Source organism: Poecile atricapillus, chromosome 28, assembly GCF_030490865.1.
Source record: "Poecile atricapillus isolate bPoeAtr1 chromosome 28, bPoeAtr1.hap1, whole genome shotgun sequence".
Taxonomy (NCBI): Eukaryota; Metazoa; Chordata; class Aves; order Passeriformes; family Paridae; genus Poecile; species Poecile atricapillus.
In genome coordinates this window covers 4,998,926-5,059,323 of record NC_081276.1, presented here as the reverse complement: position 1 = coordinate 5,059,323, position 60,398 = coordinate 4,998,926, and the positions used below count along the sequence as shown (strand labels likewise).

At 59.3% G+C, this 60,398-nt stretch overlaps 1 protein-coding gene across 1 annotated transcript; it reads left to right on the top strand.

The window, feature by feature from the left end:
• The first annotated feature begins 27,149 nt into the window (after window positions 1–27,149).
• Window positions 27,150–60,173, top strand: UNC13A (unc-13 homolog A). The gene is made up of 42 exons (XM_058858799.1): window positions 27,150–27,298; window positions 27,416–27,445; window positions 27,776–27,875; window positions 28,084–28,201; window positions 28,392–28,515; window positions 28,653–28,726; window positions 28,806–28,860; window positions 29,578–29,613; window positions 30,144–30,354; window positions 32,285–32,914; window positions 34,508–34,601; window positions 35,575–35,621; window positions 36,682–36,760; window positions 38,293–38,364; window positions 38,647–38,866; window positions 39,375–39,602; window positions 39,785–39,926; window positions 40,276–40,445; window positions 41,380–41,495; window positions 41,590–41,753; window positions 42,487–42,649; window positions 44,993–45,061; window positions 45,173–45,262; window positions 45,412–45,546; window positions 45,797–45,930; window positions 46,377–46,462; window positions 46,701–46,827; window positions 46,909–47,005; window positions 47,128–47,271; window positions 48,344–48,427; window positions 48,658–48,735; window positions 49,012–49,100; window positions 49,227–49,379; window positions 49,503–49,626; window positions 52,758–52,796; window positions 53,737–53,766; window positions 54,861–54,917; window positions 55,093–55,173; window positions 55,290–55,437; window positions 57,792–57,884; window positions 57,962–58,121; window positions 58,381–60,173. The coding sequence occupies exons 1-42, from the start codon at window positions 27,262–27,264 to the stop codon at window positions 58,667–58,669; spliced, it is 5,217 nt and encodes a 1,738-aa protein (XP_058714782.1). The 5' UTR covers window positions 27,150–27,261; the 3' UTR covers window positions 58,670–60,173.
• Window positions 60,174–60,398: the final 225 nt, after the last annotated feature.

Here is a 60,398-nt window from a genome sequence, read left to right as displayed (position 1 = left end):
ATTGTATTTTATATATATATATATATATAAAATTTATATTCATATATTTACTGAGTTATTTGTCAGACACAAGTACAGCCATTGGCCTTATGGAAATGAGATGTAATTTTATTCCAGCTGTCTATAAAATAAACGAAAAATTCTTTAAATTTAAAACCTCTAGAACTTTTTCATGTTATTTTTTTATTTTTTTTTTTAATCACCATCTGCTCCCCCCCAAAAAAGCCACTTCCCTGTTTTAAAGCTGAAAAAAAAAGAGGCTGAAATGAGCAGTTCCCTCGCCTCGTCCCAGCTCCAGAAGCCTCGAGGAATGTAAACTCGGCGGTAACTCCGCTCGCAGAGCACAGTTTGCATTTTCTGCCCAGCTCTGAGCGCGATACGGCGCAAAAATAAACCCTGGGAAGAATTTGCCAATTTTTAACCGCTTCCAAGGCCGCCGTGGTGCCCGCTGGCAGCTCCCTCTCTCCTGCCAGGGTTTTATTTTTCTCCAGTGATTCCTCATCTCCCCTGGCCTGGCTGTTTTGTGATTTTGGATATTTGGGTTCAGGCCGTGAGATTGCCGGGCCGTGCCAGGCTGGCAGTGCCAGGGTGGGTGAAGAGGGAAAATGGGAGAGAAAGAGCAGGGCTGGGATTTTATTTTCCCTTCTGTGAAAGGGAAGGGGTGCAGGATGATAGGGAAGGGGTTATTTATTTCTTAATTATAAAGAAGTTATTTATTATTTATTATAAATAATTGTTTATATTTATTTATAATAAATAAACAACTGCCATGGATATTTATTTTTGTAGTGCTGTTAAAAATATTTCCTGGGTGATTCAAAGCTGTGGCTGAAGGGCCACTGGCCTTGGTTTTGAGACATCCCCATGGGTGCTCAGCGGCCCAGAGTCACACCTTGTGTCCCCCCAAATTCATCCTGCAGTCTGTCCCCACAGAATGATCCCATTTCTCCTCTGTCAGCGGGGATTCATCCTGCAGGAATCATCCTGGCCGAGGCTGGAAATAATTTCAGTGCAGTGAGTGGCACTGTCCCCTGGCACTGGCAGGGCCAGAGGCAGAGCAAAGGGCACCCTAAATCCTGACCCTGATCCGGGGGTCCCTGGGCCCTGGGGGTGCTGCAGGATTTGGGGTGGGCTGTGCTGCCCATGGGGCTGGAGACCAGAGCCTGCACAACCATCCCCACTCCCACCTGCTCACTGCAGCCCCCTCAGCCCAGACCCCAATTCCTAGAGTAACCCCGAGGCAGAAAAACACTAAAAATAAAAAACCCCTAATTTTTTTTTGTGTTTCCAGGCTGCCTGTAAACGGCATTTTGAGGATGGAGGTGGAATCCAAACCAAATTTAATTTTTCTGTGCAGGCCATCCCTGTTGCCTCAAATAAAACAAAAAGTGTGGGGTGGATTTGGGGCTCAGTTCTGTTTCTCCAAGTGGTTTTTTGTAAAGATTAAAGCCCAGAGGTGGAAGCTGAGTTACCCCGATTTCAGGGAGTGGCTGGATCAGGCCCTTTGTTTATTCCTTGGGTTTTTATCCCAGCTTGTTCAGGAGCTGACGAGCCCTGGTCTATAAAACCAGTGCTTGGAACAAGTGGAAATTTGTGGGGGCCCCCCTCAAAGCTGGATTTTATTTCTAAAGGGCATTTCATGGCTGATTTGTGCTGCTAAGACACCTCGATGTCAACTTTTGGGCTCAGCCAAGGGGGTGCAGATACTTATGGAGCAGCACAGGGCTGGATGCCTCCCCCACTGGCACAGGAAAACATCCCCCAGCCTCATTAACCCTTTTTGGGGCTCATTTTTAGCATTTTTGCAGGTTTTTTTCCAAGGTCCCATTCTACTGTGTGCAACAGCACAGCCGAGCCACGTCCCTCTCTGGAAAGAGGGAGAGAAAGGGAAATAATCCATGTTGGGATAGTTTTGTTGCTGCCTTTCTTTGCTTTTAAAATAACTTTTAAGGAGAATATTCTGGTTTTGACCAGAATTTATTTACTTTATTCCTGCATATGGCTCTTGGCCTGGGTCCCAAACAGGCAGAGGTCTGGCCTGGCTCGATTCAAAGCCAAAACGTGCAATGAAAAGAGATTTTTTTTTTTTCCCCCCTTTTCTCTTTCTTTCTAAAGCAGGTTTTTAACTAGTGAAATTGTTGCTGACAAGGGGGGGATTGCAGTTTAAAAATTGCTAGCAGATTTCGTGGAATTATTCTGCAGGAATTTCAAGGGGTTTTAGGATTTTTCCTGTGGCTTTTTATTGTTTTTTTGGCTGCAAGTTAGATGTAAAAAAAAATAATATGAATCCCAAATTTTCCCCCCCACTTTGTATTTTTTCCATTGGCTCAACATTACCTTTTCCCCCACGGATTTGTTGGAAGCCAGCCCTCAAAGAGCTCGTGTAGCCCTTTCCCTGCTCTCACACAGCGTGGCACAGGGAACCGTGACCTCACCGGTGCAAATCTCCCTGAAAATGACCCTAAAACTTGGTTTTACATTGAAAAGGGGCTTTGGGGGTGTTGCCAAGCAGCTTCAAACAGCAGTAAAGGCCCACGGTGCTGCTGCCATCCCTGTGCTGGGGGCTTGGGCCAGGACTTTTGTAGCCACGTGTGGATGGAGGCAGCAGGAATTTTTGTAAACCCCAAAATTTCATAAATTAAAAAAAAAAACCCTCCCAACAGTAACCAAACCCCAAATGCAACCAGGAAACATTTCCTCATTCGTTTGTTGTTTTTTGGTTGTTTTTTTTTTTTTTTTTTTTTTGTCCGCAAAAAGCCATAAATCAAATCTGGCCACTCTCTCTCCCAGGGCTGGTTTGTCATGTTGGTGCTGGGGAATTTGGGGAAATTTCTGGAGTGGGAGGAATGGGGAGGAATATGGCCCTGACTCTTTGTCTGGAGTGAGTGAATCCCAGTTTGTTTTTTGTCTCCTCCCTGCAGACACAGCTGGCAGAGGGGGGGTCCTGCCATTGTCCCCATGTCACGGCAGAGCCTCGGCCCCTGCAGTTCAGTTTTGGGAGCAGGAGCACCTCAGTGCCGTGACCCCGGTGACATCCTCGGCACAGGGACGTGGCTCTGCACCACCACACTGAGCCCAGCAGCGCCCCAGTGCCAGGGGGGCCCAAAATGTTTGTGTGCCAAGGGGAGCAGCACCCAGGGGTGAGGGGAGGACAAAAAGCCCCCCAAATACGGCTCTGCTGGAGGGGAGGGTGGAGGAGCAGGGAAGATTTGGGGAGATGAAAGTGAAAGTGGCGGGCAGTGGGTGCGGCGAGCACCGCCAGTGTTTTGGGGACCCAGCTGGCACCCTGTCCCCTGGGGGATTCACTCCCCAGCAGCTGGGCCTGGGGAGGGCAAAAGCAGCTGCTGGTGGTGTTTTGGAGCCCAAACAAAAGTGGGAAGGAATCCTGGGGGAATTTTAATCAGTTGCCAAAGCAAACAGAAGCGCAGGGAGGTAACGAGGTACCTGCTCCCGCCGCCAGCTCCAACACCTCCGGCTCAGCCCCCACCCAGCCCCCTTCCCACGGTGTGTGCCGGGCCCAGCGCTCCAGGGCAATGCCAGGGCAAACACCCCGGCAGCAGCGATGGAAAACCACCATTGCCCAGTTCCACCAGTTCATCACTGGGGCCAGGTGTGGGCTGCACGCTCCCAGAACAGCCCTGGAGCCCGGCGCTGGCCTCAGACCCTCCAGCGGCCCTTAGATGAGGCCTTTGCTGTGGTAGGAAATGGTTTCTCTGAGGATTTTGTTTGCCAGAGGAGAAAACTGGGCTGGAATTTGCAAGAAGAAAGTTTGAGGGGAATGGCAAAGAATTACTATATTAGTTTTCCAGAAGGAGCTTCCAGTTGTTCCGGCACACAGCGACGTGTCCTGGAGCGACACAAACGGGGGGAATACCCAAAAGTGATATTAGGTGAAGGGTCCCTTTCCCAGGAAAAGTTTGGCAACCCACAGATTCCGTTGCCAGCCTCTGTCTGCAGCTAAACCAATTACTGCAGACAAATTGGCATGGACGTTCGCCTCACTGAGCTCTCGGCTGCACAAAGGGCTCGCTTTCCCTCCTCGCCTTCCCTCTTTGCTTTCCCTCTTTGCTTTCCCTCCTTGCCGTCCCTCCTTGCTTTCCCTCATTTTCCCTCCCTTTCCCCCTTCCCTGACACGATTTTACGAGAGAGGAAAATTACTCGGATGCTGAGCGTACTGTAAGTAATAAGGGCTTTGAAAATATAGGCTCCTAATTAAAAATGATACCACTTCTCATTTGTTTTTAAGCACATATTAAAGTTTTTTTTCCCTTTCCTGCTGCATTCAAATGTTGGGGTTGCTGGCTTGGGTCTTTTTATGTGAAAACTGGCTTTCCGTGCCGTGATTCTTGTTTTATTTGATTCCCCCCTTCTGCCCCCCCCCCCCCCCCGGGGTCTGCTTCGAATTAACGAAAGCCAAATCCAAGAAGCTGGAAAGGGATATTATAGAATTTTCCATGTCCTTATTATTTTTTTTATTAGCAGGACCAGGCAGCTCGGCAGAGCAGGGAGGGAAAATGGGGTTTGTGATTGGGGGGGGCTGCGTGAGGCACTGGAGGGGGGGCAGAAGCCCCCACCTGCAGCTCAGGGACCTCAGGCTCGGGGGGGACGCGGCCCCAGTGTTTAGCACAGGGCACTGAGCTGCACCAGGAGATGGGAAGCTCTGTCTGAACGTGAGGTTTGCGGGGTCACTCCCTCTGCAGCACCCCAGGGTGGTGGCAGGGGACCCCCAGAGCTGGGGTGGCACCCTCAGTGTGCTGTGGTGGCAGGCAGCAGCCTGGGCACACGGAGCAGGCACCCAGGGGTGCTGAACGCTGCCGAGGGGGCTGGGGTGGCACTCGGGGTGTGGGTGCTGCTGCCTGTGACAGTGCCCCAAGGCCGGGCATTGTGCCGGGGCAGGTGCCCAGCGGGCAGTGGGTGCTGTGAGACCCTCTGGGCTCAGTGCACCCTCTGCAGGGTGGGGGGCCTTGGACAGCCCTGGAAAGGAGGTACAGGGGCTGTTTCACAGTCCTTGTCCAGCCTTGACTCACAAACCCCAAATTACGGCAGGGCCAGGGGCTGGGGGCATTATGGAGCTGCGTGGGGACAAACAGCTCAGTTTCCCCAGCCCATGCCAGGGCGAGGGAATTCGGTGGGTTTGGATTTATTCCCTGCCTGTTTCTCACTCAGGGCACTCGGAGCAGGGCCTGGAGAGTTAACACCAGCGGGCTTGGCTGCCGGCACATGCTCTGCCCGGCCCTGAACCGCCGCCAGCTCCCGCTCCGGTAACAACAGCCCCCATTGTGTGCCAGGCGCCCTGCGCCAGCACCCAGCTGCCGCCCGGGCCGAGGGTGCAGCGCAGGGCCACAAGTGGACTTTGTATCCCTGCTTTGGGCTGCTGGGTGGTGCTTTTTTGCCTTTTTTTTTTTTTTTTTTTTTTTTTTTTTAATAGGAAGCAAGGAAAACAGGGCGTTCGGCTCCCGGCGTTTCGCCCAGCCGTTCTGCAGCGAGCCAGGAGGAAAATATTTTTTTAAAGACAATTACTTGGCTCTTTTTGCCTTTTATTTTGCCTTTTTTTTTTTTTCCTTTATTTTCCCTTTTTTTGGCCTTTCATTTTGCTTTTCTGCCTTTCATTTTCCTTTTCTCACCTTTGGTTTTCTTTTTTTTTAACTTTCCCCTCCTTTTTTTTTTTACCTTTCCCCTGTTTTATTCCCCCCAGATTTTTGCCTTTTTCTTTTTTCTTTTGTTTTTTATTTTATTTACTGCTTTTTTCCGGTTTCTTGGGTCTCTCCCTACGCTGGCCCCGGGTGCATCACCTTCGAGGGGCTGTGTTTACCCAAGTGGCACCATGTTTGTCACCAGGGCTGGCTTGCTCCGGTGTCTAAATATGCGGTGGAGGCACGTGACAGTGGGAGCAAACATCCTCCGCTGGCTGCCAGCGTCAGGGCTGTTCCTTCTCCCGTAGGATTGGGGCCGAAGCCTCCCAGCTGCTGCACCCAAACGCTGCCCTGGGGCTCAGCCCAGCCCTTCAGCTGTTTTGGGGTGAAGAAGAGGATCTGTGCTCCCCACCCCAGTTTGCCTCTCGGGCCCAAGGTGGGATCTCTCCCTGCTATCCCATTCCCATGGAGCTGCAGGAGAAGCACCACATCTGTGTTCCAAGTGGGGAAACTGAGGCACAGCTCCTTACTTGCAGGGGCAAATCAGACCCATGGGGGACGATTTTAATCTTTTAAAATCTGAATCTTTTAAAATCAACATTTTGGGGTCTTTTGGGGTGAAGGCTGTTGCCGTGGCAGAGATAGGGAGTCTTGCACGCCTCTCCTGGCTCCCGGGGACACTTTGGACATGGGTGAGCTCTGTGCAAGGAGCATTCCTGGCTGAGCAGGGGGAGGTGGGGAAGGTGCCCAGCCCAGGTGTGCAGGAGGGCCCTTGGCAGCACAGAGCCAGCAGGACCTGCAGGCTCTCACCGAAATGCCCGCGCTGGCACTCCCCACCTGCCCGGCCATCCTGGCTGTGCTCCCAGAGCGGGGAGGAGGGGAAAGAGAGCGTCACGGGCCAGGAAGCTGAGCCAAATCTCAGCCCAGTGATAATGTTGAACACTGATTTCTATATTCCCCTTCCTCCGGCCTGGCAGGACTGTGGGGTGTGTGGAGCCAACAGCTCCTGCAGCCGGAGTCTCCATCGTGGGGCATCCTGAATCCATGTGTGCCCTGCATCCCAGCCAGCTCTGAGGCCCAGACCTGCCAGGGGGAACTGCAAGGCAGAAGGAGCCTCCAAATAAAGGGTGTTTTGGAGGAATGGAGGCACCGTTTCTGAATCCAGGGGGTTTTTGAATCTAGGGCCCTTCTGGGTGCTCTGCTGTGTCCAGCATGTGCCAAACTGACTCCTGAATCCCAGCCCTGCCCTGGGCTCTTGATACCCCTGACACCCTCAACACCCCCTGGACACCCCCACGCAGCACCTGTGTCTGACACTGAGATGAGAGCAGGGCTGTGGGGAGTGCAGAGCAATCCCTGGCCTCCAAGGTGTCTCAGAAATGTGGGTTTCAGGTCACATTCCCAAATCCCCGGGGACAACCCTGCAGCCCCAGGCTCCTGTATAGAGCATGGGTTCCTCCAGCCTGGTGTCTCGCAGACCTGCCAAGGTGCTGGTGGAGGTGTCACCCTGCTCCTGCTCCATCTTTCCACCAGCCATGGAGGGGCCACGGCAGCACTGGCACCCCACAGCACCATAAACCCAGCTCCAGCCTTGGAACTGGGGAGGCTGTCTCGAAACCAGTCCGACTAGAATAACTGGGAAGGCAACTGTGGTTTCTTTTCAGGAAAAAAGAGATCTCGAAAAAGAACTGAAACTGTTTTCATTTGGACAAAAATATTCCTAGACATTTTTCCACATTTTGCCAGAAAGAAAGAGCATTTGCTTTTCATTTTTCAATGGAAACCCAGAGAAATGTAATTGAAAATGATGTTTTCCCTGAGAAAGAAGAAAAAGGCAATTACGGTTAAAAATCCATTTTGAAAAAACAAAGCAACTTGGTGAAAGAAAACCCTCCCCAAACCAGGCCTGGCCTGTGCTGACACAGTTCCCCCTGAGCTCTCATCCTGCCGGCTGCCGCTGGTCATTCGGGCTCCCTCGTGTCCGGAACGGCCGCGAGCTGGGAATGGCCAGGAGCCGGGACTGGCCTGACAGCGGGAGTGGGACACAGCAGGACATCCCCACCACGTCCCACCACATCCCTGCAGCTTGCCTGCATTTTGGAGTGGGGTGTGAAGCAAACATGAGACGACCTCAAACACTCAGTCCCATGGTGCTTTTTGGAATAGTGATAATTAAATTCAGACTTTTTTCCTTTCAAAATGCCCTGGAAAAATCCAATCACTTTGCAAATCAAAATAAGCATTTCCAATTAATCCTCTAACTTGAACCACATGGCTTTTAGGGAACGCGGTTGCACTCTGCTGAGACGCTATTTTTAAACCGGTGACGACTCCGGCGATGTTCCGAGCGTGCTGCAGACAGGCACGGCACGGCCCAGGCCGCCGGCGGCTGCCGGAGGGAGCTCGGGCTCACTTTGTTCCCCTCCCTGTCCCCCAGGTGTGCAGGCGGTGCCCCCTGGCCTGTGCAAGGCAGGTGACAACTCACTGAACACCGGTGGCTGCAGGGACACAGCTTGAGGCTTCCTGAGTTCAGCTTTCCCTCTCCAAAGGTGGTGGCCACGGTTGCAGAGGAGACAGCCACAACCTCCTGCTCTCACCAGCCAAGGGGTCTGAGCAGCAGCACTCCCAAATTCCTCCCCGGGGGGCTGAGGCTGCACAAACTCATCACAGGCTGGCTGGGCACCAGGGCTGTGCCAGGGACAGGGGTTAGGGGGTGTGAGGACAGCGCCCATGTCACAGATTGAGCATGAGGACATTAAAGGGTCCCCCCAAACTCCCTCCTGGAGTACTGCAGAGACTCTGCCAGTGGGGCAAAGCCCTGCTTGCAAGGCCACTACACCTGGCACCATTCCCAGTTGTGCCAGTGGGAGGAACTGGTGCGGTGCCTTCCTCTCCGACACCTCTTTTGTCCCTGGGGACAGGAGCCTTGAGCTCCTGGTGGGCAAAGGCACCCAGGTGAGGGATGGGACCAGCCCCTGCCTCCCGGTTCCTGTCCCTGCCCCACTCCAGCAGTGGCATTTCCAGGGCCCCTCCATGGTGGTGCCAAGGCAGTGCAGAGCGGTGCCAGCTGCCACCCTCCGGGCCTAGGGGCTATTTTTAGCCCTGGCTGGGGATTTGGGTGCTAAGCAGCCGGCACCTCACAAGCTGATTTGAGCACTAAGCTGAAAAGCTGGGGACGTGGCCAAGGCAGGCATGGATCTGGCCCCCACCTGCCCCCGGTGCTGGTGGAAGGGGAACCAAACCCTGTGGGGAGAGGGAGATGGGCAAACCTGAGGTGCTGTGGGGTGGTACCCCCATCCTGCTGCCTGTCACTCCCCCGATGCCTCGGGGTGCCAGGGGCAGTGACATGGGGGCAATGGGGCTGTTGGATCCCCTCCAGGCCGCGGGGGCTGGCGCTGGGAAATGCTGCCGTGGGCTGGGCGAGGCGGGAGCAGGCCCCAGCCAAAGTCAACTCAGCCACCGACATTCCCAGGCTCCATGTGCTGACGGATGCCCCAGTGCCCGGGGCCTGGGCAAATGGGGTGCTCTCCACCCTCCCAAATCCTCCTCTTCCTCACACGTGTGCTCCTGCACGTGTTTTTCCTCTGGGACTGTTTTGGGAGCAGCCAGGAGCCTGCAGCATCCCCTTTCCTCAGGGGCTGAGGCTGTGGCGGGGCCAAGGCTGGGTTTGGCACCGCTTTGAGCACGGAGCCAGCGCCTCGAGCTGGGACCATGGAGCTGCTTGGGGCCCAGTTTATCCCGCTGTGGGGATACTGTGGGGCACATCATCTGTGCCGGGAAAACAGGGTGCTGAGCTGCTCGGGGAGCTGTGGCAAAGGAAGGACGGCAGGGAGAGACACTGGAGTGCTGAGAGTGCCCTTGGCTTCAACCCAAAACTTCTCGCTGTGTTCTCTAACCAGCTCCTTCTCACCGTCATCACCTCCTGCCCATTCCTCGTCCCCCGTGCCGGGGTCCCCAGCAGCCAGGCTGCTGTTTGGGAAGGGGCCATTCCCCTGGGGACACCCAGCATAGTGACGTGCTGTGGGTGGCTTGTCACGGCGGGTGAATGGCAGAAGGCTTGGCCTCGGCCTGTCCCCCCATCGCCCCTTACCAGCTCCAGGGTGGTGCCCGCTGCTCCCCCGCAGCCTCCCTGCCGTGCCAGCTGGCTGCCAGCCCTGCCTGGCACCGGGGCCTGCCCGCTCCTGCCCGCACCTGCCAGCGGCAGAGCCGGGCCCAGCCCCGGTGCTCGGCCCCTGTGCCAAGGAGCACAGGCTGACCCTGCCGACACGGCCTGGTCCCGCACGTCACACTTGGCTCTCGGAGCGATGACGGGTTCAGGGCCCAGAGCGGGGCTCGCTGCACCCAGCACCCGCCGTGCCTGGGGATGGGCAGCGGGGATCCAGCCAGCTCCGCTCCCCCTCCCGAGGCAGCCGCAGCATCTCTGCCCGCGCCCGGGCTGGTGGGTGTTCGGCAGACGGGCGCGGAGGCGGCTCTCAGCACTGTACCTGTGCCAAGCAGGCGGCTCCGAAATGCTGCTGGTGCCAGGGGGGCATGGCAGGACCCCAGCGGTGGCTGGGGCTCCCTGGGGAGCTGATGGGGGGTGAGAGCAGGGACTGGCCCCAGCCCTGGGGGAGAAGGGCCCTTCCCTGGCACTGCCAGGCAGGGTTAGGGCTGTTCTGCGGGAGGAAGGGGGCGGCTGCCTGCGGCGTCCGGCCCTGCCGTGTGGGCTTCCCAAGCTGCTTGCCGTGCATTTTGGAGCTTATTAAGAGCTGGGCTTTGTCAATAAGGCACCATATAAAGCACATTGTTGTCTCTTAGCAACCTTAACTAGTTTAAGAAGAATTTTGTTTAGTTTTTTTTTTTTTGGAATATAGAGAAATGCACCAGGAAATGGCTGCGCCAGCCGGGTTCATCCGGGAGCACCCGCTCTTCCCGCACGAGTCAGCGGCACAGCACAATGGCTTGGCCCCAGCTCCAGCCCCAGCTCCCGGAGAGCAGGGCCTGCTCCCAGTTACAAAATGGGAGTGCAGGGAGCATTGGGAGGCTGCTGGGGGAAGGACACAGATCCAGGGGTAGTGATGCTGGCGATGGGGAGATGATCAGGCTCTGCCAGACCCCATCTGCACAGCCTGCAGGAAGGTGGGGGGGTGTGGAGTGACCCTGTACCTGGTGTGAGGACAGGAGGAAGCTCTGGCCATGCCTCATTATTCCCTGTGTCCCCAGCCCTGGCGCTGCACAGGAGCTGATGGGGTGCCATGGCCAAAGGCACCGGGCAAGTGGTGCCAGAACCACAGGTCCTCCACTCCTGCCCGAGTGGGACCAGCATGGATGGAGACAGGGCTCCCACCACATCCCTGCCTGGGCTGGACTGGGGTAACTGGGCCCCAGCCTCGTACTCTGCATGGTGCTGGAACTGGTTAATGGCAAACGGCGCCTGGGAGCATTAACCCAAGCGGGGGGGCGGGAAGGGGGGGTACAAACAGGCACTGAGGGTGAATCTGCAACTGCAGGAAGTCAGTTATTAATTCGAGGGAGACGTTTTGCCCCTTGATTTACTGTCGCCGGGCCTTTACGTAATGGCAGGGCAAGGGTGGGAGATGCTGTGGGGAGGGGGTAGACGAGGCAGGGTGCAGTCCAGCATCCCCCCAGTGCTCCCTTCTGCTGCTTCCTGAGCCCCCCCATGTGAAAGGAGAAGGAGATAAGGGTGGGAGCCCACCGGCTCAGTGTGCCACCATGTGCCAGGGAAACATGGGGAACCCTGAGAGAATCCTGTGCCTTCCCCATGAGACTTCCTCCTCCCCGCCCCCCCAATTCTCGGTGTGGGCCCCGGCAGGCTGTTGACATGGCTGGGGCCTCGTGTCCTCATGTCACCTCCTGGGTCGGGGGACAGGAGCTGGCGGAGCAGCTGCCGCCTGTGTGGTGCCGGCGTGCAAACATGGGGGTGTTTGAGCATGGATGCGCTTGCACATGTGGATGGAGGTGCACGTGTGGCCACGTGGGCACGTGCACATGCCAATGCGTGTGTAGATGTGTGTGCACACGTGGGTGTGCTTGCACACCTGTGTAGATGTGTGTGCACACGTGGGTGTGCTTCCACACCTGTTTAGATGTGTGTGCACTCGTGCATCGCTGTCCTCTCAGCACACACCACGGGCACCAGCACACACATGCTGGGGAACACGCGTGCACACGCAGTGGGGACCGGGGACACGCGGGGTGTGGGACCCACAGCAGTCCTGTGACAACACCGAGTGCCAGAGGACACGGCAACCCTGTGGCAGAGGACACGCGGCGTGTCAGAACCCCACGGCAGCTCTTTAGCCAGGGGACACGTGGGGTTCCAGGGGACACAGCAGCCCTCGGTGCCGGCTGGCGGGTGGCCTGGGCGGGAGAGGGCTGGGGGATGCAACACTCCCCTGCCTTCAATTGGCTGAGCGATAAATAAATAAAAGGGAATTAAATAAATAGAGGCGAGTCGGTTTATATAATCGCTGGTACAGTTTGTCCTGAACCTCTGCACGGATTAGAAAGCTGGCACCGGCCGTGGGTCATTAGCAGCTGGGCTGAGCCCCCCCAGCGTGACTGCCCTGGTCCCAGCCCCCACCAGCGGCCCCCAGCCTTGCCCCCTATTTACCTACCCGGGTACTTTTTAACGAGAAACCTTGGGAAGGGCTGTGCATGTGTGTGCACGGGTGTGTGAGCGCTTGCAGGGATGTGTGTGTACGTGTGAACTCTGCCAACGTGCACAGGAGGGCACACGGCTGTGTGCAGGCAGCTGCCTGTGCCCAGGTGTGCCAGAGCAGGTGGGTGTGTGTGCAAGGAGCTGTGTGTGCGTGTGCCTGTGGCCACTGCGTGTGCCTGTGTGTGGGGTGTGCATAGGAGTGTGTGCACGCACATGTGTTTTCATGTTTGTGTGCATGGGGGCCAGCACACACACGTGTGTCTCTGCACGTGGTGTGCATGTGCAGACCTGTGTGCATGTGTGGGCACCTCACACCTCTGTGTACAACACGTGTGCTTTTCCCCCTTCGGCTCAGGAAAGCATCTTTCTCCTACAGCTCCAGTTTCGTCCTGGGTGCTGGGGTGTTCCTGCAAAACCATTTGGTTTCTTCCCTGCCTTTTGGAGCAGCACCTGGGAATTTTTTTTTGTTGGGGGGTGCGGGGAGCCCCTCAAACAGCGTGGAACCGAGGGCAGGAGGCGTCAGTGTGCCACAGGACTGTGCTGCCCGGGGTGCCCTCCCCAAACACCCACAACCCCCCCGGGACCACTGTCACCCACAAACCTCGGCTCCCCTCCTCAGCTGCCCCAAATTGCTCCGAGTGGGCCACGGCAGAATGGGCAGAGGGAACCCCCGATGTCCCCGGGCTCATCCCGGGCTGCCCCACAGGCTGTCCCGAACCCCGCAGGACGAGGCTGCGCTGCCGCCCGGTGCCGGGCTTGAATATTGAATATTGAATATTGAATATTGAATATTGAATATTGAATATTGAATATGCCCGTTACGGTCTGTGCCCGTGGCTGTGCCCGTGGCTGTGCCGCTGCCGGTGCCCCTTCCCCTGCCGGTGCCGGTACCGATACCTGAGCCCATTCCACTGTCCGTGCCCGTTCCCCTGCCTGTTCCTGTGCCAGTGTCAGTTCCCGTGCCCTTCCCGTTCCTGTGCCGGTGCCGGTGCCGTACCCGTGCCCGTTGCCCGGTGCCCGGTGCCCGGTGCCAGTGCTGTTCCCGTGCCCGGTGCCTGGTGCCCGGTGCCGGTGCCATGCCCGGCGCCTGGTGCCCGGTGCCCGGTACCCAGTGCCCGGTGCCCGGTGCCCGGTGCCGGTGCCGTTCCCGTGCCCGGTGCCCGGTGCCCGGTGCCGGTGCCATGCCCGGCGCCTGGTGCCCGGTGCCCGGTGCCCGGTGCCTGTGCCCGTGCCCGGTGCCCGGTACCCGGTGCCCGTGCCCGGTGCCCGGTACCCGGTGCCCGTGCCCGGTGCCGTTCCCATTCCCGTGCCGGTGCCCGGTGCCCGTGCCCGGTGCCCGGTACCCGGTGCCCGTGCCCGATGCCCGGTGCCGTGCGCGCTCTTCTGCTGCCATCTAGTGCCCACGCACGGGTGAGTTCCCGCAGGGCGCCTGTCGCTCGTGGCCTTCCCCGCCTGGGCAGTGCCTCGGCTCGCTCTGCGCTGGAGAAGCCGCCCGTACCTTGGGGACACCTCGGTGCTCTCTCTGGGGGGTGCCGGTGGGCTGGGCCCCGTGCCTTTGGAGCCAGAGGGGGTGGTGGGCTCTTGGCTCTGGGGGAATGCGGAGCAGCATTTCCCCTGGAAACTGGGAGAAAGCCAGCAGAGCCGCGGTGCCTGGGGAGAGGTCAGTGGCACGGGTCGGTGCCATGGCTCTTGCATGCCCCGCCACATCTTCCCTCGTAGCCACCCCCATCTCACGGGCACAGGCTGTGGCAGAGGGGTGCAGGATCCTGGTTGTACCCACCAGTGACCATCCTGGTGCTCTTTGTCCCTGGAAGGGACGGTGTCGTGGAGGGGCCATGGGTGGCACCAGCTCCAGGCAGCACCAGCCACCTCGCTGCTGTTGCAGCCGTGAATGCCCGAGCTGCGGACCTTAGCACAGCCGTCCCTGACAGCCATTCTACGCAGGATGATGGAGAGCAGCTTTCCTGCCTCTCTCCCGAGCCTCTCATCCCCAACTCCCTGAGATGGATGGACGGCCTCGCCCTGCACTCGATACCTGCTGACTCAGGGACTGGTGCGCCAGCATTGACGGATCCAGCTCTGCATTGCTGCCGGGGCTCAGCAGTAAATCGGCTGTGCCGGAGCCAGCCGAGCCCAGGGAACGCTCCTGTGCAGATGCTGGCCCTGCCCAGCAAGGAGGGGGTGATCGATGGGGTGTCGGCAGAGGTTCAGGCTCCTTGGGGCTTTGCTCAGGGACGTCTCGGCAGGACATGCCGCAGAGGTATTTTTAGTCACGTAATTCATAGCTACCTCCAGCCTGATTAATTTTTTTCTCCCTTGGTCAATCGATCACACATTCTTCCCCGGCGGATGGATGCGTGCCGGGAGCTGGGTGTGCTGGGAAGGGCTGAAGCAAAACCTGGACACTGGGTCCATTTCAGAAAGCTTAATTTGATTCTGTTTTCCACAGAGTAAAACAAAACACCTGTATGAGGGACCCCAAATGCTGAGAAAACCCCTGTCTCAGGTGCCCCCCAACAGGCCAGGGCAGGTGCAGCGGTGAGCACCTGTGAGGCAAAATTGGTTCTGGGACTGTGTGCTGACCTGGGCCAGCTCCTGGGGTGCTCCAGCCTTTCCCAGGGCACTTTCCCAGCCGTAGATGCTAAATGGGAGCCAGGAAGAGGCTGCAGCATCCCACATCTGTCGTCTCTGGTGGAAACATTTCCACTCAGGCCTGATTCAGCAAAACAGTGTTTTCCCAATTACTGCTGCACTCGGGATGAGGACACACAGTCCTGTGGGCTGCCAGCATTTCCCAGGGGTGCAGAAGGTGAATCAGGCAGCTCATGTGCTCATCCCCTCATTGGGAAATGTGAGCTTAGGGAGCTCAAAGGACAGGCCTGATTTGGGCTTTAGGCTCTTGTTTGTGCTTGCACCCACCCCTCTTCTAGACCCTCACAAACTCTGTGAAGGGTCTGCCATGGCTCCAGCTGCCCGGGTGAGACCCAGCGTTTGTGGGTGCAGGCAGGGCCCTCACAATGAGGTCACCCCGACACCCCCTGAAGCCCTGGGCTCCTGCCAGTCCCTCTTCCGGCCGGGCGTCACCCACCGCCCCCATGGCCTGGCACGACCCAGCTGCCCTGAGCCGGCGGCTGCTGCCCGAGGCCGAGCAGGGCTGCGGGGGCTGCCTCAAAGGCCCAATTTTCTTGCTCTGAAGCCCCGGCTCTGTTTGGCGTCAGGCAGGGCAGTGGGGTGCCGGGGCAGCGTGGGTGCTCCCGAGGGAAGGGGCACTGAGCTCCCGCTGGGCAGTGCCCCCCACCTCCAGCCCTTTGATTCTGGCCCAGCCTCTTGCCCTGGAAACTGCAGCTGCCCACGGCAGGGTCGTGCAGGGCAGGATCTGATCTCCTCTCCCTGTGCTCTGTGCCTGAACCACAGAAGAGCTGACATGATGCCATCCCTGCACGAGGAGGGGGACACCCCAGTGTCCCCAGGGTTTTGCTCTGACTGGGATTTTGAGGTTCCCTTGCAAGCCTGAGTGGTAGCGGTGGCAGTGGCTCGTTCTTCCTAGCAGGAATCTGCTCAGCCTGACTGCTTCCCAGTTATCCTGTCCTGGGAGAGCTGTGGGGTCCCTTGAAAAGGGTGATGGGTTCTTGGGAGCTTGGGCACTGCATCCCCTGGCTCAAGATTTTGCTGTGAAGCTGCAGAGAGGTTCCTCTGCTTCCCAAAACCAGTCCAGGATTGTCTCCAAAGCAGCCTTAAATCCAGTTAAAGGCAATTCACAGCCCTCACCTTGGGCCAGTGCAGGTGCTGGGGGATGACAGCCAGGCCCCCTTGCTGGTGCTGTCTCAAGGACAGGAGCTGAAGGGATTGGATGGGGCTGGCAGAAGTGAGGTGGGGCTCACACCAGCAGAGACCTTCACTGCCAAGCAGGGAGATGCTGTTTCTTGCCAGCAGCAAAGATTTCTCCAAGTAAAGGTGAGTAAAGCACCTGGAATGAGCTGGGGCAAGGCCAGTCAGGTTGGGACCCAGGGCAAGGCTGGGATCAGCAGGAAACAATAGAGACTCAACCCCCTGAAACAGCAAGGTGACCACTGAGCACGGGTGGGTCAGTGGGTTCCACCCCAACCCCCCCTCTCTGCCTTGGTCCCAGCCAGGGTCATGGCACAACCTTCCCATCCTTGGCCCCAAGTCCCTCTTTTGCCCACGATCAGCTTCCCCCATCCAAAATCAAACAGCCACGAGCTTCCCCTGCACCTCTGACCCGGCCGCCCTCACTCACCATCCACCAGGTCTTGGCCCTCAAGTCGTAGCAGAGCTTCCACCTCACCGAGCCCCCGGCCGCCGCTGCCGCTGCTGCCTCCATCCCCGGCGGCTACTCTGGGAAGCGGCTGCCATGGTGCCCTGCTCCCCGTGCCATCACAGATCCTTTCACCCCTCAAAAACCACCCAGGACAGCTCCCAGCCCTGGGGAAAAGCAGCTGAATGGAGGCGAGGAATGATCCCAGTCCGGGAGTTCCTGGCCCGGGGAGGCGGGCCGGCTGCTCCGGCTGGGCTGGTGGGTGGTCACTGCCGGGCAGAGGCTGTGCCAGCGGCTGGACGTGCCACAGGGACAGCACCACGTCAGAGGGACACAGGGACTCTGGTGGCTGGGACAGCAGAGGGATGTGCTGGGTCTTGGAGGGTTTGGGAGTTGCTTTGGCTTTGTCTGCCCAGGGAAGGAGCTGCTGCAGGTACCACCTACAGACCACCAGCCTCTGGTCCAGGGACCCCAGTGTGTCCCTGTGTGGGTGATGGGCTCCCATGTCATCTGTCCCAGAGCTGTCCTGTGTCCCCCAGCACATATGTACTCAGATGGGGGGACTGCTCCTTCTCCTTCTCCTTCTCCTTCTCCTTCTCCTTCTCCTTCTCCTTCTCCTTCTCCTTCTCCTTCTCCTTCTCCTTCTCCTTCTCCTTCTCCTTCTCCTTCTCCTTCTCCTTCTCCTTCTCCTTCTCCTTCTCCTTCTCCTTCTCCTTCTCCTTCTCCTTCTCCTTCTCCTTCTCCTTCTCCTTCTCCTTCTCCTTCTCCTTCTCCTTCTCCTTCTCCTTCTCCTTCTCCTTCTCCTTCTCCTTCTCCTTCTCCTTCTCCTTCTCCTTCTCCTTCTCCTTCTCCTCCTCTGGCTCTGTGGAAACTCAGGGATGAAAAGGGGGTGTGTGGGAGTCTCACTTGAGTATCTGGAGGAGCTGAGCACCAGCAGAGCTGTGGGGGCTGATCTCTGCTCCCAGTGTGGGGGCAGGATTCCTGGCCTGTCAGCCTGGTCCCAGTGTGACCTGGCCCAAGGAGGTCAGAGGTGCCTCAGGGGTGACATCTTTTTGGCCCCACTGTTTCCACGTGCCCCAAAGGATCCCAGTGGGGGTCACATCTCTTCCCTTCCCACTGAGACTACTCCATGCTCCCCACCCAGGGAGCCATCCTGGATTTGGGCTTTGCCACAGGGAATTCTGACCCCAGTGAGTGCTCAGTGCTCTCAGCTGTCCATGTCACCATGTCCATTTATTGTCCATTCTCCCAGGAATTGTGATTTGATTTGGAGTTTGGGGGTTGTGGCTGAACAGCTGGCTCTGGCTTTGTTATTCTCAGGGACAATCAGATCCTTCCCAGTGCTGCCTACTGGGACAAGCTGGTCCCTACTGGGTGCCCTGCCTTCCCCCTGTGCCCCCTGTGCCTCCTGTGCCCTTGTCTGCTGTTTAAAGACTTTCCAGCCACAGGGTTTTGCAGCAGGGATTGAGAAAGTTTTTTGAGTAGATTTGGGTATTTTTTTGGCTTTTACAGCCCAGGAGTCACAGGAGAAGCTGAGTTTATCCTGAGCTGGAGATTTTATGTCATTTGGGGATGTTCAGGCAAAAAGCTTCTGGGGATGGAGCCATGCTGCTGCCTGGGGCCCAGGGGGCTTGGGCAGCAGCACAGACACAGCCAAAGGATTTTGGGATGGGTGAGATGGCTGTGTGGGAAGGGGAGCAGCACGAGAGGCAGGCTGCAGGAATTCATCTCCTGGAAATAATTAATTTCAAGGCATGGAGATTACTTCCTGATTTACTTTTTTTTTCTAAATTCCATTTTTTTAATCCTTATTTTTGATCAAAAGCCAGGCCTTTTCTTGGGAAAAGAAACTCTGGAGCTTCTCATGAACATTTTCCTGTCCAGTGAGACTTTCTTCATCCAGCCAAGGGTTTGGGGCAGAAAATAAACCCCAAGTTGAGCCATGGTTGCAGCCCAGGGCTGGGTACCGAGGCAGGAGGGTGGCACTGGGCAGCAGTGGGTGCTGCAGTGCAAGGGAGGGCTTGGGTGGGTTGAGGTGATGAGGAAAATCCTCCTGTCTGGAATATTCCAGAATTGCTGTTTGGCTTGGAAAAGGTGGCTTTAAAGCTGTGTGTGATAATGTGAGTGTGTGTGCACGTGCACTGATGTGTGTGCACAAACAGGTGAGTGTGTGTGTGTGTGACATGAGTGTGTGACACGAGTGTGTGTGTGTGTGTGACATGAGTGTGTGACACGAGTGTGTGTGTGTGTGTGACATGAGTGTGTGTGTGACATGTGTGTGTGTGTGTGACGTGAGTGTGTGACACGAGTGTGTGTGTGACGTGTGTGTGTGTGTGACATGAGTGTGACATGAGTGTGTGACATGAGTGTGTGTGACGTGTGTGTGTGTGAGACATGAGTGTGTGTGTGACATGTGTGTGTGACATGAGCGTGACATGAGTGTGTGACATGAGTGTGTGTGTGACATGAGTGTGTGTGTGATAATGTGAGTGTGTGTGCACGTGCACTGATGTGTGTGCACAAACAGGCGAGTGTGTGTGTGACGTGAGCGTGTGACATGAGTGTGTGTGTGACATGTGTGTGTGTGACGTGTGTGTGACGTGAGTGTGTGACACGAGTGTGTGTGTGTGTGCCGTGTGTGTGTGACATGAGTGTGTGTGTGTGACATGAGCGTGTGTGTGACGTGTGTGACATGAGTGTGTGTGTGACGTGAGTTTGTGACGTGAGTGTGTGTGCACGTGCGCTGATGTGTGTGCACAAACAGGCGAGTGTGTGTGTGACATGAGCGGGTGTGTGAGTGTGTGTGTGACATGAGTGTGACATGAGTGTGTGTGTGTGACATGAGTGTGACATGAGTGTGTGTGTGACATGAGTGTGTCTGACATGAGTGTGTGACGTGTGTGACATGAGTGTGACATGAGTGTGCATGTGACATGAGTGTGTGACATGAGTGTGTGTGTGACATGAGTGTGACATGAGTGTGTGTGTGTGACATGAGTGTGTCTGACATGAGTGTGTGACGTGTGTGACATGAGTGTGACATGAGTGTGCATGTGACATGAGTGTGTGACATGAGTGTGTGTCTGTGGCACACTGTGTGTGTCTGTGTCACACGAGTGTGTCTGTGTCACACTGTGTGTCTGTGTCACACGAGTGTGTCTGTGTCACACGTGTGTGTCTGTGTCACACTGTGTGTCAGTGTCACACGTGTGTGTCTGTGTCACAATGTGTGTCTGCGTCACACATGTGTTCTGTGTCACATGAGTGTGTGTCTGTGTCACATGTGTGTCTGTGTCACACGTGTGTTCTGTGTCACATGAGTGTGTGTCTGTGTCACACGTGTGTTCTGTGTCACACGAGTGTGTCTGTGTCACACACGTGCCAGCACACGTGGCTGAAGTGCTGATGGTGAGTGGAGCAGTTCCCGCTAGTGACAGCTCTGCTGCCCCAGGGCTGCGGCGCTGGCAGAAGCAGGGAGGAGATGCCACGAGACAGCACCAAAATATCCATTGAGAGGCCCTGGTGGGGCTGGGAAGAGCCTCTGGAATATCCCTGGCTGTGGGGAAGGGCTCCGGGGGTGTCTGGGGGACCCGAATCTCCTGCCAGGGTGGGGGGTGTGAGGGTGGGTGCTGTGGAAATGCCGTGTGCCGGAGCTGGGGGTGCCACACAGTCCTGGTCCATCGCCAGGGGCATCACTCGGACTTCACAGGAGTCTGGAAGTGTTTTGACAGGCAAAGAGGGGCAGCAAGAAGGGGGCGAGAGCCCCTCAGAGTGAGGGGTGGGAGGGACGTGTCTCAGTCCTGACACCCACCCTGGCACGGGCCCACTCTGCGGTTCCTGGGGCAGGGCTGCTGGGAAGCAGAGAGCCGGGGGATGGATGTGGTGGGAAAGGGGCTGGGGCTGAGCCAGCTGCTGCAGCCTGAGCACCTGGGGGGCTCTGCCTTGGCACTGCCCAGGACAATCCTGCCTCCTCTGGCTTGTCGTTGGTACAAAGCCCAGCTCTCTGTGCCTCAGTTTCCCTTGTAGGAAGGCCTCTGCCCAGCTCCTGGGTGTCCCTGCAGTGTCCCCCAGGGCCTTATCCCTGGAGAAGGGTGGGAGATGGCAGTGGGGCTGTTCACAGCCTGGCTCCATGGGCCTCCCTGCTGCCCCAACTGGGTCAGCCTGTCTGGGCCATCACTTCACAGGCTCTGTGTGCACCTGTGGGGGATGAGGGGTGTGAGGACACCACAGATGTCCATTTTCCACCTCTCCTGCCCCCAGTGGCTCCAGTACTCCCTGTCAAGGGGCTGACCCACCCCAGGCCTGGGACTGCTTTGGGAGGGTCAGGCCCTCCTGCTCTTTTGGGACCTCTCATTAGTGATGAGGAACCAGTGTGCAGGGTCAGGCCAGGGCACTCCCACAGGTACCCTTGTGTGCACATCTTCCCGTGCTCTTCTGTGCCTCAGTTTCCCTTGGTATTTTTTTTCCCCTTGGTGTTCCTGATGCCACTTTTTGCTGGTCCCTGCAAGTTGCAATGATGCCATGGGAATAATGGTGTCACGTTTGCTTGCACCACAGAGCCACCAGGATCAGCAGGATGGGAGCGTGAGCCCATCACCTGGTAGGGTTGCAGGGTAGAGGAGGCAGATGGGGACAGGATAAAACCCTGTCCGAGCTCATGTCCCCAGTGATGGAGGTGGAGGTCTCTGCTTTGCTCTCATGTGGGACCCCTTCCATGAGGGTCAGCATCTGGATGCTGCTCCCTGTCTGGGACCATGGAAGCTTCTGCAGCCCCTGAGCTGGGATCACTGCCCAGATCTGAGCATTTCTTTGGGATGTCACAGCACCACAACATTTGGTGGCTGAGAGGAAAGAGGGGACAGCAAAGGGGGGGTGACAATGGCAGCGTGCCCCTACCTGCTCAGACCCATCTCTGAACGTGCACCGGGGGGGGGGCACGCCTGGGGTGGGGGGGTGAGGTAAATTCTGCACCCCAAAACCAGCCCCGTTTAAGGCAGTGCAGGCAGGACTGAGCTCCCCCCACCCTGGCAGGGAAAGGAGGGCACGACAGCCGCCGAGGCAGCCAGAGGCCAGGCCCCGGTGTGCAGAGCCCCGGTGGGCACAGCCCCGGGCAGCAGAGCCCCGGTGTGCACAGCCCCGGTGTGCAGAGCCCCGGTGTGCACAGCCCCGGTGTGCAGAGCCCCGGTGTGCAGAGCCCCGGTGGGCACAGCCCCGGTGTGCACAGCCCCGGTGGGCACAGCCCCGGTGTGCAGAGCCCCGGTGGGCACAGCCCCGGGCAGCAGAGCCCCGGTGTGCAGAGCCCCGGGCAGCAGAGCCCCGGTGTGCAGAGCCCCGGTGTGCAGAGCCCCGGTGTGCAGAGCCCCGGTGGGCACAGCCCCGGTGTGCACAGCCCCGGTGTGCAGAGCCCCGGGCAGCAGAGCCCCGGTGTGCAGAGCCCCGGTGTGCAGAGCCCCGGTGTGCACAGCCCCGGTGTGCACAGCCCCGGTGTGCACAGCCCCGGTGTGCAGAGCCCCGGTGTGCACAGCCCCGGTGTGCAGAGCCCCGGTGTGCACAGCCCCGGTGTGCACAGCCCCGGTGTGCACAGCCCCGGGCAGCACAGCCCCGGTGTGCACAGCCCCGGTGTGCACAGCCCCGGGCAGCAGAGCCCCGGTGTGCACAGCCCCGGGCAGCAGAGCCCCGGTGTGCACAGCCCCGGTGTGCACAGCCCCGGTGTGCACAGCCCCGGTGTGCACAGCCCCGGTGTGCACAGCCCCGGGCAGCACAGCCCCGGTGTGCACAGCCCCGGGCAGCAGAGCCCCGGTGTGCACAGCCCCGGGCAGCACAGCCCCGGTGTGCACAGCCCCGGGCAGCACAGCCCCGGTGTGCACAGCCCCGGGCAGCACAGCCCCGGTGCCCGCCCGGCCCGGCCGGTTCGGCTGTGAGGGGCCGGACCCCGCCGGGACCCCGCCGCTGAGGGGTGGGGGGGGGTCGGGGGGCGGCGCCGCGCGGGCGGGGGCGGGGGTGACGTCAGGCGCTGTCCGCGGTGCTGAGGGAAGATGGCGGCGCGCTAGAGCCGGGCGGCGGCCAGGGCCCCCCGCGCCCCCCGCGCCCCCCGGCACACACACCGCCGCCATGTCGCTGCTCTGCGTCGGAGGTACCGGGACACAGGGCACGGGCCGGGCGGGGGGCGCGTCCCGCAGCCCCTGTGCTCTGGGCGGAGAGGGGGGAGCGCGGGGCTGGCGGGGCCGAGGGGAGTGCGGGCACAAGGGGGGCGGAGGGGGGGGGTCCGTGGGAACGGCTCCATTCACAAGCACCGGGCGCGTGGATTTATGAATGAACCGGCGGGGGCGCGCGCGCGGCGCGGGAGCCGGCAGTGGGGGTGGGGGAGGGACGGGGGTGTGGGCGCGCCCTGCCCGCACAGGGATCCCCCCGGAACCCCCCGGGATCCCCCCGGAACCCCCCGGGATCCCCCCGAGCCCTGACCCTGAACCCCCGCCGGGAGGGACGGGGCTCCCTTCGCGCCCCCCCCCCCTCGCCCCATGGGGACGGCAGGGGAGGGACAGGACTCCCCCCGTCACCCTCCCTGGCTCCCCCCCGCCATGGGAAGGGGGCTCCCCCCGGAACAACTCTCGGGCTTCCCTCATAACCTCCCACGGCCGTGGGGAGGGAGTTGCCCCCATAACTTCCCACTGCCGGGGCCGGAGGGGGCTCCCCTATAAAGGCCCCCCGGGCTCCCTCCGTAGCCCTCCCCCGTCATGGAGAGGGAGCTCCCCCCTCGCCGCCCACCCCAGCCGCTCCTGGCTATTTCTCTCCAGCTTCCCGCCCCCTCGGAGCCCCCTTCTTCCCACCCTGCCCCCTGTCTCTTCCCACATCCTCCTCAATCGCAGACATCCATGTGCTCACCCCCCAAACACCCCTGCCCGTACACCCCCACCCCATATACCCCCCTACCCAACCCCCCAGGACCCCACCCCTCACGCCTATCCTCAGGCACCCCCATCCTGCAGACACAGCCCTCTGCATTCCCAAACACCCCCTCATCAGAAAACCCCCCATATGTGCCCCCCACTCCCCATCTATCCCAAACCCCCCAATTACACCCTCAAGCACCCCCGACCCCTAAAATCCCTGCCCTCCCAAACGTCATCCATCCCCATCTATGTATGTCTACATTCTCACTCCCTTAAACAGACCCCCATGCACCCCAAATCCCACACTCTCGCCACCTCCCTCTGTGAACCCCTGAATACCCCCTCAAATGATAGCCCTTGCCCCAGCCCCGCTTCCTGCAGCCCCCTGTGCTCCTGCAGGTGTTGCCTCACCTGGGCATGGTGATGCTGGTGGGAGTCAGGGCAGCTGGGGGGGTCAGGGTAGGAGCCTGGGGCTCTGGTGCTGGTGTGTGCCCAGTTTGGGGATCTGGTGCAGGTCACCCCATACTGGGATGAACTGGGGGAGTGCACAGGTAGGGGATCCCTGCACCCAGCGCGCTGAGCCCTGCCCAACTCGTTGCACAGATGAGTCCTGAAGGCTTGGCCTCAGCCTCGCTGGTCAGTCTGGATTGAATGCTCAGTGAGGAGGGGACAGAAGTCGGGAGGGGCCCTTCTCAAGGCCCTGTGACATCCTGATGGGAACGGGGTAACACTCGTGTGTGTTGGATGGATGGAGGTGACAGCTAGGACAGGGTGGGGCATAGAGTGTCTGGGATTCCCCCACCCCAGGTGAAATTTGGAGAAAAATGGGGGCTCTCCCAGTGCTGCCAGAGTTCATCTGGATCCCCTTCCACTCCCTGACATGTCCTTGTCCCTTAGGTGCTGTCACAGCCCCCTCTGTCGTGGCAGTGCCACAGCTGGCATGCCCAGTGTGCCCTCCCAGCCAGCCCCAGATTTCGGGTACTCTCCTCTGGCAGAGGGGCCCCTCTTTACACCCACTCAAAGGACTGTCACATGTGGTGACACCCTCGGTGGTTCCGGGGGTGGCTGCCGGGAATCAGCTCCGAGTGGGATCCGGCTTCCCCCGGTGCCCCGGCACCACTCGCTGCTCACGCTTCTTGTGCTATTTTGGGGGTCCCGGGGGCGGGGGTGCCACCCCAGAGCCTCCCACAGGCTTTCCCTGCCCCTCCTGGGGCGCTTTGTGCCACCGGGTGTCCCTGTGTGACAGGCACTGGAGTGACCTGGGAGTGTGGGGTGAGTGGGGACAGGAGGGGGTGTCTGGAGTGGCGGGAGGCAGACGGACAGATGGACAGGCGGGCGGATGGGCATCCGGAGAGACAGATGGAGAGACGGAGGGACAGATGGATGAAGGGGATGGGAGACGTGAGCACGGAGGCTGAGGGGTGGGTGGATGGACTGACAGAGGGGTGGGGGGACGGAGGGAGAGGACAGACAGAGGGGTGGATGGAAGGACAGGATGGACAGATGGAAGGTTGGACAGAGGGTTTGGATGAAGGACAGAGGGATGGACAGATAGATGTATGGGGGGATGGACACAGAGATGGGTGTGCAGAGAGGATAGTGCAGAGGGCAGAGACATGGGTGGATGAACAGATAGAGGCGTGGCTGGAGAGACAGGTAAATGGACAGACAGAGGGATGGACATGTGGTGGGTGGTGGGGTGAGTGGGTGGACAGACAGGCAAATGGATGGATAGACAGAAGGATGGGTGAATGGAGAGACAGGAAAATGGACAGAGGGGAGGGTGGATGGACAGAGTGGGTGGATGGATGGACAGCAAGATAGATGACAGACGGATGGGTGGATGGACAGAGGGATGTGTGGGTGGAGAGACAGATAAATGGACAGACAGCACGATGGATGTACAGAGGGATGTGTGGATAGGCAGAGGGATGGACAGACAAACAGACCTGTTGGGGCATGCCAACAGCCCAACCCAGTTTTCGTACCATTCCCAGGCCAATGTCTGTGAGCTGCCTCCTGCCTCAATTTCCCCAACTAGTCAACATCCCCTGAGAGGAGCCAGATCACCCCAGCCTGGGAAGATCCCAGCTTTTTGATGTCACACGAGTGTCACCTGTCCTCAGCTCCTTGCCTGGGGACTCAGGTTGCATTTAGCCCCAGCATGGCACCCCAGGACCTGCTACCCCTGTGCCAGCTTTGGGGACCCTTTGATGGGTGGGAGGGCAGCACATCCTGCAGATGGTGACAGCAGGACTTCTCCCTGGCAGGAGATGACAGCCAGGAAAACCACGTGTTCCCTGGGTAATTGTTTGTTCCTGTCAGCTCGGGTATTTTTGGAGCTTTTCCTTCCTCTGCTCTTGCGTTTCTTTTTGGAAGCAGCAGCTGGTGAAGAGTAGTGGGTGCCCCTGGGCCCGGGGGAAGGGGGATCCCTGTCAGCCACAGGCAGGTTCTGGCTCCAAACGCTTTATTAGAATAGAATAATATAAATTTATAATATATATAATATAATGTATAAATACATTATATTCAATTTACATAATTATTATGTAAATTAACCAGTGTTACCACAGTGGTGCCAACCATCCCCAGCCAGCCCCCAGGCTCCCAACCTGGTGTCACTCGAGGATCTTTGGGATCCCGGAGCCTTGTGCCACCCCCCACGTGTGAATTCCCTATCTCCGAGTGAAGCTGCGGCTCCTGAAGCGCTGTGATTCCCTGGGAACATGGCTGCTACTGACGTAGCTGGTGACCTTCCTTCGGGCAAAAAGCCACCCAACGTGTCACCCTTTTGGTGGCACGGGGCAGGCAGCCGACTCAGAGGGTCCCCAGTTGTTTTCCGAGGCGATGATTTTCCGTGCCTCAGTTTCCCCGAGGTTTCTGGTGCCACGTGGCTCCTCCCAGCCCTGCCCGGCACGTGGAGCCGGCGGCAGCCCCGCGTCCCCTCCGCCGCTGGTGGCGGTGACAGGCGGCTGGCGAGCGGCACGTCTCCGAAATCAAATTACCTTTGATGTCGCAGGGCTATTTTCATCCCTGCTCGGTCACGTTGGTCCTGCACCCGCTGGCACCCGCGTCATTTAACCGCTCTCCGGGTGCTGTGTCATTCCCTCCCCGCCTGGTCCCCTCCTGGCAGCCCCGAGGACACCCCCGCCGCTGGCAGTCGGTTCCTGGCTGTGCTCAGCTCTGTTTGCCCCCCCGCTGCAGCCAAATGCTGGGAACTGACCCCCACCCAGCTGGGTAAAGCTGGAGGGGGTCATCCAGAACTGGGGGGGTTCTTCCCATGGGGCTGGGCAGGATCAGAGGGCTCCCTGCACCCCCCAATGGGCAGGATGGGAACCAGCCCCACAGTGCCCCATGGGGAGACATGGCTGGGATACAGTGGGGATGTTTTGGGGCTGTATAGGATTTGGGGGGGCATCTCCTCCATCCCTGGGGCTGTTTTTGTGCAGGGAGGCTTACAAACCCCTGACCCAACAGGTTTCCTGCTGGAAATCTGGGTCAGTGGTTTGGGAGAGCTTTAACCCTGGTCCTGCTGGGCTGGTGCCACCCAGCTGGGACTTGAGTGGGGAATAGGGTCCCCCAGAGCACAGGTTTTCCTCTAGGTATGGATAGTAACATTATCTGTTTCTCCAAATAAATCCCAAATCAAAAGTGTGGGGTGGGGGGGAACACCCCCTCAACAGTGGAAGGCTGGTCATTTGGGGTAGCAAGCTGTCCCAGAGCAGCAGGTTTTTTGGGGAGCCTTTTCTCCCCTCTCATACCCACCTCCAGCTCATATCTGATCCCTCATCCTCATTTGGCATGGGGGATCCCAGCACTTTTCCCACCTGGCAGTTGGGTGAGTGTGGGGGGCAACTGGGACTGGGGTCCTCCCACCCCCTTGACACCCTGGTGGGGATCCCCAACTTTCCCCAGGGTCTCAGCCTGATTTTCTTCCCTCCCTTTGTCCCCACAGTTAAAAAGGCCAAATATGATGGGCCCCAAGGTAAGTGAGAAATCACCTGCCTGCCCACCTGAGGGGAGAGGGTGGGGGGCTTTTGGGCTGGTTGGATGTGGCAGGGTCAGAGGAGGGGCTGGGGAAGGTGGTCGAGGGGACCCTTAGCTCTGGGGGCATCATTTGGCAAGCTGGGGACACACACACACAAGTGGGGGTGCCCTGGGTGGAGCTGGGGGCTCACATCCTACCAGCCCTGGCAGATGTAGGATCCCTCCTGGGACTGGGGTGCTGAGGGAAGCGTGTGTGGGGGTGGCACTGGCTGGTGTTGGGGAGTGGGGGCACACTGGGGGTCACCTCACCCTCTGCTTGTTCCCACAGAGAAGTTTAACACTTACGTGACCCTGAAGGTACAAAATGTCAAGAGCACGACCATAGCGGTGCGGGGCAACCTGCCCTCCTGGGAGCAGGACTTCATGTTGTGAGTGTCCAGGGGGGCCCCTGAGCTCCCCCATCCCTGCTGCTCCCCCTCACCCCCACAAATAACACGGGGAGTCCCCCACTGCCCTGACCCCAGATCTGGGGGTTCCCCTGAGTCCTGGGCTGGAGGGGACAGGTAGAAGCTGGGGTGGTCCCAGGAGGCTGCTGGGACATGAGGGGGGTTAACCTGATACCTTTCCTGTCCCCAGTGAGATCAACCGGCTGGACCTGGGCCTGACTGTGGAGGTGTGGAACAAGGGGCTCATCTGGGACACCATGGTGGGCACGGTGTGGATCCCCCTCCGGACCATCAGGCAGTCCAATGAGGTAGGGAGGCAGGCACAGGCATCTCCCTGCTGAGCCACAAGGGACATGTGCCACCCCCAGCTGTCCTTTGGGCCAGGCAGAGCCTTCCCCATCCTGCCTGGGGCCACCCCCAGTGAGCTGGCTTGTGTGGGTTGTGAGGCCACGAAAAGGGGGGTCTGGGAGCTCTCCTCATCCCATTTCTATCCGACAGGAGGGCCCTGGGGAATGGCTCACGCTCGACTCCCAGGTCATCATGACAGACAACGAGATTTCTGGCACCAAGGATCCGACTTTCCACCGCATCCTCCTTGACACTCGCTTTGAGCTGCCGCTGGGTGGGTGCCCCATCCCTGGCCCCCAGGACGTGTCTTTCCTTGCCTTGGAGCTGAGGGGGTCTGATCCTGTGGACCCAAAAGTTTGAGGGCTGTTTTGGGGGAGGTCTGTGCACCAACTGGGGTCTTTGCCCTTGCAGATATCCCTGAGGAGGAGGCCAGGTACTGGGCCAAGAAACTGGAGCAGCTCAATGCAATGCGGGACCAGGATGATGTGAGTGCAGCTGGGCCTGGGGTGAGGGGGCAGGGGCAGTGCTGCCAGCAGGAGCCCTTACCAGCTCCTCTCTCCCCAGTATGCCTTCCAGGAGGAGCAGGAAAAGCCTCTGCCTGTGCATGGCTCACAGTGCTGTAAGTGCTGCCCTGTCCCTGCCCCACTGTGGGACCCCCACACCCTCCTTCTCCCCACTCCCACTCCAAGGAATTTTAAGGGGTGGGCTCCACATCTGCTTTGGGGCAACCCAAGTGGGGCTCAGTTTCACCCCATACCTGATCCCTATTCCTATTCCCCCCATTCCTGTTGTCCTTCCTGTGTTTGCCAGTGTTTCTTTGCTGTCTCCCAGCTCCACAGTGGGTGAGCATTCCTGTGGGTGGAGGGGAGCAGGGCATGGGAGATGTGGGGCTGATGAGGGCAGTGCCTCTGGGGCAAGGGGCAGCAGGCTGGTGTTTGGGGGCTGCTGGATGGGGGCCCTGCAGAGGTATTTGGGGTGGCAGCTCAGTATGTCCCAACATGTGCCTCAGTTCCCCCTTCTGTAACCACCCCAGGGGCATGCATTGTTTAGTGCCCCTGTGCCCAGCCTCGGGCCCTGTCCCCTGTCAGTGCCACCATGCCTGGCCATAGCATTGTCCCCAGCCTGGGTGAGTGACACCATGGCCACCCCAGGCACTGTCACCAGTCCAGCTTGGTGCCATCTTGTTCAGGCCCAGGCAGTGCCCCAATGCCAGTGTGCCCCATCCTGGATGCTGTCCCCAGGGCAGTGTCCCCAACCCAGTGTGCCCTCTGGGGGGACGCTGGTTCCTCCCAACCAGCCACCTCCATCTTTATTGTCTCGGCCTCTTTCTTTGTAGGCAACTGGAATTATTTTGGCTGGGGAGAACAGCAGAGTAAGTATCCTGCCAACTTCTCTCTTCCCAGCCTGGGGGTCCCCAGCGCATCCCTCTTTGCCTGGCCCAGGGCTCAGAGGACCTGGAGCTTGGGTTTAGGCTGTGGCCTTGTGCCATGACTCTATGCTGGGTGAGGACAGTGTCACCAAGTGCCCTGTCCTGGGCAGGGCTGTCCCCATGGGCTGGTGGGAACATGGCACCATGGGGTCTCTGTTCCCTTGGGATGTCCCAGTGGCAATGAGCAGCTTGGGCTTTGAATCTGTGGTGGAACATTGGTGGGGCAGAGGGAGGGAACCTGCCCCCATTCTCTTCCCCCTTCTGTATGTCCCAAACTCCCCCTCCACCTTTCCCTCATCCCCCCAGACCCTTCTTGTGCTGATAACATCAGCTCTCCCCTTGTCCTGCCTTGGGCCCACCTCCCCAGCACAGTCTCATAGCAGTGGGGACACAGTGGTGGCACTGTAGGGTGTGTTCAGGGTGGGGGGCAGATTTGGGCCATCCCCTGCCCCACTCACTGTGGCCCCTTGCAGATGATGACCCTGACAGTACCGTGGATGACCGGGACAGTGACTACCGCAGCGAGACCAGCAACAGCATCCCCCCACCCTACTACACCACGTCCCAGCCCAACGCCTCCGTGCACCAGTACCCCATGAGGCACCAGCAGCAGAGCTCCCGTGACTCCTACACTGACTCCATGCAGAGCTACGAGATGGACTACTCGGACCAGGCTCCCATCAGGTAATGTGGCCACAGCCAACTCACCCTGGGACCGGCTCTCTCCACCTCCCCTGCAGGCAGCAGGGGCCAGCAGGTCCCCAGGGCGACGCCAGGGATGGCGCTCCCAGTGCGGTGGGTGACAGAGGAAAGGATGCTGAGGTGAGGAAGAGTCGGGTGGTGCTGGCTCCATCCAAGCCTTTCCTTCTCACTGGGAAGTTTTCAAACTCTTTTGGGTCACTGCCCTCCTCTGTCCTCACTGGGTTTGGGGCCCCCCACCCCTGGCTGTCCCTGCTGGGAGCTGGGCAGTGGAGCGTGGGGTGGCTGGGGACACAGATGTGGCAGAGCCCAGCCCAAGTGCCAGCCCCAGGCGGACAGAGCCTCCCTGCCAGCGTCCCCACGGCAGCAGGGGGTGGCGGGTGGCGGTGGGACCTCGCTGACCATGTTCCTCTCCTCCCCTGGCAGACGCTATGGTAGCGTAGACTCTGCCGCAAACGGACGCAGCGACGCTGAGTCCGGTTCTGAGTCGAGCAGGCGGACCAGCCGCCAGCCTTCCCTTGAGAGCAGGCGGTCCCTAGACCTATCGGATAGGTGGGTCACTGCCTGTGCCGTGTGCCGTGTGCCGTCGCAGAGTGCTGTGGTCGGTCCTTGCAGCCATGGTGAGGCCAACACCAGTCCTGGCAAGGGCGGCCTTGTGCCACCCTCCCCGCCCCGGATCGGCCTTGTGCAGGGACAGCATTGGGATGCTCCAGGTGTCCCCCCAGCCCCTCTTGCTGCTGCACCCCAGTTCATGGGGTGACATCCCAGCATCCTGGTCCCTCTTGCTGGCACTGCAAGTGTCTGCCAGCACTGCTGCCTGTTCCTTGTCATGCCAGCGAGTGTGGGACTGAGCCCTTGGGGACTCAAATGCCACCCCCTGTTCCTGGTCACCTGCCAGGGTGTGCCTGTCTGGGCAAAAGCTTCGTGCAGTGATTTGGGATCTTACAATGTGCCAAGAGCACCTCTCTCTCAGCTTGGGCCAGGATCAGGATGGGCAGGTGTGGGGTTTCCAGGTGTGAGCTGTGTCTCCTGCATCCCTGTGCCCCAAGTGCTCCTTCCCAAGGTACCTGGATGATGCCAGGACCCCTCCCAGCTGGGACCAGCCTGAGCCATCCCCCAGCCCTCTCTTCCCTGCGGTGTCCCCTGGCTTCCCACAGCCTGGCTCAGCCACTCTGGGCTCTGCCCGGCCCAGCCCCTCATCTTTGTCCCCTCACACACCCCCTGAGCCCTGGCTGCCAGTGCTGGAGACGTGGTGTCGGCCTCTTCCTCGGCATGTCCCTGTCCTGTCTGCATGTCTGCTTCTGTCAGCCTGTCCCCATGGAGCCATGGGGCTGCCCTGTCTGTGGCAGCCTCCTGGGGCACAGGGTCCCCCTGGGCCTCCCAGTGCAGGCAGCTGTGAGAGGAGGGGGCTGGAAGGGCTGGGGGGGCAGATGGGGTGGGGGAAGGAGTCTGGCCTGGCAGCAAGAGCAGAGAGGGGACCCCCGGGTAGAGATGGTGTTAATAGTGAGGGAGATGAGGGGGTGTCCTGGGGTGGGGGTGCCTGGGAGGGCTGTGGGAAGCGCTGGGATGTCAGGGTAGAGGTTGGGTGACAGATCTGTGTCTCAGGGGCAGGACAGGGTGACTGGCAGCAGCAGGAGGCAGGATCTGGCTGGGGTGAGCATAGGAGACAGCCACTGTCACCCCCATCCCCTCTCTCAGGCCAGGCACAGGCAGGGAGTTCAGAGTGCCCCTGCTGGGGGGGGCTGGCTCCAGCTGACAGAGTTCCCTGGTTCTGTGCCTTCGGCTCCCAGGATGAGGAGCCCAGTGCCCCCGGTGGGAGCTGCACATCCTCCTGCCCCTGGTGCAGGGCCCCGGGGCTCTGCCTGGGGTGACACGGACCCACGGGAGCCCTGTCCTTGTGTTCCCTTGCCCCCAGCCCCACAGGGAGCAGCCGCTACGCCTCCTCGGCCGAGCTGAGCCAGGGCAGCTCCCAGCTGAGCGAGGACTTCGAGAACGAGAGCCTGAGGGACTCGGAGCTGGACGAGAGGGACGGGGACTCCTACCACTCCTGCCACTCCTCCGTCAGCTACCGCAAGGACTCGCCACGCTGGGAGGAGGAGGATGATGATGATCTCTACCTGGAGGAGGAGGAGGAAGAGTTCATTGAGGACTACAGTGAGACTGAGGAGGGCTACCCCAAGGAAGAGGAGTTGGAAGAGGAGGAGGAGGAACTGCGGGACCAGGACACCTATGAGCCCCCTGAGCATGAAACATACCCACCACCACAGAAACCCCTGCCACAGCAGCAGCAGCAGCAGCAACAACAGGTCCCACAGCAGCAGCAACAGCAGCAGCAGCAGCAACCCCAGCTGGTCCCACAGCAGAAGCCTCAGCAGCAGGAAAGGAAGGAGGAGAGGAAAGAGGAGAGGAAAGAGGAGAGGAAGGAGGAGAAGGACACTTCTGCCCCACAGGAAGCCCCTGAGGCCCTCCAGGCCCAGCAGGCAGAGGAGGAGGTTCCCATGCAAGAGGCAGCCCCGGAGACTGAGCCCCCACAACCAGCTGAGAGGTAGGAGGGGGAACTGACCTGTCGTGTCCCTGGGGTGGCACTGTGCCTCGAGGCACTGAGGATGCCCTGGAGGTGGCTCAGGGATGGTGCTGGTGCTTGGTGCAGGACAAGGGACCTTCTGCTGTGTCTGGAGCTTTTCCAGGTGCCTGAGCCATCAAGGTGGGGGAAGCTCACCTTGTGCCACCCAGGCAAGAGCCAACACCCTGGGCATGCTGCCTGGGCCCAGCCACCCCCTGAGCTAAGCATGGCTCAAGGTGTTCAAGAACCTGCTGGGGCTACAGGGCTGCAGGTTTATAATCTGGGACAAACATGGGGCTGAGGGAATGGGATACTGGGGCTGTGACTCCTCTGGCACAGGCTCTTGGCACCCTGGGTGGAGCTTGGTCAGAGGAAGAGATTTCCTTTACAGAAGTCAGTTTTATCTCTAGGCCTGGTAGAAGCTCATCCACGGCCTCCTGTTCTGTACAAGTGAATTAATTGGTGGTCAGGTTCCTGGTGCAGCATGTGAATAATTCATATACTCAAATATCATTATGAACCATTTCCATTTTCAGTGAGTGTCGCTCCTCTGTGCAGACGTGAACTGTGATGGGCTTTTTCAGCCTTTTATTTAGTTTAAATTACACACTAGGAATGGAGAATCTCTAATTCAGGCCAGTGTGTAATGAGCTGTTTTTAAAAGAGCTGGATATTTAGGCCCAAGACCTGCGAGGAACCTGAGGGCCTCAGATAATGTCTGCCTGCAGTGCCTGCTGGGCAGGGAGCTTGGAGGTCCTGTGCTAGGATTTGGGGACTGTGGATTGTGCTGGGAGCCCCAGATGTGTGCTGAAGGCCTCAAATTAGCATGGATGACCCCAAATTAGCCTTTGGGACCCTAGAGTATCACTGGGGACTGTGGATTAGTGCTGGGAACCACAGGTTAATGCTGAGGATCCCAGATTAGCACTGAAGATCCCAGGTAAGTACAAAGTCCCCCAGAGGTCTGGGCAGGTTCATCTCCTGAGCACACCATGGCCTGTTCCCAGAGTGGTTCTGGGTTTCTTTCTCCAGTGTTGCATCACACCAGGTCCTCCAGGAGACTGGTACATTTGGAGGATTTATTTTCTTTTCCTCCATGTCTTGATTTTGTGGGAGAGGAGAAAAAAACCCACAACACCCAGCATGTCCAGGCAGACATTTTTCCCTGGGCTAGGAACCACTGGGGTGTTTGGTTCCTTTACCCCAGGAATCTGTGGTGGGAAGTGGCCAGAGGACATTGTGTTGGGGAGATGGGGGGCAAAGGATGTTTAATTCACATGCTTGTCATCAACTGTCCCCTGTGTGTCACTTGGGTGCCCAGGGCAGTGTCTCCTAAGGGTGGGGAAGCTTCTGGCTTCTCCCCAGTGCTCTGGCCTGATTGTGCTGCCCCTTGCAGCAGGACCTGCTGTCTTTTCAGGTCCTTCCTGGTACCAAGAGGCAGTTTTGCCATGGCCATGCTGTCTCAAGGCACATCAGGATCCCCAGATCATAGCCTCAGACCTGCTGGGGGTGTGGGGGCTGCTCCCCCTCCCTGCTGCTGTGCTGGGAGGTGACAGGGGATGTGTGTGCTTGCAGGGAGCCGGCAGAAGAGGAGGTGCAGGACCCCAAAGCACGAGCCAAAGCCAACTGGCTGAGAGCCTTCAACAAGGTCTGCATGCAGCTGCAGGAGGTGAGGACCCCCTGGCCACTTCCACAGCTCCAGGCTGGGGGCACAGCCCCTTTCCACACCTGGGCAGCTTCCAGGGACATCCATGGACTTGAGGGTGCCAACAGTGGTGCCCACAACCCCATTCCCACCAAGTGGGATGCCCCAGAGGGGCCGGGAATGCTGAGGATCCCCCGTGTGTGCTGCATGCGTGTGCTGGTGTGAGCCCCCCGCCCTCTCCCCTCTGTTGAGTTGACAATATTTTGTTTTGTTTTTAGACTCCATCCTCCATCTTTTCTTTTTGTTTTGGCTCTGGATTCGCTCCCTGGGGTCTCGATCCCCCTCCCCACCGCTTCTCTTTTCAGTTGTCCACCACCATGGCCCTTGCACCCGCGTCTCCCCTTCCTGCAGGGAAGGGGTGTAGCCTGCCTGCAGGTAAGCATGTCCACCTGGAACCTCCCAGCCATGTGTGTGCCTTCCCATGTGTGTGTGTGTCTGCGCAGGGATTGCCCATGAAGGAGGGGTAATGTTTTCTCTCCACCCTTCTCCTCCAAAATAATCCCCTCCCTGCAGGGGTAGGTGGCACTGCTGGATGATCCCTGCACACACACTCTCTTCCATGTGCTCTGGCTTTTCCCTGCTCTTCTTTCCACCTGCTGGGGGTCCCTGAGGACCTGCTGAGCCTTTATGATGCTTCTTCACTCCACCAAGCCTCGAATTTTTGTACATTGTAGCCATCCCCTCTGCTTTGCCAGCCTCAGCCCCTCTGCTGAAGCCCACCCATTTGCTCACCCGGGTCAGCCTCCTGGAGATATTTATTCCCAGTGCCAGCTCTTCACTGGGAAGAGCCTCCTTGGTTTTGGAACACACTTTTCTCTGCCCACCCTGCTCATCCTTCCATGCTCCCCCAGTGCTGTGAGCATTCACTGCCCTTGGGGGGGGCTGTCCCCACACTGGTGGCTCCTGCTGTGCCCTGACGCTGTCCTTTGTTTTCCAGGCCCGCGGGGAAGGTGATGGAGAAAAATCCCTGTGGTTCAAAGGCGGGTGAGTACAAGGGTTAGGGTACACTCTTCCCCCTGGGATCTCAGCCCCCTCCTCATTAGGATGTGATTAATGAGTTCAGCAGTGGGCTTGAGTGGGGAAGGGTTGCTGAGCTGTGGGCATGCAGGGAGGCCGGTTTTTTGGAGCTGAATTTTGGGGCTGGTCAGTGCTTTTGGAGCAGCCAGCAGACATGACACAGCAGCTCTGTGACCCCTAGAGCTGCTGCTGAGGGGGAGAGTGAGGAGGTGAGTTGAGATGGGGGTGAGGAGGGGAGGGGGCAACTCCTGCTTTCCTCATGGAGTGGTGTCATGGGGAATCCCGAGCCTCTCATCTGGATGGGCTGGAGGTCTCAGTCCTGTCCTGCCCTCTCAGACAGCCCTGCCATGGACCTGGGCAGAACCTGGTAGATTGCCTGAGAACTCCCAGATCACTCCAGGGATTTCGTTCCAACAGGGCTGTGAAATTCCATTCCTGCTTGGGTTCCCTTGCAGCAGAACTTGAGGCTCATCTGCTCAGTGCTCCCCTTTGGGGTCCCAGAGGGAACCCCAGCTCTCCAGCCTTACACTGCAAAGCCAAATGGGCAGTTTTTCTCCTGGGTTTCACTGTTAAGTTTCATGTGGGGAAAAATCACCACTTTTGCCAGAATTCCCTTTGCCCTCAGTTTTTAGCCCAGTGATTCCTACCCTGGCTGGGGTGGTTGTGGGGATGGGGATCCCATGGGTTGGTCCCAGGCCACAGAGGGGTTGCTCTGCAGTCCTATTCACCAAGTCCTAGATATTGAGAAGAAGTCCTTTCCTGTGAGGGTGCTGAAGCCCTGGCACAGGTTGTTCAGAGCAGCTGTGGCTGCCCTGTCCCTGGAAGTGTCCAAGGCCAGATTGGCAACCTGATCCAGTGGAAGGTGTCCCTGCCCATAGCAGGGTGTGGAACGAGATGGACTTTAAGGTCTCTTCCAACCCAAATCATTCCGTGATTCTCTGAAGTGCTGAGTGACCATGGGACAACAACAGGGGGCCCCTTCCAGCCTCAGCTTCCCCTTCCCCGCTGACTGTCCTCTCTCTTGCAGGCCTGGTGGTGGGCTGATCATTATAGACAGCATGCCGGACATTCGCAAGCGAAAACCCATCCCCCTAGTTAGCGATTTGGTGAGGTTCCTCCCAAGGCACCCCCCAACAGCTGCCAGCTTTGCTCCTGCTGCGCCCCACCGGACTGCACCACCTGTGCCCCTCTCCCCAGCTGCCTCTAACATGGCTTGTGTTCTCTGTTTTCTTTCCTGTGGCCTGGCTGGGCCTTCCCTGCGGCAGGGGGGCGGCTGTAAAGTTTCTGCGCTGCATTAACAGCATGCCCGACATTAAGCCTGGACGCAAATCTCTCCCTCTAGTCAGCGATCTGGTGAGCGCGGTGCGAGGGGTTAAAGAGACAGCGCCCTTGGGGGCTGCCAGCCTGCCCTCGGTGCCCCCAGCCCTGCCTGAGGGGGACTGGGGTGTCCCACACTGCCTGGGGGGCTCCTGGCCCTCCTTGCAGTGGGGAGCTGGGCTCTCCCTACCTGAGGGTGCTTCTCTTTAACGGAGCTCTGGTCCCTACCCCAAGCATCAGCCTAAGGTTTCCCAGGGCTGCATCTGGTTTCCCATTTTTTGCCTAGTGCTGTGTCCCTGGTCCCTTGCTGTCCCAGCTGCCGTAGGTCCCTGCAGCTTGGACCACACTGGTGCTGGACAGACAGACCCCCATACCAGGGGAGGGCTGGCAGTGGCTTTTCCAAGCTGCCCAGACCCTGTGCTCCTGTCCCCACTGTCCCAGTGTATAGTCCCCCCATGATGGGGTCCACTCCAGTCCTTGGGCTCTATTGAACAGGGTCACTCTGGTCCCCTCCCACTCCTGATGACAAGAGACAGCAATTTTGGAAACCAGACACCCTTGTCCCCCAGAATTAGGTGCCCTTCCCCTCCTTCCCTCTCTCTTTACACCTTGTCAGCTCCACTCTGTGCCCTCCCTGGGGTGCCACCCTCATGTTCCCAACCTGCCTCCCCCCATCCCCCCACCCCCTTGCTGTCCCCCAACTTGGTGCCCCCACCCCAGCCCTCTTGGGCAGCTGCTGATGCTTCTGCACTGTGCTGTGTTGGTGTTTTGTGGGTGGGGGGTGATGGGGTGGGCAATGTGTGGGGTTTGGGGGGGGCTGCTGCCTTTCCCTGCTGGGATTTTCAGGCTGCAACCAGTGCTGTGGCTTGGGGACACAGTCCCCCCCACCAGGGACTGCTCAGTGCTGGATGAGGGGGTGTTGCCCCAACTCCCACTGGTTCTGGCAGGGAAGGGGCTCTCCTGGGAAGTGTTTGCACTAATGTTTTTTTATTCCCCCCTCGCCGGCCCTGGCTGCCCACAGGCCATGGTAAGTGCCCCCCACCCCATCTCCCCAGTGGTCTCAGACACGTGCTGAGAGGCTCTGCCCCACTGGAGCTGAACTGGGAATGTCACAGGCTGCTGGACTGGTTCAGTCCCACTGCACAGCAGTGCTGGTATCAATGGGGGCTGGGCTGTTCCCACTGCCCCCCATGCAGCCATCATCCCAGACATTCCCTGTCTGGGATCGGGGTCTGTCCTGGGTGTTTCACAGCCACTGGGAGTTGTTAGGAGGGAGCTCTCATGGTCTGCTGGATCTGGGAACTTGCTTTCTTTCCCACAGTCCCTGGTCCAGTCCAGGAAAGCAGGAATCACGTCCGCACTGGCCTCAAGCACCTTGAACAATGAGGAGCTGGTAGGTGCTGGGGTGGGTTGGGGATTGTTGGGAGGGAGAAACTGAGCCTCAGGGTCAGGCCAACAATGGAGGTGCAGAATCTGTGCCCCACCAGCATCCTCTAGTGATGCCATGAGCATCTGGGATGCTCATGGTAGTAATGAATCATGGGATCATTAGGGTTGGAAAGGACCTATAAGATCATCAAGTCCCACTGCCAACCCAGCAGCACCATCATTAAACCAAGTGCATCCTCTGCTCTGCTTCAGCATTTCTCCCCCTCTCTCCCCTGTCCCCTCACAGAAAAACCATGTTTACAAGAAGACCCTGCAAGCCTTAGTGTACCCCATCTCCTGCACAACGCCCCACAACTTCGAGGTGTGGACGGCCACCACCCCCACCTACTGCTACGAGTGTGAGGGGCTGCTGTGGGGCATTGCCCGGCAGGGCATGCGCTGTGCCGAGTGCGGCGTCAAGTGCCACGAGAAGTGCCAGGACCTGCTCAACGCCGACTGCCTGCAGAGTAAGGACCTGGCACCCACAGCCTTGTCCCTTCTCATCTTGGAGAGGGAAGAGGGAGCAGCCTAGGAGAGCTGGGAATGGTGGGCAGGACAGACTCGTCCTGGGCAGGGATAGATCCCTCCAGGTTTGAATTAATTCATGCATGGAATCATAGAATCATGGAATTGTTAAGGCTGGAGAAGGGCTTTAAGATTATCAGGTCCAACCATCAACTCAGCACCCTTGTGGTCTCCACTAAACAATGTCCTCAAGTGCCACAGCCACATGTTTTTTGCACACTTCCAGAGGTGGCTCCACCACTGCCTGGGCAGCCTGTGCCAGGGCTGGACAATGCTTCTGGGGAAGAAGTTTCCCCTGATACCCAGCATAAACCTTCCCTGGTGCAACTTGAGGCCATTTCCTCCTGTCCCTGTCCCCAAGCCCACCATGCTAACCTGCACGAGCTCTTGTCTCTCTCCTGGGTACCACCAGCCCCCCACCCCATCTCACCCATGCCTGTCCTCTCCCAGGAGCGGCAGAGAAGAGCTCCAAGCATGGAGCAGAGGACAGGACCCAGAACATCATCATGGTGCTCAAGGACCGCATGAAGATCCGGGAGCGCAACAAACCAGAGATATTTGAGCTGATCCAGGAGGTGTTTGGGGTCAACAAGACCACTCACACTCAGCAGATGAAGGCAGTCAAGCAGAGTGTCCTGGATGGCACCTCCAAATGGTCAGCCAAGATCAGCATCACGGGTAGGCAGCTCGTCACCTTCAGCCTTAGGGACCATGGGAATGTCCCCATTGCCCAACCCCTCATTCTGCCAGGCAGTTTCAGCCCCTGGAGGGATGCAGGTGCCTGTTTTGGGGATCTTTGCGTGGCTGTAGCACTGACTTCTCTCTCTCTGTTCTCTCTGCCATGCTGTGCTGTGCTGCAGTGGTCTGTGCCCAGGGCCTGCAAGCAAAGGATAAGACAGGTTCCAGTGACCCCTATGTCACTGTCCAGGTTGGAAAGACAAAAAAAAGAACTAAAACTATCTACGGCAATCTCAACCCAGTCTGGGAGGAGAATTTCCATTTGTAAGTCCAGCCCTGGTCTCCCCATTCCCCTCCCTGGCCACTCATGGTTGCCACAGGCTGTGCTGGCTCTTGCCATGTCCCAGTAGGGTGGGGGGAGCCAGCTGGGCCTCATCCTGCCCCCACTGGGGTCCCTTGGGGTTCTGTTTTATGAGGGTGTGACTCCAGGGGCTGATGCAGGCTGTGCTGGGGCTGCCTGGGTGTGGCACAGGGAGGGGATTGGTGCCCTCATCGGCTCTCTTCCCCAGCTCCTGCTCCGTGCTGATCCCTTTTGTTTAGGGAAGCAGTGATGGGGAGTAGCTGGAAAGGTTTTGGTTCTCATCCTGGGGCTTGCCCTTTGTCACCTCCCCAGCGAGTGCCATAACTCCTCTGACCGCATCAAGGTCCGTGTGTGGGACGAGGATGATGACATCAAGTCCCGTGTCAAGCAGCGCTTCAAGAGGGAATCTGATGACTTCCTGGGCCAGACCATCATCGAGGTCCGGACCCTGAGCGGGGAGATGGACGTCTGGTACAACCTCGGTAACCAGCACAGCCTGGGACCCCCACCCTGGGCTCAGGGTGACAAATCCTGCTCACACTGGGACCCCCACCCTGGGCTCAGGGTGACACATCCTGCTCACACTGGGACCCCTGCCCTGGGCTCAGGGTGACACATCCTGCTCACACTGGTACCCCTGCCCTGGGCTCAGGGTGACAAATCCTGCTCACATTGGGACCCCTGCCCTGGGCTCAGGGTGACAAATCCTGCTCACATTGGGACCCCTGCCCTGGGCTCAGGGTGACACATCCTGCTCACACTGGGACCCCTGCCCTGGGCTCAGGGTGACAAATCCTGCTCACATTGGGACCCCCACCCTGGGCTCAGGGTGACACATCCTGCTCACACTGGGACCCCTGCCCTGGGCTCAGGGTGACAAATCCTGCTCACATTGGGACCCCTGCCCTGGGCTCAGGGTGACACATCCTGCTCACACTGGTACCCCTGCCCTGGGCTCAGGGTGACACATCCTGCTCACATTGGGACCCCTGCCCTGGGCTCAGGGTGACAAATCCTGCTCACATTGGGACCCCTGCCCTGGGCTCCAGTGGGGAAGTGCTGCCAGCCATAGGCTGAAGGCTATTGCAGCAGGGTCTGCTGTTAAAAACATTTAATATCAAAAGCCATCAGGATAAAGTGTTTTCCCAGGGTAATTTTCTGAACCTCTACCCAGGAGGTTCTAGAACACCAGCCCCCTGCAGAGGGGAAACTGAAGCACACTGGGACCTTTGCTTTGGCCATGTTTCTAGCAGCTGGAAATGTGGCCAAATCCCACCCCAGCCTGGCTGCACATGGTGCTAGGTGTCCCCTCTGCCCTGGCTCTGTACCAGAGCCTTGTACCCCTCCTTGGGGCTAGCAGTGAGCAGGGTTTCCCCAGGGAATCCTCATACCTTGTCCCTTTCCCTGCACCCACAGACAAGCGCACAGACAAGTCAGCAGTGTCAGGAGCCATCCGGCTGCACATCAGCGTGGAGATCAAGGGAGAGGAGAAGGTGGCTCCCTACCATGTTCAGTACACCTGCCTGCATGAGGTGAGCAGCCCAGACAGGCACAGGGTGCATGGCCCCCTCCCCATCCTGCCACCACCTGCCCTGGGGAGCTGACGAGACTCATTTGTACCTCCAGAACCTGTTCCACTTTGTGACGGATTTGCAAAACAACGGGGTGGTGAAAATCCCTGATGCCAAGGGGGATGATGCGTGGAAGGTGTACTTTGATGAGACAGCACAGGAGATCGTGGATGAGTTTGCCATGCGCTATGGGGTGGAGTCCATCTACCAGGCCATGACGTGAGTCCCCTGCCCCCATCTGGTTCAGAGGGCCTGCACCTGCCCCCCAGGTGGAGAGTTACTGTCCCCACCTTCCTCTCCTGCTGCCATTGACACGCACCTCGCTGCCATGGGTGCAGACTTGCCCCAAACATCTGCACCCATCTTTCCCCTTCCCAATGCACTCTGGAACAGCCTTATCTCAAGTGCTGTGTCCAGTTTGGGCACCACAAGATCAGGAAGATCCAAAGCTGTTGGAGTGTCCAGAGGAGGGACACAGAGCTGGGGAAGGCTCTGAGGAGCAGCTGAGGGCACTGGGCTCGTTCAGCTGGAGCAGAGGAGACTGAGGGGAGGCTCCTCGGGGGCTGCAGCTTCTCCCGAGGGGAGGCGGAGGGGCAGGGGCTGAGCTCTGCTCTGGGCCAGGGACAGGAGGCCAGGAAGGGCTGGAGCTGTGCCAGGGCTTGGGATGGATCTCAGGGCAAGGTTCTTCCCCCCGAGGGTGCTGGCACTGCCCAGGCTCCCCAGGGAATGGGCCCGGCCCCAAGGCTGCCAGAGCTCCAGGAGCGTTTGGACAGCGCTCTCAGGGATGCTCAGGGTGGGGTTCTTGGGGGGTCTGGGCAGGGTCAGGGGTTGGACTCAATGATCCCTGTGGGTCTCTTCCAATTTGGGATGCTCTGGGATTCAATGACATGCACTCCAAACCCTGCATCCCTTCCCATCGCTCTAAACCCTCATCTGCCACCTCTCTCCGTAGGCATTTTGCCTGCCTCTCCTCCAAGTACATGTGTCCCGGTGTGCCGGCGGTGATGAGCACCCTGCTGGCCAACATCAACGCCTACTACGCTCACACCACCGCCTCCAGCAACGCCAACGCCTCCGACCGCTTTGCCGCCTCCAACTTCGGAGTAAGTCCCATGGTACGTAAACGCTCTTTTCTTTTTCTCTCCTTTCTTTGGGAGGGGGTGGGGGGCTCGGGGAGCAAAGCGAGCTGTGCAAAACACCCCGCTCCAAACTGCAGCCGGGCAGCAGTGGGGTCAGCCACTACTTGCCTCAAAAATCATCCCACTCCTGTTTTAAAGCAAGGAAAAGAGCCATCACCTTCCCAGGAGAAGGACTAAATTTGCTCCTCTAATTATGGGAGCCTGAGCAAACTGGGACGCTGGGTGGCAGTGTGCCAGGAGGGAGAACGCCTTGGTGACAAAATCAGAAGCATTTGGCCATGAGCCACCCCTGCACTTCATGGGGTGTCTTGCACAGCCTCGTGTGCTTTGGGGTCCCCAGCCTGCTGCAAACTCAGCCGGTTGTGCCAGCACCACTGGGTGCCAAGTGGGGCGAGTTTGTGGCAGGGCCGGGTGCCCCTCGGGGACATGGGCGAGAAGGGGCTGAGCCCTCACCTTGGCTCCCCCCGTGCCATCCCAGAGGCAAGAGAAGGTCGCTCTGGGTGTGCATGGGTCGAGCCAGGGACAGTGCCCAGCCCCGGGTGCAGCAAGGTGCTGGGTAGCCAGGGACACAGCCAGGGCCGAGCACAGCTCCGGGCAGCTTTGGCTCACCTGCACGTTCCTGTTGCAGGGGGGAGCTAGAGCCGAGCCAGCTGTGCCTCCGGATCACGCAGGAGGAGGAAACCGTACCAAAAACCCGCCTTTTCTCTAACATGGAGGATTTTAAAAACTTGTCTTTTTCTCTTTTTTAGAGAGCCTAAGGTTGGGTCCTAAAGTGCCCGGCCGTGTCGCTTTAACCCTGAGTACGCGTCGTGTCCAGTGTTAGAGTGCTGCAGCCGTTCCTTGGGTGTCGGGGACGCACGGTCCGGCCCAGGGCCCGGCTGGGCCATCCCCAGCAGCGCCGAAGGTTTGCCGTGGCCAGCACAGGCTGTGGATCATGTTAGGGACCCTAACCCTAACCCAGCACAGGCTGTGGATCATGTTAGGGACCCTAACCCTAACCCAGCACAGGCTGTGGATCATGTTAGGGACCCTAACCCAGCACAGACTGTCCTCATCCCAGGACTCAGACACTGCTCCGGACTCTCCAGAGCCCTGTGGGTCAGCCCTGACCCAGTACAGCCAGTGCTGAGGGGGGAACCCAGGGCTCTCATGGGAGGCCCACATGGCAGTTCAAAGCCTCCCCAGCAGCAGGAATGCAAAGGAAAATGCTCCCCAACATTTTGAGGCCAATATTGGGAAGAAATTCTTCCCTGTGAATGAGACTGAGGTTGCCCTGAGAGCAGCTGTGGCTGTCTCATCCCTGGAAGTGTTCAAGACCAGATTGGACAGGGCCTGGAGCAACCTGGGATAGTGGCAGGTGTCCTTGCCCATGGCAGGGAGTTGAACAAGGTGGTCCTTAAGGCCCCTTCCAACCCAAACTGGTCTGAGACTCTATGATGAGTTGCTTTGCCATCAGCTCTGAGCCCCGATCCAGTCTGCAGCTCAAGATGGGATTTGCATCCTTCTGCCCTGTGCTCCCTGGGTGGGAGCTGGGCTGAGCTCAACTACAGCCCCTCACCCCCAATGGAGACCCCCACACGGGGTGTTTTGTGCCACGTCCCTTGATGCAGCCCAGTGGGGCTAGTGAGGAGTTCATGGAAATGTCCAACTTCTGGGGCCACCCTCAAGATGGGCAACCACTGCACATCCTTTCCCTGCCCTTTTTCCTGATGTCTTGGAAAGCCCCAGTTGAGGGGCTACTGGTCCTGCAGTGCCTCTCCCAGCTCTTGTCCTGAGCCCAGGCTCAGATGTGTTCCAGTGGGCAGGGCAGACAGAGCAGCCTGTCAGCCTCCCAGCAATGACAGGGGACACGTGGTGTCACCTCTCCATCCTGAACCTCATCTGGCATGGCCACGTGTGCCACAGGAGCTGCTGAGGGCTTCAGCTGAGCCCCAGCCACCAGCAAGGAGATGCTCTTCTCTGCAGGCATGCCCTGCCCATTCAGGGGGAGGCAGGCAGGCAGGCAGGCAGGCAGGCAGGCAGGCAGGCAGGAAGGAAGGCAGGAAGGCAGGAAGGAAGGAAGGAAGGAAGGAAGGAAGGAAGGAAGGAAGGAAGGAAGGAAGGAAGGAAGGAAGGAAGGAAGGAAGGAAGGAAGGAAGGAAGGAAGGAAGGAAGGAAGGAAGGAAGGAAGGAAGGAAGGAAGGAAGGAAGGAAGGAAGGAAGGAAGGAAAAGGAAGAAAGGGACGAAAGGAAAGGAGGGAAGGAGGATGAGAGACAAGGGTGGGGGGGTCAGTGCCTGCCTTTCCCCTGCTCACCTGCCCCCGGGGCGTTTCTCCGCAGAAAGATCGCTTTGTCAAACTCCTGGACCAGCTACACAACTCCCTGCGCATCGACCTCTCCATGTACCGGGTAAGGTGCCTGCCCTGCCTCAGCGGCCCTACCTGAAGCAACCGGTTCCCTCACCCTCACTTGCCTCTGTGAATTTTGAGGACAAAAATTTCCATTTTCTTTCCTTCCCAGAACAATTTCCCTGCCAGCAGCCCCGAACGGCTGCAGGACTTGAAGTCCACAGTGGATTTGCTGACCAGCATCACCTTCTTTCGGATGAAGGTACTGCTGGGGCCCCACTCCCCCTGTCCCTCAGGGGATCTGACTGTCTTTGGCCCTGGTTCTCTGGGGGTTGGGGTTGTGCTGGCCCATGGTGTTCCTGGGTGGGTGTCTGGGGGTGCTCCAAACACCCTGTCCTCCCTGCACACCAGGTCCAGGAGCTGCAGAGCCCCCCACGAGCCAGCCAGGTGGTGAAGGACTGTGTGAAGGCCTGTCTCAACTCCACCTATGAGTACATCTTCAACAACTGCCACGAGCTCTACAGCCGCGAGTACCAGACAGACCCGGTGTGTGGGGCAGGGGGGATGCCGGGCACTGACCTCCCCATCCCATGCCCTTCTCCTTTTCCTCATGCTCCTGCTCCCTCTCCAGAGTGCTTAGTCCATGCAGAATGATTCCCAGGCCTTGGGGTTGAGATCAGGACAGACAAGAGGGGGCTGCATGGGGCCTGCCCTCCTGCCCCCTTGTCAGCCCCAACACAAAGCCGAGCCCTGCACTGGGGTGACCAAAGTCTCCACTGTGTCCCTGCCCCTCCAGACTAAGAAAGGCGAGGTGCCCCCTGAGGAGCAGGGTCCCAGCATCAAAAACCTGGATTTCTGGTCCAAGCTCATCACCCTGATTGTCTCCATTATCGAGGAAGACAAGAACTCCTACACGCCCTGCCTGAACCAGTGAGTAGGTGCTGGGGAAGGGGACGCTGCTGTGCCCACAGAGGGTGCCCACATGGAGGCAGTGGGATCTTGAGACCTTTGGAAGAGGTTGTAACATCAATTCTCCAGATGGGAAAGCTGAGGCTGCTGGGAGGTGTGTGAGAGATGTCTGTCCATGTGGTTGACATGTGGTTGATTCACCCTGTGTTCATAGCCTCAAACTCTGCCAGGGGAGGTTCAGGTTGGATATCAGGACAAATTCATAGCAAGGGTGGTCAGGCATTGGATGGGACTGCCCAGGGAGGTTTGGAGTTGCTACCCCTGGAGGTGTCCAAGGAAGGCCTGGATCTGTCATTCGGTGCTCTGGGCTGGGTTACAAGGAGATCATTCACAGGTTGGACTTGATGGCTTTGGAGGTCTTCTCCACCTTAAAGGATTCTGTGATTCACACTCTTCTCTTGCCCCAGGTTCCCCCAGGAACTGAATGTGGGGAAAATCAGCGCTGAGGTGATGTGGAACCTCTTTGCTCAGGACATGAAGTATGCGATGGAGGGTGAGTCCCACCTGGCACCCTGAGCCAGAGAGGGGGGAACCAGGCAGGAGCTGTCCTCAGCTCACACCTCACCTGTTCCTTAGGCAGACCCATTTAATCTCCTCAACACCAGGCGTAGCTTAAACCCTCCTGCTCCAGAGGCCCTTCCACCTTCACCCTGTTACCCTGGAGGTGCCCTTAGGGAGCCACACCCCAGATTTGGGACTCAGAGTGACCCCCATGCCCTTTCCCCCTGCAGAGCATGAGAAGCACCGGCTGTGCAAGAGCGCAGACTACATGAACCTGCACTTCAAGGTGAAGTGGCTGTACAACGAGTACGTCACCGAGCTGCCCTCCTTCAAGAGCCGTGTGCCCGAGTACCCTGCGTGAGTGCAGCCCTGGGGCTGGGGAGGGGGACTGGCACCACGAGGGCTGCTGGCCTCACCACAGCTGGGTCTCTCTTTCAGCTGGTTCGAGCCTTTTGTCATCCAGTGGCTGGATGAGAATGAAGAGGTGTCACGGGATTTCCTGCACGGAGCACTGGAGCGGGACAAGAAGGATGGGGTATGAACAGAACTAGAGACAGCCTCAGAGGCGAGGGGCTTGTCCCTTGATGCCCTGTATGTCCTGACTGGGGCCAAAACCTTCCCCACACATCCTGCTGACACCTCATCTCACTCCCACAGTTCCAGCAGACGTCGGAGCATGCGCTCTTCTCCTGCTCTGTGGTGGATGTTTTCTCCCAGCTCAACCAGAGCTTTGAGATCATCAAGAAGCTGGAGTGCCCCGATCCCCAGATTGTGGGGCACTACATGCGACGGTTTGCCAAGGTGGGCACCTGCCAGGACAGGGGTCAGCACTGCCCTGGGACCCCAGTCCCAGCTCTGGCTGGGGCTCCTGGGCTCTCTGTGCCCACTCCATCCAGCTGTGAGCAGCCAATATGCCACCAACACACCCTGGGATGCTCCCAGCTCTCCTAGCACAGGAGATTAATTAATTAATTATGAGCTAATTGATGAGTTATTTGCTTAATTAATATAGATTAAGTAAAGCTGGCTTGCTGCAATATAGGAGGGAGTTGCATGCAGGCTGGGTGGCTGCTGCCTTTGCAGTTGTGCTGGATCTGGCTTCCAGTGGCTCCTGGTGTATGACCATGAGCCAGATGTGCACAGGTGTGCAAGGAGGGCAATAGCACCTGGCTTGTACCAGCAATGGCGTGGCCAGCAGGACCAGGACAGTGACCACCCAGCCTGTGCTGGGCACTTCTGAGGCCCCACCTCGAATCCTGGGGTTGGTTTTGGGCCCCTCACAACAAGAAAGACATTGAGGGGCTGGAGTGTATTCAGAGAAGGGAACAGAGCTGGGAAAGGATCTGGAGTAGCAGGAGCAGCTGAGGGAGCTGGGGAGGCTCAGCCTGGAGAAAAGGTGGCTCAGGGGGCCCTTCTGGCTCTGCACAACTCCCTGTCAGGAGGGGACAGCCAGGGGGAAAGTCAGGCTCTGCTCCCAGGGAACAGGGACAGGAGGAGAGGAAATGGCCTTAAGTTGTGCCAGGGGAGGGTTTGGTTGGATGTTGGTAAAATTTCTTCACTGAAAGGTTTGTCCAGTCTTGGCACAGTGGAGTCACCATCCCTGGAAGCATTTAAAAAACATGTGGATGTGACACTTGAGGATACAGTTTAGTGGTGAACATGGTGGTGGTGCTGAGTTGATGGTTGGACTTGAATTTATAGGGCTTTTCCAACCTTAATGATTCCATGATCCATGAGACCAGAGGGTCTGGGGCTCCCTGTATGTATCCAGATATGAGGTTGTTTCACTGCTGTGGGACTCATGGTTTCCTTCTCTCCCTCCTTCCCCTTGCTGCTGCCTGGGTGCCTTCGTTGGTGCCCTGTTTGACTGTAGACCATCAGCAATGTGCTGCTCCAGTATGCTGAGATCATCTCCAAGGATTTTGCCTCGTACTGCTCCAAGGAGAAGGAGAAAGTGGTGATGTATCTCCTTTTTGCTGTCCCCACATGGTGACTCCAGCTGTCACCTCAATCCCAGTGTGGGCTGGTCCTTTCCTGATGGCAGTTCCTGACACACTGCCAGGGTGGCTTCTGTGTCATCCCTGTCCTCATGTCCCCCAGTGCAAGGTGGGAGGGTCCTGGGGCTGGGGGCAGCTGTCCCAGGCATATTTCTTGCTGCTGACCCCCCTTTCCATCTCTCCCCTCCAGCCCTGCATCCTGATGAACAACATCCAGCAGCTCCGTGTCCAGCTTGAGAAGATGTTTGAAGCCATGGGTGGGAAGGATGTGAGTATGGGAGGGTTCCAGGAGGGAGCCCTGTGAGGGGTTGGATCGTTCCCTTCCCCCCAGAGTTTCCCCTTGCCCAGTTGCCCAGTGCTGGGAGCAGACTCATTCCTCACTCCTGTGTGGGATCACGCTGTCCCAACCCATGGCATGCTGCTTTCCCACCATATCGGATGGGGAAAGGCTTCACCCTGCCCAGGGATGCATTTGGGATGCAGAAACTTCCCTGAGGGCTGGTTCAGGGACCCTGTCAGCTTCAACAACTTGTCCCTCCTGCAGCTGGACACAGAAGCCAGCGATATCCTCAAGGAACTGCAGGTGAAACTTAACAATGTCCTGGATGATCTGAGCCGAGTCTTTGCCACCAGGTACAGCTGGGTGAAGGGAGGGGCAGTGGGCAAAGGAGAGGTCTGGGGCTCCAGAAGCTGTGGCTGGGGCCAGCCCAGGGGCTCTGGGGGGGATCTGCTGAGCTGCCTGTGTGTTGTGGTCTCCAGTTTCCAGCCACACATTGAGGAGTGTGTGAAGCAGATGGGTGACATCCTGAGCCAGGTGAAGGGCACCGGCAACGTCCCCGCCAGCACCTGCAGCAGCGTCGCGCAGGACGCTGACAATGTCCTGCAGCCCATCATGGACCTGCTGGACAGCAAGTGAGTGTGGGGGGCAACTGGGACCCCCACCCTGCCCCTCCTGGCCTTGTCGGGCAGTGTGAGGGACCTGCAGTGCTGGGGTGACACGGGAGGGGTGACACAAGCGCTGTCTCCTCTGCGCAGCCTGACGCTCTTTGCCAAGATCTGCGAGAAGACGGTGCTGAAGCGGGTGCTGAAGGAGCTCTGGAAGCTGGTGATGAACACCATGGAGAAGACCATCGTCCTACCCCCACTCACAGACCAGACGGTGAGTGATGGGGAGAGAGACCAGGGACCCTGAGACACAGGTGACTGACTGGGACCAGTGTGGGGACACTGCTGGCCAGGTGCCCTCACTGGCATGTGAGAGGGTGGGGACTTTATTGGTGTCTCCAAACCTGTGTCCCACTGCTGGCCAGGGAGAGGATGGAAAAGAGACAGGTCATCCTTGCTCCAGGACCTTCTTGGTTGGCTTTGTCAAAGGACCTTCCTGCCACCTCCATTGTGGCATGAAGTGGGGACACTGGCCCTTTCTTATCCATCCTTCCCTCAGAGCTGGGACAGCATCCCATGCCACACTCATCCACACTGGCTGTGGGCATGCTCCCTGTGCCAGGTGTATCCAGAGGCTCCTGGAGTGTGGGGAGATGCTGCCTGTTGGCCTTGCTGAGGGCCTGGGGGTTTCATGAGGATGGGGGGACATATTCCCCAGCAGGGCTGAGCAATTCCTTGCTCCTGTGGGGGGTTTAGGAAAGCAGAGCAAACCCAGGGAATGGTCCCTCTCTGAGGCTCCATATCACATTGCTGTTTGTCTGCCATTCCTGCACCTGAAGCTTTCTGAGGTGGTTCCTTCAAAGTCAGGCAGGAAAGGGTGACACTGAGTGCTCTTGACCAGCCACATACCTGTTCTTGTCACTCTTTGGTGGCTTTCGTCATCATTACAAAGCTGGGCTCAGGCTCTTCCTTGGAGTTCCTGGAGCTGTCAGCCTCTATGTCACCTTTCTGGGGCTGTGGAGCTCCTGTGCTGTGTCTGTGAGGGACAGCACAGTGGTGACATGTCAGCCCTCAGTGGTGCCTGTGCCACTGTGTCACAGCCCTGAGCCTGGCTCAGGTCAGCCCCACATCACTCCTGCCCAGGCTCACACACCCTTGGCCAAAGGTGGCCAAATCTCATAGGAAGGCTGGTGCCACTGAGTCCCAGTCCCCATCCCAGTCCTCATCCCAGTCTCTTTCCAGCCGTGTTCTGGAGGCACTGGGGTCTGTGCCAGGGCAGAGGAGGGGGCATGGACATGTAGCTCTGTTGGGTGATTTTCATGAGGGCAGACAGTCCCTGGAAACGGTTTGCTGGGACTGGTCCCTTGGGCAGGGGACAACCTGCCCAGGTGTCCCTGGGTGCCAGCACGCAGGGCAGGTTGGCGGTTTGGGGGTGCATGTCAGAGCCGGGTGTCGAGAGGGGTCCCTGGAACTGAGCCCCCCTGAGGCAAAGCCCCCCCAGAGTCAGGAGGGACTGGGCAGGTGAGGATGGGGCCCCTCGGGGGCTGTGGAGGCTGCGGTGCAGTGGCAGGGCAGTGACACCGAGTGCTGTGCATGGGGGACACCCATGGCCCTGCGGGGGTGGGGGGCAGCCAGGGCTGGCACTGGGGAGGATGGAGGAGGCGGGGGCCGACACTCACGTCACGGTTGTTCTCTCCAATTGCTCCTCTCGCCTCTCAATGGCAGATGATTGTAAGTACGGCAGCTCCCTGTCTGTCTGTCTGTCTGTCCGCTCTGTGTCGGTCCTGGCCTCGCCGGTTCTTGTCTTGTGTGGCTGCCCGTGCCCTGCCCACACCCTCCTTCGGCTCCTGACCTGGTGCAGCTCCTGGTCCCCAGCCCTGCCCGGCACTGGCTCCTGGCCGGCACATGCCAGCGGCCCCTCGGGGATGTGGTGGGTGGAGAGCTCTTGGACAGATTGGCAGTGCCGGGATGTGGGGAGGGACGAGGGGAGGTTGTGGGGTGGGAGGGGGCGGTGGTGGCAGTGCCGTGTCCCCAAACCAGGGCTCCGTGCTGAGGGGACAAATACCGCGGGAGGCACGAGCAGGGAGCGGTGCGTGCCTGGAGTCAGGGCTGCTCTTCTGTCCCTCCTGCCTCAGTTTCCCCTCCAGGCCCTGGCTGGGGTCTGGCTGTGGTGGGGGTGAGGGCAGAGGCTTTCCCTGCCAGGAGGAGGAGGAGTCTCTCGGGGGGACTCGGCGGTCCCTGGTCCGGGTGCTCGGTGTCGGGGCAGGCTGCTGGCACAAGTTGTGAGGCTCTTCCCTGGTCGGGATGTGACCCTGGGAACCTGGACTCCTGGTTCCCTTCTCGGCATCGCTGCTGGGTCCTTGCATGGCTTTGACTGAGCAGTTTCCTTCTGTCCTCTTCTGACCAGTCTGTGGCTGTGGGTTTATGCCCCTGGGGGCAAGGGAAGGGCAATTTCCCCTCCAGTCCTGTCCCCATCCCTGCTGTGACTCAGGCATCTGTGCAGGAAGAGCGGTGGGACCAGCTGCTGGGTGCTGGTGCTAATCCCGGCAGGAACAAGCACCCCTCTGCTGTTCCCCAGCACCTTTTGTGTCCAACAGCAGCATTTGGAGAGGCCTTGGGGGCAGCCTGAGGCTGAATGTCCCCTCAGACCTCGTGGGAACCTCATGAGGAACTCACGGGGACCTTGTGGGGACTCCATGTCCCAGCTTTGCTGAGGCTCTGGGGGACAGAGCAGTGTCAGCTCTGTGTGGTACAAGTTGCTCTTGTTCACCCATCACCCTGTGCCAGGGCCAGAGCCCCTCCTGGCAGCCCTGCTTGGCCCTACCTGTGCTGCTTGTTCCTTCTGAGGCTTCCCAGCCAGCTGACTCCGTGCTCCCCTCTCCTGATTCCAACAGCCCACCCTGAGAGCCGAGTTCATACTCCCCCATGGCACTGCTGCCTCATTTCACAGTTTCTCTTGCCTGGATCAGTGTGGGGTTGTCACTGGGCCCAGCCCTGCACAAACCAGAGCTCTGCGTGCCAATGCCAAATCCCAGCTACTCCCTCCCTGCTCCCTCCCCAGTGCTGGGAGCACCTGCCAGAGCTGAAGCAGGATGTGTGGGGGCACCAGAGCCTGCCCACACACAGCTGGATCCTGTATTCCAGCAAGGATCATGCTTCATGGATTCAGCATCCCTGCATCCCAGCAGTTTCCCACTGTGAGGACAAGTTCTCCAGCAGTGCAACATCCTGCTTTCCAGTGGGGATCCAGCACCCTGATGACACCAGGCCCTCACTGAGAATGGGGACCAGTCCCCCACTGGCTGTCCTTCAGGAGCTCGTGATGTCTCTGCCACCTGTGCCCCTGTGTCCTGTCCCATGCTGTCCCCCCACCCCCCCACTCAACCTCTGACATTGCTTCTACAGGGCACGCTCTTGAGAAAACATGGCAAGGGGACAGAGAAGGTAAATAGCTGTGGGCTCCGTGTGTGTCACCACCCCGGGGCCACACTTGTGGTCTCACACCCGCCTGCTGTGGAGGTCCAGGCTTGTCCGTGCTTCCTCTGTCGTGCTGTCTGGATGTGCTGTTGCCTGCGTGGTGTTGTGGTGAGGTGTGCTGTGCTGTGTGCTGGGGACAGCCCCAGTTCTGTGTGTCCCCGGGGTAGGGAGCGGGGTCTCTGTGGTGTTTAGTCCCCGTGGGTGGATTTGGGGTGTCACCCATCCCCGTGGGGGACACTGCCCCACAGCCCCAGCGAGGGGTTGTGCATGGGAGACCCTCCACACAAGCCCATCCCACTGTGGGGGGCTCAGGAAGAGGGGGCACCCCATGCTGGGTACAGTGAGGGCCCCGGGGCTGCTGAGATCCCCCGGATCTCTGAGCCCCCTCCCCTGTCCTTGCTGAGCCCCAGCCCTGCTCCAAGGGCTTCCTCCAGCACATGGGCTCTTGCCCTGTCTGGGGACTCCTCACCCCAGGGTGGGGTCTCGGCAGTGCCCCCAGCCTGCTCCCCAAATCCTGGTTCTTGGGAAGAGCCGTGCCAGCATCCATCTGGGCAATGCCTGCCGCTCCCCCTCCTCTCCTGGGGGACATTGGCTCCTGCCCGGTTTGCTGAGTGTGCTGGGTGAGCTGATTCCCTCTGATCTCCCAGCCCCAAATGGGGTGGGGAGCAAACCTGCCTGTCCTCAGAAAAGACCTGGCACACTCATCACAGCTCCACCAGCGTGAGCGTGGGGCTGAGCCTTTGCAGCTGTGAACTGGTGCAGAACCAGCAGCACCAGCAGAGAACTGGGCAGAGCCAGAGGAGAGTACAGGGCCAGAGCCCTCGTGGCCAGGGGATGTGGGGGGCCTGGAGCCGCGGCCAAATGCTGCTGGGGCCACCAGTAACTGTCCCTTGCTGTTCTCTTCCAGAGCAGGGTGAAGCTGCCCAGTCACACTGAAGTAAGGACATGGCTCTTCTGCTCCCCACTTGGCACTGCTCTCTCCCCTTCCCTCCTCCCTGTCCCTTGTGCTCTGGGTTGGGGGCTTCCAGCTCAGTCCAGTGTCCTGTTGTGCTCTGTTTTGGGGATGCCAGTGTCCCCAGATACCAGCCTGTCCACTGACTGGGGGAGATGGGAACAGTGAGGAATTAATGGGACAGAACTGGATGGGCAGAGGGGTGGGCAGAAAGGGTAAAATGGTGGCATACAAAATGAGGGCATGGAGGGGGCAGACCCCTGCAGAAGGTACTGCTTAATGGGAGAGATGCCGAGGTTTCTGTGTTGGGAAGGACTGGAACTACTGGTGCTGGGAAGGTGGTGGAGGTCTCTGGGCCCCAATTTATCCAGTTGCATTTGCACACTGGAGGAGCTGAGGAGGAGAGCTTGTGCTCAGCCCAGTCAGAGCTGCCAGCCCAGGGCAGTGAGTGGGATCTACCCATCCAAGGGGCTGCTGTGCCCGTGGGCCCCACGGAGTGGCTCCATGGCCCCTGCCATGGTGGGAGCACAGGTCAGGCAGAGGCAGCTCAGGTCTCCCACCTGGGGGACTCCCTGGAGTGCCAAGGGGCTGGGAACCTCCCTGGGACTGGGCAGGGCTCTGTGTGGCCGGGGGCTGTTTGGTGGCTGTGGGGTACAGGCCACATCCTCCCCGTGCCCGCTGTCCCTCACGCTCGCTCTCTGCTCCCACCGTGTCCGATGTCCGAGTGCTCAGTGCCGTGCTGTGCCAGGCCCTGTGGGATGCAGGAGCAGGTGCTTGGAGCACGGGAAGCAGGATGGGACTCTTGGGCTGAGCTGCTTGTGCTGAGCAGAGCATGAAGCCCCTGATGCCGGGGTGATGTCCTGCCCTGGGGTCCCCAAGCCTGCAGCCTCACAGCTGTGGAGAGAACTCGAGCTGAGATGGGGCTGCTGGCCTGAAACCTGTGTCACCTTCCTGGCTGCTGTCCCCTGGAGCAGCCCCTGGAACTGCAGCAAGTTTCTGGCACGATGTGCCCAGCCTGGCCCTGCCACCCCCAGCCTGGCTGTTCACTGGGGCTGTCCCTGTCTCTTTGCTCTCTGCAGGGCACACAGATGATTTTCAACGCGGCCAAGGAGCTGGGGCAGCTTTCCAAGCTGAAGGTGAGGGCTGGGGGTCACCGAGCTGAAGGTGAGGGCTGAGGGTGCTGGGTTGCTCTCTGTTCTAGGCTGGCTGCCAGTGCCACTGCTGCCAGGACCCCACCACTGCCCCCTTGCTGAGCTGGGCTGGGCAGCGGGGTCCTGGTCCCGTGCTGAGAGCAGGATTTGTGTCCCCCAGGACCACATGGTGCGTGAGGAAGCCAAGAGCCTGACCCCGAAGCAGTGTGCTGTGGTGGAGCTGGCACTGGACACCATCAAGGTGAGGGCACTCTGGGGTGTTTGGGGTGCCCCTGGGGCTCTGACCCTGAGGTCATGGGGGGCATCTGGGGGACCCTCACAGAGCTGCTGAGCATCCCAAGGCTTTTCCCCCTCCAGCAATACTTCCATGCCGGTGGCGTGGGGCTGAAGAAAACCTTCCTGGAGAAGAGCCCTGACCTGCAGTCACTGCGCTACGCCCTGTCCCTCTACACCCAGGCCACAGATCTCCTCATCAAAACCTTCGTGCAGACCCAGTCATCGCAGGGTAGGACACGCTGCCCTGGCACCTGCTGGGCCCTCCCCAGGGGCTCGGCTGCCCCATGACCAGGATCCACCTTGGCTCTGTCTCAGTTGGGGCTGGGGGTCCCAGTCAGGCTCATGGTGGGGGAGAGATGGGTAGGGAAGGAAGGGTTTTTTCCTCCTGTGCTTTGCAGGGGCCGTGGGTGCCCAATGGCAGCAGCCTGGCACTCCCCAGTCCCCTACCAGCAAGAACAGTGGGTCCCCAGGGCCAGAGCATTGCTGGACAGGCATAGAAATGGGGCCTGTGGGTGGGGGGAAGGTCACACTCCATCCAGGTGTCACAGTGTTTGTCCCCTCTGGGTGGCCCCAGGCACCCAGCACAGACCAGTCACAGGGTCCACGAGATCTGGATGCTGTGCTAGGTCCTGTCCTGGCCATACAAGGTTCCCAAGCCCCTGATCTGGACTCTGGGGTGCAGTGCAGGATGCTGGGCACCTTCCAGGGCAGGATCAGCCCTCAGCTCTAAACACTGCCCTTTATTCTGTCCCTTGGCTGCTGGAGGGGGGCCCTGAGATGGTCGGAAGTGGTCACGGGCCACCACAGGGTGCCCCAGCCAGGCTTGTCTGCGTCCTCGGGGAGTGGGACGTGCGTTTGCTGTCCGTGAGTCTCCTTCAAGGGACGTCTGTCGTGTCTGTGCCTCCTGTGCCAGCCATGTCGGGGGCGTGGGGTTGGGTCTGGTGGGTGCCAGCACCCCTGGGTGTTCCCTGTCCCCAGGAGCCCACACTCGGAGCTGGGGGTGCCTGGCACTCCTGTGTCGCTGCAGTGTTGTCCGGGTGCTTGGCCACCAGTCTGTCTGCGAGATCTGATCTCTCTTTCTCTTTGTTTCCCCCCCCTCCCACTGTTCCTGTTCCCCACACACGTCATCTCCTCCCTCCGCTCTTCCTCATCTCCTTCTTCCTCTCTTTTTCATCTCTACCCTCCTCCCTTCTTTTGCATCTCCTCCCTTCTCTCTTCGTTGTCATCTCCTTCCTCCTCTCTTTGTGTACTCTGTGCCGTGTCTCTGTCTCTTTCTCTCTCCTTCCCACTAGTTCATGGTGGGAAAGGGATTAGGTTTACCCTTAGTGAAGAGGTTTATCCTGAGAAGGGTACGTGTGCTACTCGCCCGCCCCTGCACCTGCCTGCCGCCGGCCTGGGCTAGTAACAGTCCCAGCACTGCGGGCTGGGGTGGCCTGGGGACCCCCAGAATGGGCAAACTGCCACTCCCAGGGCTGCTTTGGGGGGATTTTGGAGGAACTGTGCTCAGCCATATTGAGCACCCCCAGAGCGGGTCGGGGGCTGTCCCCGTGGGAATAGGGGTGTCTGCCCGCACGCTCTGGGCACCCCACATTGTCCCCAGCACTTCTGCCTGCGGGTGGGCACCCACCGTGACCTCCCCCTGGGACATGTGGCCCTAGGGGAGGCCATGCCACGTCCTGTGCCCTTCCTGCCCCCCCTGCTGCCCTAAGGACCATTACTAGCCCTGCTCCGGCGCGCTCCGTCTGCCTGTCCTGGGGCGCAGGGAATGAGCCCCCCACGGGCCCTGCTTGGCCTCCATCACACCCCGCTGGGGGCCGGGGCTGCACCCCTGCTTGGCCTTCCATGCCCAGACCCCCCTCCCCAGCCGCCATCGCCTCCATCCCGGCTCAGCATGCGGGGGCCGGGGGGGTGGAGGGGTACGTGCCATCGCCAGCCTCGGCCTGGCACCCTCAGTGACACGTGGGGACTTGTCCTCCTTCCACTGCTCTTCCCACCCTGAGATCTTGTCACTGAGCCCTGTTGGATCCCTGTGGCCCCATCAGAGCCACAGAGCCTGTCCCTCTGCCTTGCACCCCCATCCTTCACCGATGGGTGCATGCACAACTCTGGGGTGGTGTGGGGTGGGCTGAGGTCCCCAGGCTCGGGGAGCCCTGGGCTTGATGTGGTCCCTGGGATGGAGGGGTCTGAGGGGGCAGGTCAGCCTCGAGACCCTGCTGGAGCTGTGGCTGCCCTGGCCGGGTCCCTCCTGCCCAGTGCCCGTTCCACTGCCACCCCTGCAGAGCACGGGGAGCTGGGCCGCTCTCCTCTGCCCCATCCCAGACAGGTCCCTCAGCCCTGCCTGGGCAAGGGGGGGTTCACAGGGGTGGGATGGCAGAGTCAGCCTGCTGCTGGGGGTGTCCTGCCATGTCCATCACAGCCCCTGCACCCACAGTGCTGTGCCCACAACCCCTTGGGACACACCCTAACGCCCACCCCTGTCCACCCCGCGGTGGGTGACCTGCCTCCTCAGTGGGGTTAGTGCTGGGCAGGGCATGTCAGGAGCGTTGGGAAAACAGGCACTTCCATCTCCTCCCTCTGTCACAGGCTCTGGTGTGGATGACCCCGTTGGGGAGGTGTCTATCCACGTGGAGCTCTTGACCCACCCCAGCAGTGGTGAGCACAAAGTCACCGTCAAAGGTGGGTTCTGCTGGCCAGGGTGCTGGGGTCGGGCAGGTGACAGTGCTCTGTGAGCCTCACCTGTCCCCTCATTGCAGTGGTGGCTGCCAATGACCTCAAGTGGCAGACCTCGGGCATCTTCCGGCCCTTCATCGAGGTCAACATCATCGGGCCCCACCTCAGTGACAAGAAGAGAAAATTTGCCACCAAATCCAAGAACAACAGCTGGGCCCCCAAGTACAACGAGAGCTTCCAGTTGTGAGTGGCACCACGGGCTGGGGGTGTGGGGACAGGCTGGGGGATGTGTCCCCAGCACGTGGGGACCTCCTGGGGTCTGCCAGGGAGTTTGCTCATCCCCGATGGGATGTTTAGGTATTTTCTCATTGGTAAAACCTGGGAGAGGGGAACAGCTTAGAAAGAAAAGGCTTTTCTAGGGGCGTGGGGGCTGTTAGACAGCCGGGCTAGGGGTGCAGTGTGACCCCACCTGCCAACACCGCCTGTCCCTTGCCCCCCTCAGCACGCTGGGGACCGAGACGGGCCCCGAGTGCTACGAGCTGCAGGTGTGTGTGAAGGATTACTGCTTCGCCCGGGAGGACCGCACCGTGGGCATCGCCGTGCTGCAGCTGCGGGACATCCTGCAGCGCCCCGGCTGCGCCTGCTGGCTGCCCCTGGGCCGCCGCATCCACATGGACGACACCGGGCTCACCGTGCTCCGCATCCTCTCCCAGCGCAACAACGACGAGGTGGCCAAGGAGTTTGTCAAGCTCAAGTCGGACACGCGCTCGGCCGAGGAGGGCAGCAGTTAAAGCCCCTTGGCCCCCCCAGCCCTCGCTCCCCGCTCCCGGCCCCCGACAGAATCCTCTAGCCCTGGATAAGCCATAGGAGTGGCCACAGAGGAGTCGCTGCCCCGGCCCTGGGGAGGGGGTGCTGTGGCTGCAGTGACAGACCCTCCCATCCCTCCCTGGCCACGCTGGCCGAGTGCCAGCCGTGCCGAGCCCAGCCAGGCCCCCGTCGCACCCCGCAGGAAGGTGCTGGGGTTGGGCAGGCTGCAGGGAAGGGCTGGAGCCGAGCCTGGCTGAGGGGAGCAATCCGCCCTTCCCCAGCCTGTCTGAGACGGAGGAACCCCAGTGGCCCATCCCTGACCCTCCACTGTCCCACCCAGCCCCAAACCTCACCCAGTGCCACAAGGAAAGGGCTGCGGAGGGTGTGTGAGTCTCGTGCCATGTGTGGGTGGTGGTGAGTGGCTGGCACAGTGTGATGGCCCCTTGTCCCCATCCCTGAGCGTCGTGGTGTGTCCCGAGGGCAGGGCAGCTGCCAGCCCTGAGCACATCTGTGTACATATGTAAATAGCTGTACATACAGGGCAGCTGGACAGGCTGTGTCCTGCACCCGGAAGGGCTATTGGGGCTGTTGGGTTGGCGGGTGCAGCCCCCACAGGCCCTGCACAGGGTCCCCTCCCTGGCTGGCAGCAGCATCACCAGGGTCGGGAGCAGCCCCCGGCCCATATCCTGTCTTCCCTGCCTTGCTGCCACCGTGGGTTACCCCACTGCCCCCCACAAGGTGCCAGGGCTTGGGGAGGCAGGGGCTGGGGGCACCAGAGCAGAGGGACTCATTCCTCTTCGCTCTGATCGGTGGGGACCAGCCTCCCCAGTGCAGCCCATGGGATCTCCTTGGCGCAAGCAAAACCCTTCCCATCCCCCCCAGAGTAGCCCTCCCTCCAGCCCCCCAGTAAGCACCAGTTCTGTGCCCCCAGTTCCCCAGTGAGCACCATTTCTGTGTGCCAAGTGGTGTGCATGTCTCGTGCGAGTGCCTGGGAGGCCTGGGTGTGTGGTGTTGGGGTGGCCACCCCAGCTGGCCAGTTTGCCCCGAGTCCTGGGGCAGACAGAGGCCTAATGACCCCACAAGTCAATACAGCTCTCTCAGCCCCCTCCCGTCCCAAAACAGGGTACCCCCACTGGCCCCCGCGCTCCTTTGTCAAGAGGGTTTGCCTGGGACCAAAGGGTTTCACTTCTCTCTAGTTTCTGTTCAATGTTTACACCCCTTTTCTACCGGCTGCCCCTGCACAGCCAGGCTGGGGCTCGGCCCCGCAGCCCAACCGTGGTGCCCCCGGCCCTGTGCCCCTCCCCAGACTGTCCTGTTTGGCATGTGATTGACCTGACCAGTTCTGCTCCTGTAGCACAGTGTCACCGATGCCTGTGTGTCTGTCCCGCCCATGGCGGCGGCTCCCATGGATGCATGACAGTGAGATGTTTTGCACTATTTTGAATTTTTTGGGCTCTGTAAAAATATTTTATTATTACTGACATTAAAAAGCACACCCTTCACTGAGGCTCCTGTTGGGAGTTGGGAGGGGACGGGCACCTCGGGGCAGCACTTCCACCTTTAGAGGGAAAACCAGGGATGTCCAGCTCCAGGGATAACCAGCTCCAGGGATAACCAGCTCCAAGGATATCCAGCTCCAAGGATATCCAGCTCCAGGGATAACCAGCTCCAAGGACCAATAGCCCAGGGGTGATCCCTGTTGCCACTCAGCCT

Bases quoted from the DNA above. Each gene is read 5' to 3' on its own strand.
- UNC13A (XM_058858799.1), top strand. From the start codon at position 27,262: ATGGGGGATCCCAGCACTTTTCCCACCTGGCAGTTGG. The intron at 27,446-27,775 runs GTAAGTGAGAAA...TTGTTCCCACAG, and splicing joins CAAATATGATGGGCCCCAAG to AGAAGTTTAACACTTACGTG. The intron at 39,603-39,784 runs GTAGGCAGCTCG...GCTGTGCTGCAG, and splicing joins AGCCAAGATCAGCATCACGG to TGGTCTGTGCCCAGGGCCTG.